This window comes from Mobula birostris, chromosome 7 (assembly GCF_030028105.1).
Source record: "Mobula birostris isolate sMobBir1 chromosome 7, sMobBir1.hap1, whole genome shotgun sequence".
In the NCBI taxonomy this organism is placed as follows: Eukaryota; Metazoa; Chordata; class Chondrichthyes; order Myliobatiformes; family Myliobatidae; genus Mobula; species Mobula birostris.
The window spans coordinates 156,140,087-156,212,175 of record NC_092376.1 but is presented as its reverse complement, the minus strand read 5'-3'; the positions used below and the strand labels follow the sequence as shown (position 1 = coordinate 156,212,175).

General features: G+C 38.7%; 1 protein-coding gene across 1 annotated transcript; it reads right to left on the bottom strand.

The window, feature by feature from the left end:
* Nucleotides 1-40,269: 40,269 nt before the first annotated feature.
* Nucleotides 40,270-70,859, bottom strand: LOC140200866 (gamma-aminobutyric acid receptor subunit alpha-1-like). Its single transcript, XM_072264501.1, has 8 exons — nucleotides 70,763-70,859; nucleotides 69,124-69,191; nucleotides 68,271-68,491; nucleotides 55,243-55,325; nucleotides 51,684-51,827; nucleotides 46,947-47,099; nucleotides 43,318-43,520; nucleotides 40,270-40,581 (listed from the first exon to the last, which is right to left on the bottom strand). Exons 1-8 carry the CDS (start codon nucleotides 70,857-70,859, stop codon nucleotides 40,270-40,272), a joined length of 1,281 nt encoding a protein of 426 aa, XP_072120602.1.
* Between the last annotated feature and the right edge of the window lie 1,230 nt (nucleotides 70,860-72,089).

Genomic DNA, 72,089 nt, shown 5'->3' with positions numbered 1-72,089 from the left:
TCATAGGTTTCAATTTGGAAACATGGAAAGTGGGATTAATTTTTAGCATCTTGCAGGGGCTGCATAGTGTAAGCTATCAGGTTCACTTTCTTAAGAGCCTCAAAGGGCCCAACGAACTTAGGTGTCAGTTTCCTTGACTCCAGCTGGAGAGGCAAATCTTAATTAGACAACCAGACGTTTTGCCCAGAATGCAAAGTTGGTCCCTGTCTTCTCTTACAGTTGGTCTTCAGTTCAGCTTTAAAGGTAGAGGCCAATAAAATCTCCCTCACCCTAGTTCATTTGTCTTTGCAGTGCCTAAAGAGATCTTCAGCAGCAGGAACCGCACCCCCCCCCCCCGCCCCCAACCTTGGCCTCCTGCTCAGGGAAGACTGGTGGAGAATAGCAAAACTGGCATTCAAGTGGGGACATCCCATATGGAAAATGCTGTGATGTGTTGTGAGTGACCTCTGCCCACATCAGATGGTCAGACCACTGGTCTGGTCTTTCTGAGGCCAGGCATCTCAAGGTTCACCTGCTCCATCTGACCGTTGGCCCATTGGAGTGCTGATGAAACCCAGAGGAAAGGCTAGCAGTAGCCCCTATCAGAATACACAACGCTTTCCAAAAACGTGACGAGAACTGTGGATCACGATCAGACACAATGTCCACTGGAAAGCTGTGGACCCTGAAGACCTGATGAAGGACGATCTCCAACGACGACAGCAGATTGTCTAATGCTACGAAGTTACAGCCTTTTGAGAAGTGAACTCGAGGGTTCTGGCAAAACCCAAGTGAGCAGTTATTCTAGATACGTGCCCCATTGAAGAATCGTAGACCCTGGTCGATAGGTCAGAACAAAATTGAACCAGTTAAAGAAAAGAGATCACCTAGCCTGCCTGGAATTCAATCTTTTGACCTTCAGAATATAACCATATAACCATATAACAATTACAGCATGGAAACAGACCACCTCGGCCCTTCTAGTCCGTGCCGAACGCTTACTCTCACCTAGTCCACTGACCAGCACTCAGCCCATAACCCTCCATTCCTTTCCTATCCATATAGCTATCCAATTTTACTTTAAATGACAATATCGAAACTGCCTCTATCACGTCTACTGGAAGCTCGTTCCACACAGCTACCACTCTCTGAGTAAAGAAGTTCCCACTCATGTTACCCCTGAACTTTTGCCCCCAACTCTTAACTCATGTCCTCTTGTTTGAATCTCCCCTACTCTCAACGGAAAAAGCCTATCCACGTCAACTCTATCTATCCCCCTCATAATTTTAAATACCTCTATTAAGTCCCCGCTCCAAAGAATAAAGACCAAACTTGTTCAACCTTTCTCTGCAACTTGGGTGCTGAAACCCAAGTAACATTTTAGTAAATCTTCTCTGTACTCTCTCTATTTTGTTGACATCTTTCCTATAACTTGGTGACCAGAACTGTACACAATACTCCAAATTTGGCCTTACCAATGCCTTGTACAATTTTAACATTACATCCCAACTCCTATACTCAATGCTCTGATTTATAAAGGCCAGCATACCAAAAGCTTTCTTCACCTCCCTATCCACATTCCACCTTCAGGGAACTATGCACCATTATTCCTAGGTCCCTCTGTTCTACTGCTTTCTTCAATGTCCTACCATTTACCATGTATGTCCTATTTTGATTAGTTCTACCAAAATGTAGCACCTCACATTTATCAGCATTAAACTCCATCTCCCAACTTTCAGCCCACTCTTCTAACCGGCCTAACTCTCTCTGCAAGCTTTGAAAACCTACTTCATTATCCACAACGCCACCTATCTTAGTATCATCTGCATACTTACTAATCCAATTTACCACTCCATCATCCAGATCATTACTGTATAAGACAAACGACACTGAACCCAGTACAGATCCCTGAAGCACACCACTAGTCACCAGCCTCCAATCTGACAGTTATCCACCACTACTCTCTGACGTCTCCCATTCAGCCACTGCTGAATCCATTTTACTACTTCAATATTAATACTTAACGATTGAACCTTCCTAACTAACCTTTCATGTGGAACCTTGTCAAAGGCCTTACTGAAGTCCATATAGACAACATCCGCCGCTTTACCCTCGTCAACTTTCCTAGTAACCTCTTCAAAAAATTCAATAAGATTTGTCAAACATGACCTTCCATGCACAAATCCATGTTGACTATTCCTAATCAGACCCTGTCTATCCAGATAATTATATATACCCCCTAAGAACACTTTCCATCAATTTACCCACAACTGACATCAAACTCACAGGCCGATAATTGCTAGGTTTACTCTTAGAACCCTTTTTAAACAATGGAACAACATGAGCAATACACCAATCCTCTGGCACCATCCCCGTTTCTAATGACATTTGAAATATTTCTGTCAGAGCCCCTGCTATTTCTACACTAACTTCCCTCAAGGTCCTAGGGAGTATCCTGTCAGGACCCGGAGACTTATCCACTTTTATATTCCTTAAAATCGCCAGTACTTCCTCTTCTTTAATCATCATAGTTTCCATAACTTCCCTACCTGTTTCCCTTACCTTACACAACTCAATATCCTTCTCGTTTGTGAATACCGAAGAAAAGAAATTGTACAAAATCTCCCCCATCTCTTTTGGTTCCACATATAGCTGTCCACTCTGATTCGCTAAGGGACCAATTTTATCCGTCACTATCCTTTTGCTATTAATATAACTGTAGAAACTCTTTGAATTTATTATCACCTTACTTGCCAAAGCAACCTCGTATCTTGTTTTAGCTTTTCTAATTTCTTTCTTAAGATTCTTTTTACATTCTTATATTCCTCAAGCATCTCATTTTCTCCATGCTGCCTATATTTATTGTAGATCCCTCTCTTGTTCCAAACCAAGTTTTCAATATCCCTTGAAAACCAAGGCTCTCTCAAACTTTTAACCTTTCCTTTCAACCTAACAGGAACAAAATTACCCTCAAAAGTTCACCTTTAAATGACCTCCATTTCTCTATTACATCCTTTCCATAAAACAAATTGTCCCAATCCACTCTTAAATCCTTTCACATCTCCTCAAAGTTAGCCTTTCTTCAATCAAAAATCTCAACCCTTGGTCCAGACCTATCCTTCTCCATAATTATGCTGAAACTAATGGTATTGTGGTCACTGGACCCGAAGTGCTCCATAACACATACCTCCGTCACCTGACCTATCTCATTCCCTAACAGGAGATCCAACACTGCCCCTTCTCTAGTTGGTACCTTGATGTATTGCTGCAATAAACTATCCTGCACACATTTTACAAACTCCAAACCATCTAGCCCTTTTATGGTATGGGCTTCCCAGTCTATGTGTGGAAAATCAATATCTCCCACAATCACAACCTTGTGCTTACTACAAATATCTGCTATCTCCTTACAAATTTGCTCCTCCAATTCTTGCTCCCCATTAGGTGGTCTATAATACAACCCTATAAGTGTTACTATACCTTTCCCATTCCTCAATTCCACCCAAATAGCCTCCCTAGACGCGCCCTCTAATCTTGGGCTCCTGTTGGACTACGTTCCACCTCGTTTGCTTTCATCCAACATGGTGCACAGCAATATCCACTTAGGCCCCCTTACGATGGCCCATTCCAAGTTCTGGAAGAGAGAAAAAACTTATATCATATGTAGCCCCCCGGCCACTCTCAGGGTCGCTCGGCTCTCTGTCGTCTAGGGAAACAGCCCTCGGGCCCGCCAAACTGGGTATTAGTTTGTGTGGATGCTGTGTGATGTACCCCACCCTGCCCAAGTAACAGACAATACACCAGATACGATTAAATGATCTACAGTTTATAGATATTACTAGAACTATATAATTAAGGGAGAATAAAATATAAAAGGAAAATAAAGAGGTGCCACCCTTATCAAAGTTCAATCTCTTCGTGCACAAACAGTTGGAGCTCAGGACTCTTCTTCTTCACCCTGCGACCCCTCCGACCACCTCGACCGGCCACGTGGGACCAACAACAGTGGTTGACCAGACGCTCCACATGAGCCCCTGTCCATCTCCTCGCTGAACGCCCTCCTTGGGGTCTGACCCCGTTAGCGGACATCACAGCACCTAGTCTATCCTCTGTCTCTCTCTCCCGCCTTCTGCCTCCAAAACCCCGCGCATACAAATCTTCTGGATACACCAAAATCATAACAACTATCCCAATTGGTTCGTAACATTTTCTTATCACCGCCTAACCCAAAACAAGCTGCTAGCGCAAAAAAATTTCTCAATGTTCAACATAACAAAGAAGCATTCCCACAAAGTTGTACCAAACATGTCATTACCTTAGAAATTACTAGGGTTACCCATAGCCCTCTAATCTTCTAAGCTCCATGTACCTATCCAAAAGTCTCTTAAAATACCCTATCATATCTGCCTCCAGCACTGTTGCCGGCAGCACATTCCACGCACTCACCACTCTCTGCGTAAAAAACTTACCCCTGACATCTCCTCTGTACCTATTCCCAAGCACCTTAAACCTGTGCCCTCTTGTGGCAGCCATTTCAGCCCTGGGAAAAAGCTTCTGCCTATCCACATAATCAATGCCTCTCATCATCTTATACACCTCTATCAAGTCACCTCTCATCTTCCATCGCTCCAAGGAGAAAAAGCAGAGTTCACTCAACCTGTCTTCATAAGGCTTACTGCCCAATCCAGGCAACATCCTTGTAAATCTCCTCTGCACACTTTCTATGGTTTCCACATCCTTCCTGTAGTGAGGTGACCAGAACTGAGCACAATACTCCAAGTGGGGTCTGACCAGGGTCCCATATAGCTGCAACATTATCTCTCAGCTCCTAAATTCAATTCCACAGTTGATGAAGGCCAATACACCGTATGCCTTCTTAACCACAGAGTCAACCTGCGCAGCTGCTTTGAGCATCCTATGGACTCGGACCCCAAGATCCCTCTGATCCTCCACACTGCCCTTACTATTAATACTATATTCTGCCATCATATTTGACCTACCAAAATGAGCCACTTCACACTTATCTGGGTTGAACTCCATTTGCCACTTCTCAGCCCAGTTTTGCATCCTGTCAATGTCTCGCTGTACCCTCTGACAGCCCTCCACACTATCCACAACATCCCCAAAGTTTGTGTCATCAGCAAACTTACTAACCCATCCCTCCACACTATCCACAACATCCCCAACTTTTGAGTCATCAGCAAACTTACTAACCCATCCTTCCACTTCCTCATCCAGGTCATTTATAAAAATCACAAAGAGTAAGTGGCCCAGAACAGATCCCTGAGGCACACCACTGGTCACTGACCTCCATGCAGAATATGACCCGTCTACAACCACTCATGCCTTCTGTGGGCAAGCTAGTTCTGGATCCACAAAGCAATGTCCCCTTGGATCCCATGCCTCCTTACTTTCTCAATAAGCCTTGCATGGTGTACCTTATCAAATGCCTTGCTGAAATCCATATACACCACATCTACCACTTTTCCTTCATCAATGTGTTTAGTCACAGCCTCAAAAAATTCAATCAGGCTCATAAGGCACGATCTGCCCTTGACAAAGCCATGCTGACTATTCCTAATCATATTATACCTCTCCAAATGTTCATAAATCCTTCTTCTCAGGATCTTCTCCATCAACTTCCCAACAACTGAAGTAAGACTCTGTCATGATCCGGTCCATGAAATCTGTATTCCAGTTCACGGTCCGGTTCATCGATCCTTATTCCAGGTTTTCCTGTTTTCCCTTGTTCCATTGGGTGCCTTAATTGAGGCACCTGATTCTCATTTTGGTCTGACATATAAATACCTCAGCAAACTAAGGATTCTCTGCTGGCTGTTGAATAGATAAGATCTGGGAGTTGAGTTGTGACTGGAAAATGGTGGAGAGAGAGAACATCAAGGAAGGAGCCAAGCTGTTGAAGGAAGTTTTTGGTGAGAGTGGAAGTGAACTAGAGATGGAGGTCGGTGGGAAAGAGGAATGGAATGGAAAGAGGAAGAAAAAAAAGCAGAGGTACGGGATATCAAACTCTGAGGAGTCAGAGGATGATCAAAACACGACAGCAAAACAATGGAAAGAAGATGAGATTAAAGCAATTATCAAACTAAGTGAAGACAGGGTGTCTTTTGGTGATTCGAACCCGATTTGTTTGACGAAAATGCTCAACAAAATTATAGGCAAGATTAAAGGAGCAAAGATTTTATGAAATAGATCGCTATTAGTGATTTGTTGGGATAGTGCTCTACAAGGCAAAGTGATAAGATTATGTAAAATAGATGGCAAAGAAGTATAATGCTCAATACCCAACAATAGAAAGTGGACTAGAGGAGTTATTTTGGGGGTACCAACAAAAGTTACTATGGATGAGATTAAACAGAACATTAAAGGAGCAAAAATTATTGAGGCCAAATGTTTGAAAGTTACAAGAAACGGGGAAAAGTGTAATAGTTTATCAGTAATGATTAACTTTGATGACAAGAGATTGTTGACTAATGTTTACTTAGTGTATATGTGTTATGTGGTTAGAATATATATACCACCCCCTTTAAGATGCTATAAATGTCAGAAATTCGAGCACATTGCGGCGGTCTGCAGAGGAAAACAACGATGTGGGAGATGTACTGGAGAACATGAATATGGGAAATGTGAAGTGGGAGCTAGGCTGAAATGCTGCAATTGTGGCCAGGAACACAGCGCAGCTTATCGAGGGTGCATTTATAGCAAGAAGGCGGCTGAGATACAATATGTAAAGGTAACTCAAGGAATCAGTTATGCAGAGGCAGTGAAAGAATTTGATGAAAAAAAGGCTGTCAAGCAAACAAATACAGGGAATAATAAACTAGTGAATTGTGAGAGCTGTAATATGAAAAATAAAGATACACTATTAATGGGTAGAGAGGATTTCGTGCTTTTTATGGTGGATGCAATTAATTGTTCAGTGCAAACAGGCAAAAAAACTGAGATAATTAAAATTATCGTCAAGTCTGCAGAAAAGTATCTTGGTATTAAAGGGATTAGGTGGGAAGAAGTCAAAGAAACGCTGAATGGAGGATCCAACAGTTCACAGGCAGGGGAGATGGAATCTTAATGGCAGTATATTTATCACAAATGGTCAAGAATTTAAGAAATGTTTCAGAACTTAAGGAAATCCTCAGAGTTTATGGTCGAAGCCCTGGGTAAATGTGCAGAACTCCAACAACAAATAGAAGTACCCGACAAGAACAACGGTGAGTTGGAAAGAGATTGGAAAATGGAGGAAAGTATTACAAGGATACAAAAGGAAAAGGAATTTGTCGCAAAGTGAATTATCTACACTCAGATTATAAAATGAAAACATGGAAGCAAATGAAGAAGAACTCCGAGGTCTCAGTAAACAACTGTAGGCTACGATCCAAGAAAAGGAAAACCTGAAAAAGCAGATAGACTTGGAAAAACAGCAATTTTAAAAGTATAACGTGTGATAATTACTATTTTTTAACAAGACGATTTTAGTCTCACAAGTGATGCAGATGAAATCAATGTAATTGAGGTAATGCAACTACACAAAAACATGTGACAAAAATAGGGAAGAATAGCAGTTTGCAGCATTATCTAATGAGTGCATTAAGCATTCACGAGGAATTGCAGCTACAGAGTGATGCTAATAGAGAACTGCAGGCTGAACTAGATTGTCTAAAGTCGAGAATTCCAGGACATATTTGGTTGGAACACTAGAAGTCTAGCAGGTGGCTGTAATGCACTGAAAACTGGTGGTGAAGAAAAAAAAGGAGGAGGAGGAGGATGATAATTATTCTCTGCTGGACTGTTCCCTTCCCCTCCCCATCTGAATCCCTGGCAGTTAATTTGGCAGTTTATCTCAACAGTTACTTTGGCACTAATCTTCATCTGTAATCTTTGCCTGCTACCTTGCCTGTATCTCCATCTAGTTCAACTGCTGGAGTGAGACCAGAGCCTTACCACACCAAGATAAGGAACTATCTATTGTTGAGTTTGGAACTGTCTCTTTGTATCCCTGTGTTTAGTGTCCATGTCAAAGAAGAGTCCCGGCCCCTCCTGTTCCCAAGGAGGGGTCCTGACTCTGTGTAAAGCCTCGGCCCTAAGTACTGTTCCCAAAGAGGGGTTCCGGCTCTGTGTTCTTTGTTCCTGTGTTCCAAGTTCCAGGTGCCATATTCCAGTGCCTCGCCCAGCCCGGTGCTGGAGATTCCTTGTCCTCTGCTGGAGATTCCTTGTCCTGTGCTGGATCGTTCCCATCTAAATCCTCAGCAGTTTACCTCGGCAGTTATCCTGGCCCTGCGTCCCAAGAGCCTAACCAAGCTGAGTCCTGCCCTGGATTTCCCTCGTCCAGTCCTGTAGCCATGTCTAAGAACCTCATCCAGTTCAAGCCACGGCTTAGTGTTCTCGTCCTGTGCAGGAGTTCCACGTCCAGTCCTGTAGCCACGTCTTGTCCTCACCTACATCTGGGGTCCGAGTCTGATTCAAGACCCAAGTTCCGGGTCCCTGTCCAGTCTCTGGCTCAGAGTCCTAGTCCAGGCTCCTAGTTCCAAGTTCCTGGTCCTGGACCCGCTTTCCTAGTCTTAGCCCTAGCCTAGGCCCAGTGTCCTTGTCTCGTCCAGCGCCTGTGTCCATGTCCAGTGTCATTTCTTCCTGACTTCCCCTGCTTTCTTGATAAACCTTGTCCTCTTCCTAGTACTTCAGTGTCTGTGTCTTGCATTTTGGGTCCGCTCCCAACACCCCATTGTAACAGACTCGCTGGTCTATAATTTCCTGGGCTATTTCTTCTCCCTTCCTTGAATAAGAGAACAACATCCGCAACCTTCCAATCCTCCGAAACCTCTCCTGTCCCCATTGATGATGCAAAGATCCTCGCCAGAGGCTCAGCAGTCTCCTCCTTTGCCTCCCACAGTAGCCAGGGGTACATCTCATCCAGTCCTGCTGACTTATCCAACTTGATGCTTTTCAAAAGCTCCAGCACATCCTCTTTCTTAATAACTACATGCTCAAGCTTTTCAGTCCACTGCAGGTGATCACTACAATCACAAAGATCCTTTTCCATAGTGAATACTGAAGTAAAATATTCATTAAGTACCTCTGCTATTTCCTCCGGTTCCATACACACTTTCCCACTGTCACACTTGATAGGTCCTATTCTTTCACGTCTTATCCTCTTGCTCTTCACATACTTGTAGAATGCTTTAGGGTTTTTCTTAATCCTGCCCGCCAAGACCTTCTCATGGACCCTTCTGGCTCTCCTAATTTCCTTCTTAAGCTCCTTCCTGTTAGCCTTATAATCTTCTAGATCTCTAACATTACCTAGCACTCTGTACCTTTTGTGGCTACGGGGATCAGGGGGTATGGAGGGAAGGCTGGTGCAGGGTTCTGAGTTGGATGATCAGCCATGATCATAATAAATGGCGATGCAGGCTCGAAGGGCTGAATGGCCTACTCCTGCACCTATTTTCTGTGTTTCTATGTAAGCTTTTCTTTTCTTGACTAGATATACTACAGCCTTTGTACACCACATTTCCTGTACCCTATCATAATTTCCCTGTCTCATTGGAACGTACCTATGCAGAATTCCACACAAATATCCCCTGAACATTTGCCATATTTCTTTTGTACATTTCCCTGAGAACATCTGTTCCCAATTTAAGCTTCCAAGTTCCTGCCTGATAGTCTCATAATTCCCCTTATTCCAATTAAACATTTTTCTAACTTGTTTGTTCCTATCTTTCTCCAATGCTATTGTAAAGGAGATAGAATTATGATTACTATCTCCAAAATGCTCTCCCACTGAGAGATCTGACACTTCACCAGGTTCATCTCCCAATACCAGAAAAAGTACAGCCTCTCCTCTTGTAGGTTTATCTACATATTGTGTCAAGAAACCTTCCTGAACTCACCTAACAAACTCCACCCCATCTAAACCCCTCGCTCTAGGGAGATGCCAATTGATATTTGGGAAATTAAAATCTCCCACCACGACAACTTATTATTACACCTCTCCAGGATCTGTTTCCCTATCTGCTCCTTGATATCCCTGTTACTATTGGGCGGCCTATAAAAACACCTAGTAGAGCTATTGACCCCTTCCTGTTCCTAACCTCCACCTACAGAGACCCCGTAGACAATTCCTCCATGGTGTCCACCTTTTCTGCAGCCGTGACACTATCTCTGATCAACGGTGCCACACCCCCACCTCTTTTGCCTCCCTCCCTGTCCTTTCTGAAACATCTAAACCCCGACACTTGAAGTAACCATTCCTGTCCCTGAGCCATCCAAGTCTCTGTAATGGCCACCACATCATAGCTCCAAGTGTTGATCCACATTCTAAGCTCATCTGGTTTGTTAATATTCCTTGCGTTAAAATAGACACATCTCAAACCATCCATCTGAGCACGTCCCTTCTCTATCACCTGCCTATCCTCCCTCTCACACTGTCTACAAGCTTTCTTGATTTGTAAGCCGACAGCCTCTTTCCCCAGTCTCTACAGTTCGGTTCCCACCCCACAACAATTCTAGTTTAAACTCTCCCCAGTAGCCTTAGCAAACCTCCTGCCAGGATATTGGTCCCCCTGGGATTCAAGTGCAACCCGTCCTTTTTGTACAGGTCACACCTGCCCCAAAAGAGGTCCCAATAATCCAGAAATCTGAATCCTTGCCCCCTACTCCAATCCCTCAGCCACACATTTATCCTCCACCCCATTCTACACCTATACTCACCGTCACATAGCACAGGCAGTAATTCTGAGATTACTACCTTTACAGTCCTGCTTCTCATCTTCCTTCCTAACTCCCTGTAGACTGTTTTCAGGACCTCTTCCCTTTTCCTACCTATGTCGTTGGTACCAATATGTACCACGACCTCTGGCTGTTCTCCTTCCCACTTCAGGATATCGTGGAAGTGATCTGAAACATCCTGGACCCTGGCACCTGGGAGGCAAACTACCATCCGAGTTTCTTACCTGTGTTCACAGAATCACCTGTCTGACCCCCTAATTATAGAGTCCCCTATCACTACTGCCTTCCTCTTCCTTTCCCTACCCTTCTGAGCCATAGGACCAGAGGTACGGCCACTTTTGCTTCCCCCAGGTAGGCTGTTCCTCCCCCCCCCCCCCCCCAACAGTGCTCACAGGAGTACTTATTGTTCAGGGGGACAGCCATAGGGGTACTCTCTAGTACCTGACTCTTCCCCTTCCCCCTCCTGACTGTGACCCACTTGTCTGTCTCCTGTGGCCCCGATGTGACCACCTGCCTATAACTCCTTTCTCTCACCTCCTCGCTCTCTCTGACCAGACGGAGTTATCGAGCTGCAACTCCAGTTCCCTAACGCAGTCCCTTAGGAGAGGCAGTTCAACACACTGGTGCCGATATGGCTGTCCGAGAGGCTGGGAGAACCCAGGACTTCCCACATCTGACATCGAGCACAGAACACCAGCCTCACACACATTCTTCCTTTTCGCAATTAACACAGGTAAACCTACCTCGCCTCATTACAGCCAAAGCCCTATCATTCTACTACTCTCTCACTCCGCTGCCTGCTGGATATGGCAGTCTTCTTTTTAAACTTTTTCCGCTGAACTGGCTGGCGTCACGCGCCTGCGCAGTCTTGCCTCTCTTTATCCCGAGTAGTAAAATGCCTTCATTCTGGAAATCCTTAGCCGTTCCACTCACAGCCTCTTGCTTCGAACCTAGTAGACACACAGTCTCAAGACTGTAATTGCTACCAAATGCGTATCTACTAAATACTGACATGAAGGGGGTGAATTGTGCTTTATATTTGTAATTAATTTAGATCACTTTGTAAAGATCTGTTTTCACTTTGACACAAAACAGTCTTTTTCTGTTGATCAGTGTCACAAAAAGCCAAATTAAATGCACTGTGATTCAATATTGTAAAACAATAAAACATAAGAATTCAAGAGGGGGTGAATACCTTGTATAGGCACTGTATTTTTACTATTGACCTCTGTTTTGCAGGTTTTCCTAAACCTTTAAGTAAATTCTGCTGAAAGTTTTCCCTTCATCACACAATGATCTGTTTTCTTTGCTTGTTGATATCTCGGACACTTATATGTTTCATATTCATCCATTAGTTGTGTTGTATCCTGTTGCTCTGTTTTATATTCTACTAGGTCTATTGCACTTTTTATAACCATATAACCATGTAACAATTACAGCACGGAAACAGGCCATCCCGGCCCTTATAATCCGTGCCGAACTCTTACACTCACCTAGTCCCACCGACCTGCACTCAGCCCATAACCCTCCATTCCTTTCCTGTCCATATAGTCATTTTGCCCCCTAACTCTTAACTCATGTCCTCTTGATTGAATCTCCTCTACTCTCAATGGAAAAAGACCATCCACATCAACTCTATCCCCTCATAATCTTAAATACCTCTATTAAGATCCCCCTCAACCTTCTACGCTCCAAAGAATAAAGACCCAATTTGTTCAACCTTTCTCTGTAACTTAGGTGCTGAAATCATCTAGTCCAACATTCATGTTTATCTTTAGAAAATAGTTCTACTGTTTGAATTAATTGATCTAGTTTTACTGATGAAGGAGGATATCATTCAAATTGTCCATGTATGAAGGTATAATGTGTTTGGTTGTTTCTGATTTGATATCCTGTTCAGGTTTAAAGCTACAAAAAGCCATTGTGGTTTCAAGAGCTGTCCTGGAAAATGCCTTGGTTTATTTTGATAATGGTGGTTATTCTTTTTTTGGTTGTTAATAGGTAAGGTGATAACAGTACACCAATGCTCAGGCTTGCCCAGCTCGCGTTTGTCTAGGAGAATCAGTCTTTGGCCCCACCAAACTGGGTAATCATGTTTGTGTGGATGCTGTGTAATGTATCCCCAGTTACAAACCCACAACGCAAAATATCAGACAGTACACCATATACAACTAAATGATAGACTTTCTGAATCTTAATCTGAATATAGGTTTCGTAATGAAAATAAACAAAACAAAAAAGGCCCAATTCAAAGTAAAAGTCATGTTGGAGCTCACTCAGTAGCCATTCTTCCACCACCAAATATCATAGTCACATACCTATAGCTAGGGTGGCTAAGACTTTTGCACTGTATTTGTCAAAGTGGAACAGAAGCAAAGGATGTTGGAATGGTGAAGGTGGAGCACCACATGAGGGATGCAGGACAGAAGGCAGAAAAGGAGTGTCAGGTACTTGGTGGGGGGGGGGGGTGGGGGGGGGTTAGTGTGTGGGTGCAAACACACCCAGTCCAGAGACACCAGGCAGGGACAGTTGATTCCAAACAATTGGTTTATTGATCATTCCAAAGTGTCCTTCTGGTGCTTCCTGTTCCCTTCTCTCTCCCTTCCCCTTTCCCTAGCCATGATTCCCCTTTCCCTGCCCCCTTCCATTCTCAATCCACAACAGAGACACTTTTCTTAATAAGGTTTATTTTCATTCATATATGTTATGAATTTTGTTTATTTTTTGAGGTAGCTGTTCACTGCAATACATAAAATTACATTCAATGATTTGAGTGAAACAAATGAGGTGCAGAGGATGCAAAGAAAGCTGAAGGCTCTTTAGAAAAGTTGAGGTATTAAGCAAATATATGTGAGATATAATTTAACTTTGATGAATCTCAAATGATCTGCAGGAGAATCGGAAAGATGGTATTTTTATGTAGAGAGTGAATGAGAATGTTGATGTGCAAAAGGATATCACGTGTCCTTGTACCACGTTCCGACAGGGCTGGGCTGGATACAAGATGGATGATTTCCCTTGCTCGAGGAGAGCTAGAAAGGGGAATGACAGTCTCAGTATATGGGTAAGGTGGTTAAGACTAAGATTTCTTCCCTTCAGTCGGGGTGGGGACCTTTTGAAATTCTCTACTGCAGTAAGGAGCGGAGGAAATGTCACTGAAATGTCATTGAAGAAAGAAGATCAATAGATATCTAGATAATAAAGGTCTGCTGCTAGGGTTGTTAGTATGGGAAAGCTTTGGAATGTTGATATGGGGATGGAAGTTCAACTGAAAGGTGGAACAGGCTCTGGGTGTCTTCTGGCCTGTGTATGTTTCCTATCTGCTTTAATGACAAGCATAAAAAGATATCAGCAGAACCCCTCTGTATTCTTGAAAACATTAGTCACATGAGATTTTAACAAAAAAACACGAGTGCAGGCGACACTCAGTTGAACATCATTTTTGATGGATGTGTCACTTGACAGAGAAGTGGTCATTCAGTACTGCATTGAATTGTCACCCAAATGTTCATGCTCAAATACCTTTGCATACAAACTCAAACTAAACCATAATCTTCAGAATCAAAAGCGTGAGCACCTCCACTGTTGTTTGGCATGCACAGGTACATGTGAGAATATGTTACGTCAAATTACCTATAGTGTATCAAGCATAATGCTCCCCACATTGAGATTTCTTGTAATATTTTTACTGGTAAGTTTAAAAAAAAATGTAGAAGTTTATGTATATCTACAGGGTAGATATTTATGTTGTTGAAATCTGTGGCATGAAATAGAAGATTTATTCTTTCTTCATCAGGTAATCAACTGAGTTCAGTAGGTCTTGAATTAACATTTTAATGTTATTTGGCAGAGAAATTATTTTGCTGCAGCATTTCTAGCCACTAATTCTTGAAACTTGTAATCTCATTGATTGATACTCCTCTTATAATGAGTTCAGAATCAGATTGAATATCAACGACATGTTGTGAAATTTGTAAACTATAGCAGCAGTACAATGAAAGACATGAAAAATATAGGGAAAAAACGAAGTTCAGTAAGTGTGTGTGTGTGTATATATATATATATATATATGTCTATTAAATTAAGTTAAAATAAGTGCAACAAAGAAAAAAAAACAGAAATAAAGGAGTTGTGAGGTAGTGCTCATGGGTTCAATGTCCTTTTAGAAATCAAATGGAAGAGGGAAAGAAGCTGTTCCTGAATCTCCGAGTGTGTGCCTTCAGGCTTCTGTACCTCCCTCACGATTGTAACAAAGAAGAGGGCATGTCCTGGGTGGTGGGAGTTCTTAATGATAGATGTGCCTTCCCAAAGCATCACTCTCTGAAACTGTCTTGGATACCATGAAGGCTAGTACCCATGATGGAGCTGACTAGTGCAGAAGAACCACACCCCCCCCGCAACCCCATACCAGATGGTGATGCAGTCAGCAGAGTTCTCTCCATGGTATATCTACAGAAGTTTTCAAGTTTCTTGGGTGGCAAATTAAATCTCTGTCTTACCTTCTTTATAACTGCATCGATATGTTACATCCAGGTTAGGTTCTCAGAGATATTGACACCAAACCCTTAATTAGGACATTCACTCAAAACAATACACTGTTTTCCTTTGAGAAAATTTGTAATTTTTTACTTCTTCTGGACATTTGATGTCTTGCGCTTTGATCCGCTTCATTACTTAATCTCCCTTGTCTTCTGGCCTATCATGGACCGTCTTGTTCCCTGCTCTCCATTACCTTGTGGAACAGAAGTAGGCTATTCTTAAAAACTGGTCAACTCTAACTATTCCAAACTCTGATTTGAAATGTTGGACTGAGTCATGTTGACCGATCGTTGGTGGTTCAAAAAGGAATTGCAGGCTATGATCTATTTGTTATCAGAGTACTGTTAGGCTACCATGGTCACAAATAGTTCTGTGTCAGGTCTGCCACTGTGGGGTCAGGCTCAAGACTCTGCAAAAAAACTGAGAGTTAGAATGCCTTCTTCTCTGCCAGTCCCTTAAAGTCGTGGTTGACTTGCTTCCAAAGCCGGAGTTAAATGGTGCATCTGGCTGTCTGCTTGATTGTTGAACTCAATATTGGGTAATAGGACAGGCATTGGTTGAAGGAAAATTTGGATGTGCTTCACACCCAGACCTCAGTTTTATGGGTGGAAGAGTGATGTGGGATAGCCAACCCATTCATTTGAATGGATATTCCAATCCTGTCAAAAATGTAAGTGCACCTAAATACTTTACTCCCTTTAATGTTTTACACTAAGTATTAGTTTTTTGATATGTCTATAATTATAATTTTATTTCTTTTATAATTTAAATTTCCATAGGTAATTTTTGAATGTCTCCGGCTATATTTAAAAATTGGAGGCTTTGAGTGCTGGCAAATTGAAGAACAGGGTGTTTAACGTTGCCTAGAGCCCTCTCTGCCATGTCAGTCATATGTCAGCTGTGGTTGTGTAAACTCATGAGGCTCCCTACATCTGAAACAATGTGTGTACCACAGGAGCAATCCTGACAAGGGACAAAGTCTGTGATCCCCAGCTTGTTTGGGGAGAAGGCAGAAGAATGGGGTTGGGAGGGATAATAAATGGGCTGAAGGGCCTAATTATGCCCCTATGTCTAATCTTCTCTCTTTCTGTGATTGATGCCTGACCTGCTGAGCATTTCTATTCATTCCATTTTTATTTCATTTTACTACATTCACGGTCTTTTATTTTTGCTTTCAGCCTTACCTTTCTTGATGTTTTGAATTAATTCACTGAAATATGGCATTACCTTTCTGCTGTATATGAGTGTATATGAATGAATATTCTAAAGTTGTTGAGGAGTCTATAACTGAGCTGAATGCTTGGAGGAAGGGAGGAGAAGATGGCGGCGCGATGCAGCGCACGTAGCCTCACCGGTGAAATGATATCATATTTGTAAGTCGGATGCTGTGCACAATTCTGATTTGATGGAGTCAGCCGTGAGAGCACGGAGGAACATTTGGAGTAACTTCTGAAATGCCCAGTTCGCTGTCGCCGCTACTGTGCGATCGAGAATCTCCGGAGGGAAGGCCCCAAAATCGTCTGCTTTGCCTGCTGCTGGCAACCGGGGCTGGGGTCTAAGCGTTGGGCAGAGATGGTGCTTGGTGTCAGAGCTCGAAGTTTTCGGATGACTCAGAGTTGGACTGTGGTCGGGTATGGCAGGGAGAGTTTTCTTCCTTCTCCCATCTGCATGAGATGTGGGACTTTCGAGAAACTTCGAACTTTTTTACAGTGCTCACGGTCTGTTCTTCATCAAGTTATGGTATTGCTTGCACTGTTGTAACTATATGTTATAATTATGTGTTTTTTGTCAGTTTTTCAGTCTTGGTCTGTCCTGTGTTTGTGTGATATCATACCAAGGAATATTGTATCATTTCTTAATGCATAAATGACAATAGAAGAGGACTGCGTGTCCTCATAATCTAATCTAATCTAATCTAAAAAGTTGTTCTAATACTCCTTTTGAATTTCCAGGTGAATATGTGGTAATGACTGCTCACTTTCACTTGAAGAGAAAAATCGGTTATTTCGTAATTCAAACTTACTTCCCATGTATTATGACAGTCATTCTGTCACAAGTATCATTCTGGTTAAACAGGGAATCTGTCCCTGCAAGAACAGTCTTTGGTGAATGTTTCGGAAAACATGTTTGCAGACGTGTTTGAATATTGTTCAGATTTTTTTAAAGTTGTGCCAAAAAAGAAGTAACTTTGTTGTTTTCGTTTTTGGTATGAGTGACTTTGTATAATTATTAATTTCAGGCAGTTCCTTGTCAATTGTTACACACTTCAGATAGAACATAAACTCATTTTTATGCTTCTCCAAAAATATGGTGATGTTGGTTGCCATTCGTCTGTCTCGAAGGATAATGGGAGATGATGATCATTATCACAAGCCTGTGCGGAAGGTATGGAGATCCTGAGATGCCCAGTCATCAAGATCCCTGTCTCAGCCTCACCAGTGTAGTCCAAAGGAAAGGATATGAAGCAATACATTTGGCACCAGCTTGGCTGCAGGATCTGACGAAGGATATTCAATGACATCTTGCCGTCTTCAGGGGTTCCACTCCGAATTTGCTGTCGGGGTTTACTTCCATAACCTTCATCTCTCCCGAGGCTGCCCATAAGGCAGTGGGGCTACTTACCCATAGCTGGGGATCAGGTTCATGAGCACCAGGGTGTGTCCACACACCGGTGGGCCAGTGTACAGGGGCCAAACCTCCTCCCCGTCCTCTGCAGTTCAAGCTGAGCCCGAAAGGGGTTCAGTCTCTGTCTGTCGCCAGTGAGGAGGCACTACATGGGGCTGGCTGTTGGACAGGCTGTGTACTGGCAGGGAGAGACTTGCACATTGAGCTCTCCTTTTTGCAGCGGTGGAAGCTGAAAGTGAGAACACAAGCACTAACCACTACATTACCACACTAGGCACATCACAATAACCATTTTGACACCACTTTGACTTTAATAGGGAAATAACTGCCCACATTATAGTAAGTACAGTGCACACCTTGATTTGTTTTACCCCAGGTAAATATCAAGAATTCATTCTCTTTATATGGCAAAGTCAGTGGAAACTATTTCTCAATTTTTAGCAAAATACTTCAAAGGAATGGGTGATACCTATTTAGGAAGAGTACAATTTCCTTTTTCCACTTTTCCTCAATCAATTCATTCCAATTATCCTTGAATGTGGGCATCCTTTTACAAATGTAATACTAAAATTCTGCACATCGAGAATCCAAAGTGTCATTTTCTGCTGAATTCCTACCATGATCCTGCTATGCAACAATTTATTCGGTGACAATTTTAGGTTATGCTTAGATTAGGCGAATACTTGATCTTAAATAATGCAGCATGGATCAAATTTGTAAATGCTAGGAATTTGACATTGAGTTCCCTCTTCTCGATCAAGTGCAGCACAATCCGTGCATTTAAATTCAAACTCTTTATGCAAACTACATGCTTAGTCCACTTTGTTTTGTGCTTGTGCCTTCAAATGGAAATGAGAATGATTTTGTTTTAAGGGGCTCTCCAATTCCTGTGCAATGACATTTCGTTCTACAGTTTTCATCAATCACTTTTGCTCATCTAGTTAAGTGATCTAATTTTGATGACTAGTCCCACTTTTGGATCCTTCTTTGCAACAATTTATCCTGTAAATATTTTAAACCATACCAATAATTATGCAGGCAATTACTAAAGCCAGGTTCCTTTGTATAGCGCCTTCTAATGGGATCAAAGGAGCTCTAATTCCAACTCGGAATCAAAGGAGAGGGTGAATTATAAGTCGATTTTACACACTGAGTATCCAGTTAAAAATGATTTGTATATCATGGTTCAGTGAATTTATTGCATCATAGAACCACTTCACTGCAACTGACTGTTGCCTTAACATTGCTATTGATAATTTCCCACCGAACAACTGAATAGATTTCAGAAGATATGTGGGAAGCAAATATAATACTTCACTGCCTTTGGGGTAGATGAGAAAGCTCTTATAGAGTGACTATAAAGGCATAAATCAATTTAGGGGCATCCTCTGCAAGGGTTGGACTTGTATTCACCCAGCATTTGAAATGTATTTATGCAATAAACGGATAGCCGAGCTAAATTCAATTTTTTACCTGAGGATAAGGTTTTTGAGATTCCATTTTAATTTTTCTCCTGTAAGGAGCAAGGAGGTATTTCTGTGCTGTAGTCCAGGGAAGAACATCCATTGCTGGTTCATGCAACTTGCCAAAATAATATACACATTAAAAACCATCAAGTAAGCCTAATAAAAACCTGATGATAATTTGTTCTCCCTAATCTAAAATCTTGATCTGCAGGGAATTTTGATAACCTTGAAAAACACAGATATTTTATTATACTACAGGGGAATTGTAAAAACTGAGAAGTATTTCAGAAAATAAAATGATTACAAACAAGTTGAACTGATACTTTTATAATATCAAATGCATTTTTCACATTCTGATTTTGTTACTTTATCTTATATTGCAAAATCAAAATGATTTATATATCTTTAAAGTCTAATAACCAGGTAAACAAAAAAAATCAGTATTCAGATTAGATGAAAGCTCACTGATCCACTGAATTTTTCCTGCTATTTCTATTCTTAGTTCAGACTTAATGTTGGAGAAGCTTTCAGCAAAATGTGGTAAAATGGAGTTAGCCACAGTTCAAACAGCGTGGAACCATGCCTGAATAGTTGAACTTTGATTGACAGCAGCACATGAAGTGCATCTCGAACAATTACAATCCAACTGCAAACAGATGCATGTTTGCAGTGCGAGGCAGGCAATAACCCAAATTTATTTGGAGTTTCCTTGTTAGTTTTATTCAATAAATGTGTGACCGTAGTTAATGTGAGAAGTTGTAATGTTTTATGTAAGATAAGGTGATAATGGAAAACATAGAAATCATGACACATTTGCAGTCCCCAGTGTCTTTTTATTGCATGTTATTGTTCATACTCCATATGAGAGTTACTTATCAAAATGTATCAACAGATCCTTCCATTCCTTTCCCCTTTACATAATGCCCCCTCCTTTTGCATTGATTATTTACCTTAGATTTTTCATAGTACAGAATCTGTTTCCTATTATTTTCCATAGAGTCATAGAACTGTATGGCAGAGAATAGGCCCTTCGGCCACCATGTCCATACTATCCACTGTACTTAGCCATACCAGTCTCATTTACACACATTTGGTTTGTAGCCTCATATGTGGTGCCAATTTAAGTAGCTGTCTAGATGATTTAGCCAGAGAGTGTGAATCTGTGGAATTTGTTGTCACAGGCAGACGAGGGCGTCAAGGCTTTATTCTTTATGTTTAAGATAGAAGTTGATAGCTTCTTGATTGGTCAGGGCATGACAGGATACAGGTTGGGAGGGTGGGGTGTTGGAAGGCTGAAGATTGGGGCTGAGAGGAAAAATAGATCAGACATGATGAAGTGGCAGAGCAGACTCGTTGGGACAAATGGCCTAATTCTGCTCCTATATCTTATTATGGTCTTCAATCACTGGTCCTGTCTCAGTCCCAAGTAGCAGATCAAGTATCACACACACTCTCTTTGACACTTTTATGTACTGATTAAGGAAACTTTCCTGAACACATTTGACAAACTCCATCCCCTCTACTCCTTTAACAGTATGGGATTCTTAGTCAATACATGGACAGTTAAAATCATCTACCATAACAACCTTATGTTTTTACCAACAGTCAGTGATCTCTCTACAAATTTGTTCCTCTAGAACCCTCGGACTGTTGGGTGGTCTGAAATATATCCCCATTAACGTGATAATGCCTTTTTTATTTCTCAATTCCACCTATAACACATCACTAGATGAGTTCTCTAGTCTGTCCTGACAGAGCACTGCCGTGACATTTTCCCTGACTAAAAACATCACCTCTCCTCCTTTAATCCCTCCCGCTCTGTTCCAATTAAAATAACAGAACCCCGGAACATTGAACTGCCTGCCAGTCCTGCCCCTCCTGCAACCAAGTCTCACTAATGGATACAATAACACAATTCCAGGTGTTGATCCATGCCCTGAAATCTTTTACCTTTCCTATGACATTTCTTGCATTGAAATATACACAGCTCAGAACACTAGTCACATTATGCTCAACCTTTTGATTCCTGACTTTGTCTGAGGTCTTACCAACATCTGTCTCCACAACCACTTCACTATCTGTTTTGGCACTCTGGTTCCCAATCCCCTGTAACTCTAGTTTAAATCCCACCGTGCAGTATTAGCAAAACTTCCTGTTAGGATATTCGTCCCCTTCCAGTTTAGGTGCAAAACATCTCTTCTCTCCAGGTCCCACCTACCTTGGAAGAAAGCCCAATGATCTAAAAATCTTACGCTCTCCCTCCTAAAACAACTCCTTAGCCACATGTTAAACTATATAATCTTCCTATTTAGGGCCTCACTAGCCTGTAGCACAGGTAGCAATCCTGAAATCACAACCCTGGAGATCCAGCCCTTCAACTTAGCACCCAACTACCTGAACCCCCTTTGCAGAACCTTGTCATTCTTTCTCTTCATGTCATTGGCACCTGCATGGACCATGACTTCTGGCTGTTCATCCTCCCACCTAAGAATGCTGAGGACTCAATATGAGATGATCCGGACCCTGGCAGCTAAGAAGCAACATACCATCCGAGAACCTCGTTCTCATCCAAAGAACATTCTTTTTGCTCCCCTAACTAATGAATCCCAGAATGGGAATGAGGAGGAGGTGAAGGTTGAGGATGGTAGAAGTGAGGGTGGATTCTGGGTAGGGTAGGGAATGAAGAGGAAAGACAGAGGTAGAAGTATTCTGGGTAAGTATCAGAAAGATGGTATGAGAATGAACAGGAGATGGGTTGTTTGAGAAGATGACCAGGGGAAACTTGGCTGGGGATAGTTGAACAGATAAGGGGATCAATCAGAGAAACGATTTAGGAAGACTGGATAATGTGATTGGATGGTCACAGAAAAGATAAGTAACCAGTTGTGGAGGGAGTAGATAAGGTCAATGGGTCAAAGTCCTGTGGATGATCATAGGAGTCAAGGAAATTATCAAACAAACAGATAAGGATGTAAGCAGAGGACTTATGGAGGAGAAAGAAATAATGAAAAGTAAGAAGATGAAAGTCTCAGACATCACAGTATTAAACATGTGAACCCAGAATAATAACATAGAAATGGCTATGGGCTCACAAAAAAATCTAAACATGGTTAACATAAGATCTCATAAAAATATACCATGTTTAAAAGCTCAATGTTGCACGATAGATTTTCTATGCTGTGAAAGGACAGTAAAGATTTTCAAAATGATGTAGTTTGTGAACTGGAAAGGGTTATCAAGGAAATTGCAGGATCTAGGGCTAAACAAAAGCTGTCAAATGCATAGAAGGCATGAGCTTTTTAACAGCAAACTATATTAATATGTCCTGCTAATTTATCTCACTGCCTTTGCTTTCTCTTGCTGAATAGATGTGGGGGAAAAAACATGACAGTCTCACACATCTGTGAATTTTTCCTCAGTCGATGCCCTGGTGTAGTGCTAAGCCAGCTTCAAACTGACAAGGCCACAACTGGGTGCTAGGAAACCATGTTTTGGAAGGTGAAATGGGACTAGTACCATTAGAATTTTCAAGATGATTTTTTTTAAAGCAGAGGATGGGTGCATGGAAGGAAATGAAGATGAGAGTTTTGAAATAATTCACAGTGAAACAGGGAGCGAATGGAATTTGCAACCGGTAGGTAAGTAGGACTTGGTAGAAAGCACAAACATACTGATATTGTGTATAACGTTAATTTATTGTTACTAATGCTGTAATTCAATAAGAAATATAAATCCTATAATTATGTTGAGGTGGAGAGTCTCACTATGAATATGTTTTATAATTATAGCATTGTTGCTGACTTATTTTTAAAATTTACAGTATCAGACAGTAAGTTGTAACATGGTACAATGTATATATTTTGGAATTTTTAACATCAGCTTAGAATTCACTGAGTTTTTTTCACATTTTGTTATTCATGGTAGCATTATGGACACTGTGTTACTATAGCAACCTGCTACAGCTATTCATGGCTATTCAATTATTGGTATGTGTAACCTCTACAAACCTTTTTCTCTACTGACAGCCTCAATATTCACTAACTAAACAGGAACATCCAGTTTATTACTTTTTTAACTTCAACACCAATGGAGGGATATTACTTTAAAGAGTACATACAAACTATATGAAGAAGTGAGAAATCTCTTTACATTTCTCTTCAAAGACAAGACACAATGAAATAACTCACAGCAAGATATTGCTTCATTACTCATGCACGGCTGCATGGTGACAAATGTGATTTGTAGCTTCTCGCTTCTTCCAGTAAAGAAGCTGTTTTCCCAGATAATCCTTCATGAATGTGATCATGCCAAGTTGACAACATCATAAAATCTTATCGTGGAAATTGAGAGAGTGCATTGTTTCACTGGGATGGAGGAAGAGCGGGAACACACTAGTCAGGATCATGTCAAAAATCCAGATTGTGGTTCGTCTTCATTGCCTAGACCTCAATTTCTCATTCTGTGGTGAGGATATGCTTCCAGGAAGAAGAGAACTAACCCTAACCATCTCTGTTACTATTTACTGCTATGGCAGGAAGCTGGTACAGTTCTAGCAATGAATCACCCACAATTTGGTGTGGAGAGCTCTCAGAGCTGGTGGTGAACAGTATAGATACTTAGTGCTGAAGTGTGGGTCATTGTGTGAGGTGTGTCCCCTGTCCACTTTAGAACATAGAACATAGAAATCAACAGCATATTACAGGCCCTCGGCCCACAATGTTGTGCTGACTATGTAACCTACTCTAGAAAATGCCTTGAATTTCCCTACTGCATAGCCCCCTATTTTTCTAAGGTCTATGTACCTATCTAAGAGTCTGTTAAACGACCCTATTGTATCCACCTGCACCACCATCACTGGCAGTGCATTCCACGCACCCTCCACTTTCTCTGCTAGTATCAGAACTGAGTATTTCTACTCTGATATTGGCATGTCATGCAATTTTGTATTTTTTCAGCTCTTACACTTACTAACTACTCATACTCTAACTGCCTGCCTTTCATAGCTTTTATGAACAACATTCTTTCTCTCTCTACCTGCTCCATTAACCTATCAAACAGATGATTTACATCTTTTCCCCAGGGCAGGCCTAGCCTCACCCTATCAAAAGATTCCATTGTCCTATAAATCCTTTTCCAGCTCTCTTTGCAACTCAATATTAATAATACATTTTCATATTTTCTTTTCTACTCGGCTTTAATGAAGGACTTTTGACCCCAAACTATTATTGCTCTACAACACCTAGCTTCCTATGTGTTTCCAATATTTTCCATTTCAATTTTTCCAGGGTTTTACCTTTGTTGGTCACTCTATTTTCTGATTCCCAAATGGTTAATACTTTCCTGTGTTATCCTATAAGACTCACAAGAATATTCACAAGTGTATCTCTTGTCTCGGGCTAACCTCAACCCCTTCACCTGCAGTGTCCCCCTCTCCCTGATGGACACCACCTCCACTGAATCCAGTTACCTTCTGAGGACCATGTCCTCTAGTTTATGGCATTTTGATGCCATGAATTAATCTCTTGTCTTGCAGCTCAGTTGTGATCTATGCCCAGCTTGGGCAAGAATCTGAGCTTCCAAATGGAAGTGATCCCAGAAGAATCCAAAGCCCTAGAGATAGAGTCATAGAATGCTAGGCACAGAAATGAGGCCTTTGACATGTCCAGTCCATGCCAAACTATTAATCTGTCTAGTCCTATCAATCTGCACTCAGACCATAGCCCTCCATACCTTTTCCATCCAAGTATCTATCCAAATTTCTGTTAAATGTTGAAATTGAACCCACATCCACCACTTCCACTAGCAGCATGTTCCACACTCTCATCACCCTCTGAGTGAAGAAATTCCCTCTCATGTTCCCGTTAAACATTTTAGCTTTTCACCCTAAACCCATGACCCCTAGCTCCAGTCTCAACCAACCTCAGTGGAAAAGAACCTGTTTATATTTATCCTATCTATACCCCTCATAGTTTTGTATACCTCCATCAAATCTCCCCTCATTCTCCTCTGCACTGGAGAATAAAGTCATAATCTATTCAACCTTTCCCTGTAGCTCAGCTCCCCAAGTCCCGAAAATATTCTAGTAAATTTTTTCTGCACTCTTCCAGTTTTATTCAAATCTTGCCTGTAGGTAGGTGACCAGAACGGCACACAACATTCCAAATTAGGCCTCACCAGCATCTTATACAACTTCAACATAACTTTCCAAATCCTGTACTCAATATTTTTGGTTACTAATGTGCAAAATGCTGTCTTTTCAACCCTATCTACCCATGACACTACTTTCATGGAATTATGGATCTGTATCCATAGATCCCTCTGTTCCACCACACTCCTCTGTTCCTTACCACTCACCATGTAAGTCCTACTCTGGTTTGTCCTTCCTAAGTGCCGTACCTCATACTTGTCTGAATTAAATTCCATCTGCCATTTTTCTGCCCATTTTTCCAGCTGGTCCAGATCCAACTGCAACCATTGATACCCTGCCTCATGTCCACTACACCCTTAATCTTGGTGTCATCTGCAAAATTTGCTGATTCCTTTTTCTACCTTATCATCCAAATTATCAATATAGATGACAAACAACAACGAACCGAGCATCGATCCCTGCTGCACTCCACTAGTCACAGGCCTCCAGTCAAATCCAGTTACTGGTTTCTCCTGAAAAGACAATGTCTAACCTAATTTACTGCTTCATCCTGAAAGCCAAGCAACTGACCCTTCCTGACCAACCTTCCATGTGGGACCTTGACAATACCACTTTAATTGAAGAATCCAAAATCATGATATAGTTGGGACTTTCGTCCAAGCTTTTAAATTGAGAGGTGGAAATATGATGTTAAATAAACATAGAACATTTGCCATCAGAAAAGAATTAGTTATAAAAAAACACTGGCCTTAAGAACCTGTAAATGAAGTCAAGAATGTGAAAGCAGCAATTCTGAGAACAATTTCCTAATTCTTCCTTGGTTCTGCAGATCGGCAAGAGGTATTGAAGATGAGTATTGTAACACTGGTGTTCAATGAGGGAGAGACAGATATGAGGATTGATTTCTGGACTAATTGAGGATAAACTTTCAGAACAAATAACTCAGCAATAAATTAGCATTTTGGATTCAACCAGCTCAGATACAGTATATTAAGTACAAGCCATAGAGTCAAACAACATAGAAACTGGCCATTTGGCCCAGAAAATCCATGCTGACCACTGAGCATCCATCCAAATTAATCACATTTTCCATCACTTGTCTCATAGCCTTCCATGTTTGGATGAATTAAATGTTCATTTAGACACTTCTTAAAAGGTGTCAGTGACTCTGTTTCCAACAGTCTCTCAATCTGTGTCAAATTTAATGGAATATTTTGAAGTGGATAACTGCAGAAATTAAAGCAGTGCAGTGGCTGTTGTGTATAGAAATTAGAGGTAACTTCAAAATCTTACTCAGAATGCCTTTATAAGAAATCTAGCATATTGCATTGGAGCTACTTCAGGTATAATGGAACTAAACCTTCAGTGACTTTAAAATTCCATTTTTTCTATTTTATCATGCCACCATGTTACAAATGCACAATTATTTAAAGCCATAAATGATACTGTAACTGATTACAAAGCTAACTTTAACTCAAAATGGTCCATCTTCAGTATTATGCTAATCCAAGTGTTTTCTACTTTTAACCTACGAATTCTTCCAAGTTCTGCCATTGCCATTTCCCCTTATTCTGAAATGGAATATGAGACCCAGTGGTCTTTTAACCTTGGATCTTCTCCTTTAATTAATCTGCAAGAATTTCTGGATTAGAGTTGTTGCTTTTCTTGCAAGGTCAGCATTTACATCAAATTTATGACTATACTGCTCGTTATCTTGTTGAGATTCTAAGTTAGCCTGTTAAGATTCTAATCAGAAACTTTTTGACGCAGTCAAATTGAAAATAATGTTATTTTTCCCCTCCATTATTAACATGTCAGTACAAGACAGCTATATGAAGTGTAATCAACCAACCAACGATCTGTGTACTTGAACTAATTTAACATCTGGAGTCTGCTGACAAATGTGCTATTCAAAATGTTTTTAAAACTAGTGCTTGGGGAAGAACAGATTGGTAGATCATAAAAGTGTAGAACATGCAAATAATTTGTTAATTATTTCAATTTCCAGGCAAATATAAGATCAAAAACCCTGATTTAAAATTAGCCAGAAATACTGGAGACCAACAGCACAGGATGAAGACATTTAACACAACTGACCTATACCATATTTTATATTCCACACAAGCATCATTTCATTTTTTGTCCAATTAGTGTACCCATCCATTTCTTTTCCCTTCCATGCATACATCATTATTTCTGTCAACAATTGATTGCTATCTGTGAATATTTTGGATGAAAGGAAAGTGTTGTGACCTATTTGACACGTCACATTTTCTAGTGTCTTGAAAGAAATTATAACTCCCTTCCTCAAAAGATGGTCAAAAATAATGAGTCTGCTTATCTGAAAGAAGCAGAAAATGCTGGAAATATTGAGCTGCTCAGGCAGAATCTGACATTTCAGATCAAAGGTACTTCATCAACATTGAGAGAATGAATATCTTTATTGTTCATCCTGGCCCAGCCAATACTAGTGCTGATAAAGGCTCTTCAAACTGAAACTTTAACACTCGGTTTCCTTTCCACAGATGCTGCCTGACCTATTGAGTGTTTCCGGCATTTTCTGTCTTTATTTCAGATTTTCAGACACTCCAAGTTTTTTTCCCAATTTCATTCACACGTTGAAATATGATTCACATCATGACTAAGACATTGCATAGATACAATTTCACCTTTTGCTAGTTTCGTTTTCACAATACTAGCAGTCTGTTATAACAAGTGTTAAAATGCAGAGATATTGTATATTTGCAACACGGGAAGAGTTGTTACATGAGAAGCTTTCTGTTCTAAATAAGTGAACTAAAGTGGCATTCTGTAAGGAGCCCTTAGCTGATTTGCTCCTTGCTTATGGCCATATACATGGCTAAAATATTTAGCATCCATTTTTATTCTACGGCTGCACATTACAGACTTATTGTGAGATAGTGGATCAACTTTCCCCTTCAGGCTATAGCTACCTAGATAGATTTAGGTTCTAGTCAACACTTGGACAGGAGACCATCTTAGAACATTGACTTCTGACTGGGAAACACACTGCCCATAACTAATATTTTATTTTAAATGCTGATACTGAAAATCTGAAATAAAAACTGGCTGTGCAGACTGGACAGGCCAGACAGCACCTGCCCATGGAGAAATAGATTTAACGTTTCAGGTCATAAATCATTTGTCAGATTGACTGTAAACATTAACTTTATTTGCCCTGCTGAGTTTTCTCAACCTTTCTGGTTTAGCTCCATCATCACATTGAAGTTGTTAAGGATTTTAATCTCTTCGCATTGTATTTCCCATAGGGAGCAATTTTTAAACGGATTGAACTTGTCATCTAAACTCCTTGAAAACATTGCATCTATCATGAAGATTTTCATTTCATGAGAGCTGAGGAGTTCTGGTTGGGAACTAATGGCCATTCATACAGATCATTAGTTTCATGTGCAAACCCCTCTGCATCGTTTGATGCAAACTGTCACTTTATATTCTATCAGAAAATCTGTACTCCCTGCAAATCTGCATGTCCATTGGATGGCTTAACATACCTAACCATTTTAGCAGCTGAGAGCTATTGAAATTAATGCCTACTGTACATTTTCAAATTTGAAGTCATTATGTTCCATTTGTGAACATTTCAGCTACACTCAGTTTCAACCAACTCATAAGAGCATAAGATAACCTATAAATACCCAGGTAGACTTACCCAGGTCCATACTCGGACAGGGTAAGCATTATATGTTTGTAATGCCAGCGAGTGACAGTGCCCAATTATCCCCCTCGGTCAACCCCACTGAGGGAGTTAGATATGGCCCTTGTGGCTAGGGGATCAGAGGGTATGGAGGGAAGGCTGGCGCATGGTTCTGAGTTGGATGATCAGCCATGATCATAATAAATGGCGGTGCAGGCTCGAAGGGCCAAATGGCCTACTCCTGCACCTATTCTCTATGTTTCTATGTTTCTATGTAAGGTATCTCCATGCTGCCCTATATATATTTACTTATTTATTTAGAGATACAGCACAGTAATAGGCCCTTCTGGAATTACAAGCTGATGCCGCCCAATTATTCTCATGTGATCAATTAACCCATTTATCTACATGCCTTAGGAATGTCGGAGAAGTCAGAGCACCCAGAAGAAACCCACAAAGTCAGGGGAAGAACATGCAGACTCCTTACAGACAGTTTCCAATTGAACCGGATGTTGTAATAGCATTATGCTAATTGCTACAATACCATTCAGCCCAATTTATTCATACCTAATTTATTGATCTGGATTTGAAAATGAATAGAGTTTTCCCTTAAGATTTCACCTGGCAAAATCTGCAGTCAGCGGCATGCTCCTAGCAAACCTGAACAGCTTATGGCGGTTTGAAGATCCAGGTCATTATCTTTTTTCCAGAGAGTACCTACATTTCAGGTAAAGTCTATCAAATGATGTTTTTTTAGTAAAAACTAAAATATTCAATCAACTGTTAGTTATCAACAACACGTTGCTGTGATGACTCATGGGAAGGCTTCAGATCAGTGCATCAAATTGTAATATAATATAATAAATACCACTTCTAGTTAAAACCTAGCACCCTTTATATCATTTCTTAATATGATCAAACATCAAATAAGGTTTACAGACAATGTTCCCTCTAATTTTTAGTAGTCAGTGTGCGCAAAAACCTTATGTTGTGCAAGTTTTTTTCCTGTGACAAAAGTATGTGCGCACTGAATGCACAGATGGCAGTTTATGTAGGTTTACAAAATATTTGACATAAAACTGCACAGAATAACAACAAAATAACATACATATTCAAGTCATTCAGTTATTTTTTCTCTCTCGTGTCTTTGGCATTTAGCCATTCTTTGTAAACTCTGTCTAGACTAATAGAACTTCCATCCAATTGATAGCTTTTGATTCTCATTAACATATCCAAATGACATTCACCTAAATGGTTTCTCAGCTTGTTTTTGAGTTGATTCATTAGGCTAAAACCTCGCTCACAGTCCCCACTAGACACAAGAAAGGTTCCCCCAATGTCCACCAACTGCGCAAGGTCGCAAAACTGTTCATTTTGAAGTACAAATGCCACCATTTGAGCAAAGTTTGAAATCAGTTTGGATTTAATTTTTTCTTGCATGGAAAATTTGAAATCATGAAACTGTCTGACTATTACAGTATTTTCAGCTAGAAAATCATGACACTTTAGACATAAGCCATTAACTTGTTCATCGCCAAATGTGAAGTCACAATCTGCAATTGCGGAGAAATCAAAAGCTGACCATTCTTGTACCTCAACTTTGATCTCCCCTGGGTTTGATCATTTTCGCTCTTGCTCATCTGCACTCAACTGTAACATGCTTTGCACTCCTGTAATGGGTAAAGACAGGTTATTTTGCCTGAGCTTTTGTACACTGTCCAAATGCAATTTACTTGCCAAATGACGCTTCAAAAAGTCAAGTTTCCAAATATCATCCCACTTCTTTCCTCTAGCAAATTCTCCAGCAACTTTCACACCACGACAATACAAACAGATAACTCCAGTTTCCGAATTATACATAAATATTTCTCATAGCTAAACGTTCATCACCTCATGAGCTTTCGGTGCAGCAGTTTCTGCTATTTTGTTAAGCCATTCAACTTTAAACAAATTTGCAGTTCTTTTGAGCTTCACAACCTTCGCTTCTTTTGAATTCGACATTAGTGAATCAATATTTTTTCAATAAAAACTTAGTAAGCTATCTACAGGATTTGAAACAGATCTTTGTAAACTTTACGATATGAACACTGTCCGCCAAACATGGCTGCCGCCATGATGCAGCTGTACAAACCGGAACAGGAAAGGTGAGGTGACATAAATTAAGGAGGTGCATTGTGGTATTTGAAAAACCGACTAATTAGTTAACAGAAACAGTTAGCCAAAATATTATTTTCAATAAGTATAATTATTAATTACATTATTTTTGATAACTAACCTTTTGTGTGCACATTAATTTCCTTTGTGCACTGGTTGAAAAATGTGTGGGCGCGCACATGCGCACAGCTTAGAGGAAACTATGTTTGCAGATTGTCTGAAATCAAGTATTGCTGATAGAATTCTTAGCAGCATCAATAAAATCCACAATATAGGTATTAGAGTCCAAATATCCCCAACCAACAGTTCTTATTCCCATAATTCGGAAAGGCCTTCTCCTCCAGGCTAAATTTCCTTGCTGCTCTGCTATTTTCTTTTTGTAATTTATTTTTTATTGAAATTCATCATCAAACAAACTGCTACTTTTCCTTTATTATTACTGGCAATATGCTGCAAATATAGCAAATCCTGGCACATTTTAGACCCATAGATCTATTAATGGGCTTTAAAAGAATACTTCAACAGGTGGAGACTTGCTTAATCTGCACTCTGGTTTTTGCATGACCTCCATTATGTCGGAGATTGCTACACAGAGGTGCCATTACTCACAGCAGTAAATTGCAGCTGATACCCAATAACAGATTGCAAATTTCACTTCCTTGTTAAACCTCAAAATTATTGCATTAATGTAGGCTATATAACTCATCTGAACACTGAGGAAAGAAAATAATGTAAGTAATCCTAAAAGTAGGAATGGCGTTGCTTCTACACTTCTACACATTAAAGACCCGTTTTTGCTTTTGACTTGCTAAACAATATTCAAATTAATCTCAAAGAATTAATCTCAGAGAAAACCCTCCTGCTTTTGAAAATGGTGGAGCTGATCTGTATCAAAGCAGATGCAATGTTGGGCACAGTTAAATAGTATATTAGACACTTGTTTTATAGCTTAGTATTTCAAATTCCATCTCACATATGAGATCCCCTAATGGGGCTTGGACGTTGCCGGTTTTGGAAAATGAAGTCTATCTTTACCCTGAAGGAGCATAATGCTCATTGAAGAATATAAGTGTCACTCATTGTGCAAAGGCAGTTTTTCATTAACTATATCTTCAGATAGAACAAAGCTTATGTATATAGTGTTGCTCCTTTCAACATAGATGGAAGTTGTTTGACCCACTTACTGTCCTTATGAGGTTCATTTAGTAGGCATGGAAATGGTCATGTAAAGAACTTTTCATACTGGGTTTAAATCATTGGTAAGTTTTAATAGGTTTTGATAAACAATCACTGCTAAGATGCAGAAGTATAGTCATTCCCTTCCATGAGGGTATTTTTAATACCTCAGCTACTACCTAACAGCGTTAGTATTAAGCACTTGGTAATCTTCCTTTTTCTATTGGTTAATAATGAGAACACTTCCTTGTGTTGCTTTCATAATTTTCAACTCACTCTTTAACTTACTGACTGAACTTGCTGCTTCTAAAGCTAGAGGGAAAGATTAACTAGTAATCATGTCAATGGTTATGTAAAGGCTAAATATTAAATATATAACATTGCATTTTCTTGGCTCCATGTCCAGCTCTGTTGGATTTTGATTCACAGAAAGCCAACCAGGCTCTTAGAAAGAATCTGTCAACTCCCAGATAATCGCTGGTCTTAGATGACCCAATGTACCAAAATGCAAAAGGAAGCAAAGGTACATTGCACCCGGAGTTTCTCCGGTTAGCGAACGATTTTCCTCCATGCCTCTCTGACGTAGTGGGGAGTTATGTACGAGGCAAGTTAAGGTTTGCCATTGCCTTCTGCTGGGTGAGTTTCCAAAGAGGTCACCAGGTTGTAACCCAGCACGGATGGGAAGCGTGCAGGGGAGCTGGCTGGATTCGAACTCAGGACATTTCATCCCAAAGTCCGACGCTGATGCCGCTATGCAACTAGCCGGGTCATAAAATGCAAAACCATGTGAATATTCCCCATGAAATTATCCAACAATTAAATCTACATTCCAGTTTCTCACTATGTTGCTTTGCACCATGAAACCAGGTTTCACTTTGAACTTCCAATATAGCTTTTTAACCTGCAATTACTTCATGTGTTCTATGAAATGTTGAATCCATGTTCCTAACCAATAGAAGGCCATAAGATAATATCTTACAGGTTTTGTGAACAGTCTGAGTGGCATATAGAAGTGCATCACTCAAAAAGTTGTACTTTGGTTATTTAGAGATAATTAACAAGTTGGATTTTCTATCATTCTAGTAGTATTAAGCCTTTGAAGTACTACCACTGTTTCTTCATGTCTTGAAAAGATTGATGAGGAGAGGATTTTTCCTCATGTGACAGAGTGGTGGAAGCAGAGTTTTTAAATATTTTAAGGCAGAACTGGATTCTTCATAAGCTTCATAAGAAATGGCAAGTTGAGGTTAGAATCATATTACCCATGATCTTATCAACCCAACTGCAGAGTAGGCTTAAGTGATCAAGTGTTCCTGATTCATATGTTCATCTTATGCATCTATCCTTAAATGTCATCCAACACAAGGTGATGTCTGTTATTGGAAAAAGGACCATGAGGTAATGGTTTGTGAGGGGAATAACAGGTGTAATTATGAAAATGTTGCTCTGTTTTTATGCAAGTGATTGATAACTGTAATCGGCCAGTAACTTATGGGCAATACCACTACAGGAAAACAATCTTGATATTGTTGCTTCAAGTTTATTTCAGAAATAGTTATCAATTTCAGATGAACCCTCAACGGCTAAAGGAAACATAATAACAAATTCTACTGAGAGAGTCTCGAAAGTGATGCTGCAGACACAGTGACACACAAGTTGACCAATAATTTAGGTTTATTATCATCAACTAGTTCAGTAGCAACTATAAGAGACTGAAATATATTCAAGAGCTTGTGATAAACTCTATAATCCAATAAAATATCTTCTCATCAAACCCCAATACAATCTTTGCCAAAATTTAAAGTTGCAGTATTCTCCTTGAGACCAAACAAGGCAACTACAAAACTGTAATAAATAACATGCAGTCACAGGTATGTCCTTCCAGTTTACATGTGGCAGACTTGATGGACTGGTTGTTCTTTTTCTGTCTTTTTTTTGTAAGTTTATATTTCACATCTTCTTTCAAAACCTTTTTAAAAGATATTTTTGGTATAAATGATAGACAAATAGTCACAGTAGCTATGAGAGTAGTATGTTCAGCTACAGGAAATTTCAAGTAAATTTATATAGTTAGAGGAAAAGATTTACAGATATTTAAAAAGAAGAACAGGCCATAGTAATTCTAAAATGATGCCTAAGTAGGTCCTAGAGGAATACCACATCTTTAACATGATTTATTGCATCTGGGTACATTATAATCTTTCATCATTAGACAAATGTGCAAATATCATTTGACACCTTAACTTAGTACTTGCTATCACTCCCACAGTAATTAGCAGCCTTCCAATAATGTGTATTGTAACCAACAAGGAAGACAAACTGATTTCAGAAAATGGAGGGGGGGGGGTTCTGTCCAATTATTTTATTGAAAAAAATCCAACCTTTAATAAATTTAAATTCGCAATGTTTTCCTTGCTCCTTCCCTCCCACCAACATCATTTTAAAACAAATCCGAAAATGGTCTATAATGAGTTAGACAAATGCAATTTAAAGCAGACAAAAGCCAGTGTTTATTACATTAAATATGAATTTTGAGCATGGTTCCAAAACTTTTAACTCTTTCAGCTCCTCCCTCTCCTTTCAATTTAAAAGTTTGGATTTTGTTTATAATTTGACAAAACCCCTTAATAACTGACTTAGCAATGCTCGTTATAAAAAGCTCAGTTAGGATACTTCAATTTGGTAAAGTGTATTTTACTCTATACATAATTTATCAATTCACATTTACATCTACAAATTGAGAACCAAGAAGTGATACAAAGCAGTTATTGCATAGCAAATAAAGCTGATTAATTTCATTAGTTATCACAACAATGTGCAAAAAAATGCATGAGGACACAGGGCAGTTACATTTATGTAAGCTGTGAATCAAAAACCATAGAATTCTTTTCAGGTAAGACTCTATAAATGGAAGCTTGAGAGACAGACAGCAAAGAAGCTTTTATGAGAAAGATGGGGGAACCCCCCAAAAATAAAACTCTATACAGTTTTTTTTTATCTACATAAGTTATTTTAAAGTTATATTTCCACAGATACTAGAAGCCCTTACATTTGAAGTATATTTTCTTACAGCAATATTGCTAAAATACAAGGCAGTTATGAAGATGAGGGAGTTTGTCAGCTTGATTTTGTTAAGATAACACTGTTATACTGCTAAGTCCTCCTTCAACACTGCTGTTTTAACTACATTGATACACTGTTTGTAAATCAATACTTGGATAAAATACTGGATTAAATTAAGGGAACAGATATTTTACCAGCTGCACTAATTTATTTAAATGATGTAAGAAGAAATGCATTTCGATCCATTGGTGCTTTTCAGCTCTGTTATTACTGGTCAAAGACAGCCTGGAAGACTGGAATTTTATGCAGTTCTCTCCAAGATATAATTGTAAACCTCCCTTTTCTTTAGACTGTTTGCCATTGCCTTATGCTTCCACTGAAGGTTACCACAAGGTGAGGCGTGCACAAAACTGTGTTTTCCTAGGCGTTCTCAAAGCAGCAGTGTCAAAAGATCAGGAATACCAATAAGTATAAAAAGTTTCTTTGGATTATTAGAAATGTTGAGGCAATTTAGTGGAACATATTTCTTCTTTATTCACTTTAACCTGACAGGGTAAAATCAGAGTTAGCTTATAGTATGAATAACACAATTCAATATAATGTCAATGCACAAAGTACATAATGGTTATTTGTGCCATTACTTATTGATAATTTTTATTACTTAGTCTGTTACAAACAAAAGTTCACTTTTCTCAAACTGCACAAACCCAGTGTTTTTTGTTGAATAATTTCTTTAATCTAGTTATTTGAATTGGAAATTAATTATTTTCTATTGATTAGATGCTTTACAAAAAGGATAAATTTGTTGAGTCAAATTTAAAAAATGTATATAAATATATATACTGGACCTCAAAGATTCTTTTAGTACTGAATGGGGATCAAACAAATGTATCTGTAATCTAACAGGATTTCCAATGTGAGATTCACGGGTTAAACAAACTAATCATGAAAACAGATCAAAAAGCAGAAACTGGCTGCAGAGAAAAAGAAGAAAATTTCATGTAGTTTCTTTTTAAATTTCCATAATTATGTCCTAACTAATAATATTCTTCCTCAATATTCACCAGAAATTTAACAAATTGTTGTCATATGACTTGTGCAGTTCATGTTAAAAACTTAATTTAGCAACTGATCTATGGTAATAGTCTAGTATAACTTCATTACAAACAACTTCCTTTCTTGGGCTACTAATAGTCCTATATTATAAAGAATTCCCTTTAAATAATGGGAAGCTAGTGCCCTATATGATTTTGCTTCAGGATACCAATTTTCTCTATAGCCAAGAAAGAGGCTGGGAAAGGGGTCAGAAACATCATACAAGGACCAGTGCTAGAAGCCTTACACCATGACAGTGACAAGATTATTTGTGTGAATTGAAATTCTAGTTACAAGCCAGAAGAGAAGGACTTCTCTATTATTATTACTGCTGCCTTGTTAACATGGGGTGCAAACCTTAATTACAGATATATTCCTGTAATTCTTCATGTTCTCATATCCATGCTTATGTCCTCAACTTGCTTTACTTTATTCTCAGTCCCTGCCTGATATTAGGGCTAGTTTCTCATCCAGGGAAACAGAGCTTATTCTTTGTCATGCCTACCTGCTAGCTGATTAAAGTATGTACTTAGCTACTGTGGAACCTACCAGAGAAGCCTGGGGGAAACAAAAAACTGGAAACCAGATATGCCAAGGAGAATCTTGAGATACAATTGATTGAATAAGCTACAATGTCAGTAGCAACACAGTGGAATGGCTTTGTTTTCTGCTATTCAGTCGTCTAGGTGCTCTGTTTCATTATCAGTGCTTCCTTGATCACCAGCTATAAGGACCATCTGCTAATGCAAAGACTGGAGATATTGCTGGCCAACTCTAAAAGAAGTTTGACAGTCCAGCAAGATTCCTAAGTGAACAGTACACTGTTGAGTTGAAAAATTGGCGCATGGCAGATGCCTTTCCTTATAGAAAATGTCGGTTTACAGAAGGCTATAAGTACCAGCCGTAAATGTCAGCAGATCTCTGGAGGATCTGCCCAATAAGAACAGAGATACAAAGAGGTACGATCCCACCCATAATTTTTCCTTACTCTTGACACACAATTTTGACAGTAAGCTTCCTTCCCTATTGATCAATTGCTAACTTAAATACACGGGTATTATTTGATCAGTATTTTCTCTTGCATATGAGAGTTTATATTAAACAAAATTCGATCTCAGTAAAAGTCTAATTCTGGAACGAATAGTCTCATCTCATATTGTCATTTAGTCAGTTATGTCCAAAAAGAAACATAGGATAGAAACATACATACTTTCAATATATCAAGGTTTAATTTTAATCCTACTTCTTAATCAAGCATGGGCAGGTTGCTAGTATTTAGAAGGTATGATTATTCGGCATTTCTTAACATTGTTTGGTGGGCTTTAGAGCAATGATTAATAGATCCCATGGTCAAGAATACAATATGCATTCTTTTGTAATTGAATGAAAGTTGCACCTGTTCTGTAATACATGACCTCACACACATAACTTTAGTGGAAGTCCAATGCATATTGCTGCATGATTGTAACAGCTGCATGACTATAAGAGCTGCGTGTACTGCGTAGCAACAGTTAAAATGTCTGCCAGAGGTTTAAGTGTGCTCTGATGCTAGGCATTGCTACAGTGTCACTATGATGATGGCTATTACTAAAGTGCTGTGATTATACTGTCTGCCATCGATTGTAATTAGTTCCAGTGGGTAAAATGGTTTGCTCCTCTTCTTGCGATTCAAGATTCAAAATCTGAGACTGTTTAATGTCATTTCCAGTACACAAGTGTAAAGGAGAATGAAATAATTGTTACTTTGGATCCGGTGCATCTCAAAAATAAATCAAAGTACGATAAGGAACACAAAAATATATTTTTTAAACCACAATAAATATAAATACATAGCTTATATACATAGATCAATTGTATGTCCATAAAGTGTTGCTAGGCACAGGAGTGTCTGTACTTAAAGTGACTAACAGGATGTAAAGCTGTAAACTATGGTGACTATAGTGACTTAAGGTGACTAACAGGACGTAACATATAGTAATGGTGGTTGGGAGGTGTAGAGGGATGGGTTTGTTGGGGAAAGTGTTCCTCAGCCTTACTGCTTTGGCAAAGCAACTGTTTTTGAGTCTGGTGGTCCTGGTATGGATACCATGTAGGCTCCTCCCTGACAGAAGTGAGACAAACAGTTCATGAGTAGGGTGGGTGGGATCCTTCATGAAAGGTGTTTTTCTGGCACCTTTCTGCATATATGCCCTTGATTGTAGGCAGGCTGGTGTCAGCCATCAAGGACCTACATACAGAAAGGAACAAAACAAAAAAGTTACTGTCACATTAATATTAGAAATCATTTCATTTAAATGCCAACGAGATTAGGCTTGTTCAAGGAAACATTGTATAGCCTGAGCAAAAAGAACACTTGATGTGCAATAGTGTTTTCATCAAAGTGCTCTGTAGTTTAATAAATAAATAAAGAAGAAAACCAAGATATGAAAATAGCATTCACTAAACGGTAGTCATAAATATGGTTATCTTGTGAACTCTTGAGTTTTGTTTTCAAAATAACTCCAGCATATATGTTACACCCTTTCCAGTACATGCATGTTGATAGAATCCAAGTACAATAATCTTCATTGGTAACCCTCTTCAGTACAAATAATGGATTAACCTACTTTATTGGTATTTCTGAAACTTGAAATTACAGGTACCTGCTTGGGGTATCACATACAGATATCAGTTAACTATATAAGATTTGTAAATATTATAGTTTAAATTATCTTTTCATTTAAGCCTAGAAAATATTACATTGTTTATTTTTGACTTTTTACAAGAAGTAAAACTGGGATACTTTATAAACCTTTTTGAAAAGTGCACTTTACTTATCCGGGCAAGACATCATTACATACTAGCTGGCACCGCACACTTTGCCTTTCAATAAATAGTTAAAGTCTTACCATTTGGTAAATTGTTATTCAGGCCATTGGCCCCAATAAGCTCTTGCCATCCTAGAGCAAAACTTGTCCATTGTTAATGCATGTCAGCTAATTGAATTCAAAATCATGTTTTGCTCATATTACAGGCAGCTTTTCCAAATAACTTAAAAGAAAATATTAGAAAAACATATCCAGTCTTTGCATTATATATTCAATATATGTAATTTCTTTCTTCTAAGTATAATTTGGAATGAGAATGGAAGTGAACAAAATAGTCCACAAAGTCTGCAGCATGCAGAAATGCTGAACGCAACCTTAACCTAAATTTAGAAACTAAAGTTTTCTGGTTATGTCCTAGAAACTATTAAGATCATTTCAAATTTCACATTGACCCTGTTGTCAGAATGCTTAAAATGAGGTTTCTTCTGTTTATGGACATGCTATCAAAAGAAAATCCTTATAAACTAAAAAAATCAATAATAATTCAGTATGTCAATGGTGACACAGAACTAGACCTGTCTTACTGACAGTATAATAATATTTTGTTTGTGTAGAGACTCTGAGTGATTTCTTTCTTTCTGATGTTATCAGAAAAATATTTGGATTGGGTTTAAGAAAGAGGCAAATGGGAAAACAGTGTATGCATCAAATTGAATAGGGATATTGAATCTGTTAGAACCTTCACAGAAATTACCCAGTAAATAAAATACTATTACTATTGAGGAACTGTTCTTTTAATATTTTCTAGTTATGTTCATCATCTCCTTTGATAACTGGCTCTCTATTCAAGTAAGTTGCCCAATAAACCAGGTTGAAAATCCCAAACATTAATGGAAATGCTATTCTGGCTAGTCTATCAATTTTACTGACACTGTTGAAGGTCTTCTTAGGCTCTGGAGGCTTTTGTTCTGGTTTCGGGTCTTTGGATTCTGCTCCAGCACTCTTTGCAATGGTCGCCAGCCCTGCATCCTTTGCAATATTTGGGGCAAAGTTCGCTGATGTTGCTGTATAGGTGTTGTTTTTCTTCAGAAGAGCCTCTCTTTCTCTTTCCTTTTTCTGTGAATCAAAATTAAGAACATTATATAAAAAAAAAGCATCTTAACTGAGAATTATCTTATGGTTTTCATTAAATCAAGCTAAAATTGCACTCGTTTGCAACTGTTGCATTTAAATTCTGATATAAACCACAAATCATGAATAACCTTGATTGAGCATTGAGCAAGTGCATACATCTTGCTGATTTAGCCCTCTCAAAGTTTATCCACTGCTCTGGGATAAATTACAAATTCCCACTTTTGTGACCAGTCATTGGCATCTTTGTGCAGTCTGCATCTTCCTTTTTCCCTAATGACTAGAAAGGCAAATTTGGTGTCGTCTACCTTCACAGCGCACTATAATTTCACACTACCGAAAGAGACACCATCTTCTTGGCCCTACACTCAACTCTGGAGTAGCTGTGCAGTAAAAAATACCTATGTTAGACTGTTGTTTATTGACTACGGCTCTGCCTTCAAAACTATTACTCCAGAAAAATTCACCTTCGAACTCCTCGACCTGGGACTCAACACCTCCTTTTGCAACTAGGTAATTAACATCCTAATAATAGTCCGGAATCAGTAAGGATAGACAGCAACACATTTGCCATGATTATCCTCAACACTGGTGCCCCACACGGCTATGTCCTCAGCCCCTTAATTTACTCCCATACACTCAGGCCTGCCTGACCAGATTCAGGTCTGACTCCATCTACAAGTTTACAGATGATATCACCATAGGGACCATATCTCTAATAAAGATGAGTTGGAATACTGAAAGGAGAGAGAGAACCTAATGATATGGTGTCATCACAAAGTCAACAACACAAAAGAGCTCATCATTAACTTCAGGAGGGGGTCAGTCCACATGTTCCTGTTTGCATCAACAGTGCTAAAGTTGAGAGAGTTCTGAGCTCCAAGTTCCAGGGAGAGAACATGACCAACAGCCTGTCCTGATCCAACTACATTGATGCCACAGCTAAGGAAATTCTGCACTCTATCATTGTTTTACCTCAATCCACTGTTGTAATGAATTGATCTGTATGAATAGTATGCCAGACATTTTTTCACTGTGACCATAGTAAACCAATATACCAATTTATATATAAATCCAAAGTATCGATATGCACCATAAATGGCAAAGGACCTAGAATGTTGGGGAAATACACAATTAAAATTCTTCTTTCACATTACCTCCTGTAGACCATTGCACTATCCTGTCTGCCACTCAAACATCTATAATATTCAAGATTCAAGATGATTTATTGTAATGCTTCTGTGCAAGAGTATAAAGCAGAACAAAACTATTGTTACTCCAGATCCAATGCAGCATAAAAATAGTCCTTGGTCTGTCCTGTTTTCTGTAATACCACGCCAGAGAAACATTGTATCACTTCTTAATGCATGTATTCATTTCTAAATGACAATAAAAGAGGACTGAGTGTTCTATAATCTAAAAAAAATAAACACAATAAGCCTGAAGAAAAAAACACAAAAGATGTAAAAACCAATAAAAAACAATCCTATTAAACACATCTTACAGTAACTGTTAGAGAGTGGCCATATATACATAAGATTAGCTTATATGCATTGACCGATTGTATGTACATAAAGTAACACCTGGTGCAGGAGTATCTATACATTAGGTAACTGACAGGAAATGAAAAGTGACGAAGTGGTTCTTGGCAAGAGGAACTTTTCTGGGTTGCTGCAGGGCATATAAAAACACAGTAAGACAGTGACAGTGGCTGTGTAGCTGCAAGGAGAGGAGTGTAAGCATAATGTCACTTTGCATGGAATCACATGACTTCACACAGTGTGTGGCATGCGCCTAGAATGCAATGCCAGGAGAGGTTGTGGAAGCAGTTACAATAACAACATTTAAGAGGTATTTAACACGTGATTAGGTAGAGAATTGAGAATATGGATCACATGCAGACAGATGGATCTAGCTTGGATTGGCACCATGTTCAGCACAGATATCTTGGGATGAAGGGTCATTTCCTGCACTTTACTGTTTTATTGTCTATGTTTTACTGTATGCTGTAAGGCAGAATTCAACTCAGTGTGGCATCTGGAAGCCCTAGAGAACTGAAATCAATGGGAAGCAGAGGAAATTTGGCTATTAGCTGAAGATGTATTTTGCACAAATTGATCGAAGTTGTTATAAGTAAATAGTTTCAGTCTCATGACATCAATACATGTGTACCTCAGAGCAGTACACTCAAAACAAATATTTTCAACAACTTCATCAATTACCTTCTCTTCACAGTAAGCTAAATAATAAACAGAGAGATTTGGGAATACTGCACTTTCACAATTCTCTAATAATAAATCTGCCTTTGCCCACACCTAACAAGGCCCTCCCCATTATCCAGGCTTATACTGATATGCAGCAAAAAACATCCATGGCAAGTGCAGTAAGTCTCACCAACGAGACAGCAAGTAACCACGTCCCCTTGATAATCAATGCAATAATCAACATTCATGGGTCATGATTACATTCAGACAACTGTGATTTTATAAACTGTGTAACAAATACACAAAATTAGATCAGTTGCAAATGACACTAATTCTCTTTTCATAATATATTCCTGTATTTGTATTAGCAAACAATACTGATAATATACAAAATTAAAGCACATCCAAAGAAATATTTCTTCCTGTTTTCCACAGTTCAACCATAACTCATTTTATAAACAGAAGCAGTACTACTTTGGTGATACTAATTGAACAAAAGTAAAAATGCACTGCATACCTTTTCGGGAACTAAGCTTTTTCCATCCCATGCCCAGCTCCTCTTTGTAAAGTAATTCACTGTGGCAAATTCAATAAGTGCAGAAAACACAAAAGCATAACAAACGGCAATGAACCAATCCATAGCAGTTGCATATGCAACTTTTGGGAGTGAGTTCCTGGCACTGATACTTAAAGTTGTCATTGTCAATACTGTTGTGACACCTGAATAAAGTACAGTAAAAAAAAAACAGGTTACTAGAATATTTTGTGTTACTTATGTCTTTTAATTTGCAAATTAATAAAACAAAAAATGTATAAATAATGTAATACTGAAGTACTTTAAAATGAATCATATGATGTAGCCAAAAATAGAATATTGAGAACATACTATTCACATTTGCTATCAAATGTTGTACAAAAGGTCAATACATTTTAAGCTGCATTGAAAAGTATTTTTAGTCAGCTTTATGTCGTATTGTATCTGGTAGCTCAATATCATATGCTACCAATTTCAAATGCAGTCAATATTATCTGCTACAATTTATAACACATATTTGAATTCTGGCAAATAATTGGTATACTCTTTCCTAAACAATGAACAGACATGTAGAATTTCCTTCTATTTATTATCCTTATACAATACCAACGAAGCCCTATTTTAGATAAAATTTGGTATTAAATTTAAGTATTCTAAGTATACTGTATTAAATGACAGTATCAGCAATAGTCTGGATTAAGATCAAGATAAAATGTGCCATCTCTCCAGATGTTGCTAGGAATAAAAGGTTTGTTCTTTCGCAATCGCTAATCATTTTTCCACCTGTTGTTTTTATTTAATTCGTAATGGATTGGGCAAACATACATAATCTCTCGTCAACTCCTTGATGTGCTGCTCTATAACTAAATTAGTAGAAATCACACAAAAACAGAACAATCCTAGGCAGTTTTAATAATTCTCATAATCTCTTTATTTCTGTTTGTCTTGAATATTCAACAGGACAGTAAATAGTTAAAAATATTCATTCCAAGAGTTTATTTGTCTGTCAGAGTATTGCAGAATAATTAATTCATCTAAAGCAGTACAAAAGGAGGTACAAAAATAAATTTATTTTGGGTTACTTCCACCATGCAACTCAGTGTATTAATGCCGTGCTCATTTTCAGTATTCTCTGAATTATCTCCAATAAGTTTTAAACAAAGAATGAAAATTTATTTTAATCTTGGCCAGGCTGAAGTAAGTTCCATTATTTCCAATGACAAAGGAAAAATGATAAAAGGAAATACAATGAAGTCTTCAACTTGCTGTTAAATTCATATAAGATTTGAGGATTCTATTATCTTTGCAGATTTTCCTTATTTTATAATCTACTCTTCTCTGAAGTGAAAATTGATTTTAATCCCTATTGAATAATTCAAATTTACTCCATGAAATGGCAATGAAGAGAATTCCTTTATTTAGATCATTTACTTAGATGTAACAATTTTACTTCATAATATCAATCCCTAGTTTTCATATAATGATGTTTATATATAATAATATATCCATAGTAATCTTCCAGTAATATTGTCAAACTTGATTTTTATTCAAAACCAGAATTACTGGGAGAACTCAGCCAGTCAAGCAGGACCTGTGGAAAAAGAAGACTAGACAATGTTTAGAATCAGTAACAGTTCTGGGGCCGGGTTGCTAATCTGAAACATTCACTGATTTCTCTTTCCACAGTTGCTGCTGTGTTTTTTTATTCTTTCAGATTCTAACATCTTCAGTTTTATTTGTTTTCCATTTAAGTGTCATTTCTTAATCTTGATGCTTATAAGTTTTAGAATATGTCACTTTTCAGAAAGTGATACTTTCTTGATAATTTCACGTCATGATTATTTCTAAGAAACTCTTAAGTTAATAGTTTGTTTAGCTTACTTAAACACACATTAAAATAGAATTGAACTTCATGCAGTAGATTTTTAAGTCAGAATTCCTTGATCACAAGAATCTTTCTGACACAATAATTCATATATGAAAGTTAAATGGGATATAATCATAAAGGGAAGCTTTTCATTAAATACTTTATCCAGATATGAATATCATGTATTAGACAGTTTTCTGATGCCAACAGAGATGAGAGTAATCATTTTAAGAGAGGGCATATTTTGCTAAACTTCTTCAGCAAGTATTCCTTTTCTGGGTTTTCATTAATGATCAGAAATCTTGTACATTTATTACACATGTTAGGAAGTGAGGTGTACTGTCCTTTATTTTCTGTTTATTCGTTATAAAATACAGTAATTATGTTCACAATTTGGATTTATGCATAACCACTGGGCAAATCTCCCTGACGCTCTAGTGTTGGCTGTACTCAATCTTATCAGAAACCCATTAAAGGTTAAATGCCACATAACATTTAATCAACATTCCCAATAAAGTGCTTTAGCGTCTCAAAGAAGAATCACTTTTATACCAGTAATACATTCACAGTTCCCATCTTTCCAATATAATATGTATATAATTTCCAATGAGTTTCCTTTGATAGTGAGAGTTCATATTAATGTGTCAAATTAAGATTGCATTGTTCCTCCATTGAAAAGAAATCACTTAAACATAGAGATCAGAGTGAGAGACTAATTCAAGAAATTGATGCTGATATTTGGTACAAGTAGTGGTCAATAACTCAGTCTAGTTATGAATTATTATAGTCTAAAAAACAATCACTCAACTTAGTAATAATCAACGATGAACATCAATCTCAAGAAGTATGTTAACTTTAGATATGGAAATGTTCTAAATAAGGTAAGGTTATGCCATATTGTTGGTGTCAAAATTGTTGATCTGACGCGTCTAGTGTTGTAGTGTGGTGGGTAGTGCTTGTCGTTCTCACTTTCAGCTTCTGCCACTGGCTAGCAGTCTTGTGAAAAGGGGAGGTGAGTGTGTAAGTCTCTCCCTGCTAGTACATAGCCTTTCCAACAGAAAGCCTCATGTAGTGCCTCCCCACTGGTGATACATGGAAACTGAACTCCTTTCGGACTCAGGCTGAACTACAGAGGATGGAGAGGAGGTCTGGCCCCTGCACACATATCACACAGGCCCACTGTTCTCTGGAGATGCCCTGGTGCTCATGAACCAGATCCCCATCTATGGGTAAATAGCCCCACTGCCTGTGGGCAGCCTTAGGAGAGACAAAGTCTACGGGAATAAACCAGACAGCAAATCCAGAGTGGAGCCCTTAAGGCAGCTGGACGTCAATGAACATCCTTCCGGCAGATCCTGCAGCCAAGCTGGTGCCAAATGTATTGCTTCATATGCTTTCCTTTGGACTACACTGGTGAGGCAGAGAGGGGGATCTTGATGACTGGGCATCTCAGGATCTCCATACCTTCCGCACAGGCTTGTGATGATGATCACCATCACCCATTGTCCTTCAAGACAGACGAATGCCAACCAACGACACCATATTTTTTGAGAAGCATAAAAATTAGTTTATGTGGTATCTGAAGTGTCTAACAATTGACAAGCAACTGCCTAAAGTTAACAATTATACAAAGTCACTCATACCAAAAACTAAAACAACAAAGCTGCTTATTTCTTGACACAATTAAAAAAAAATCTGGACAATATTCGAACACGTCTGCAAACATGTTTTCCGAAACACTCACCAAAGACTGTTCTTGCAGGGACAGATTCCCTGTTTAACCAGAATGATACTTGTGACAGAATGACTGTCATAATACATGGTAAGTAAGTCTGAATTACGAAATAACCAATTTTTCTCTTCAAGTGAAAGTGAGCAGTCATTACCACATATTCACCTGGAAATTCAAAAAGAGTATTAGAACAACTTACAAGCATTCAGCTCAGTTATAGACTCCTCAACAACTTTAGAATATTCATTCATGTACACTCCAAATACAGCAGAAAGATAATGCCACATTTCAGTGAATTAATTCAAAACATTAAGAAAGGTAAGGCTGAAAGCAATAATAAAAGACTGTGAATGTTGTAAAATGAAATCAATATAGAATGAATAGAAATGCTCAGCAGGTCAGGCATCAACCACAGAAAGAGAGAAGATTAGACATAGGGGCATAATTAGGCCCTTCAGCCCATTTATTATCCCTCCCAACCCCATTCTTCTGCCTTCTTCCCATAACAAGCTGGGGATCACAGACTTTGCCCCTTGTCAGGATTGCTCCTGTGGTACACACATTGTTTCAGATGTAGGGAGCCTCATGAGTTTACACAACCACAGCTGACATATGACTGACATGGCAGAGAGGGCTCTAGGCAACGTTAAACACCCTGTTCTTCAATTTGCCAGCACTCAAAGCCTCCAATTTTTAAATATAGCCGGAGACATTCAAAAATTACCTATGGAAATTTAAATTATAAAAGAAATAAAATTATAATTATAGACATATCAAAAAACTAATACTTAGTGTAAAACATTAAAGGGAGTAAAGTATTTAGGTGTACTTACATTTTTGACAGGATTGGAATATCCATTCAAATGAATGGGTTGGCTATCCCACATCACTCTTCCACCCATAAAACTGAGGTCTGGGTGTGAAGCACATTCAAACTTTTCTTCAACCAATGCCTGTCCTATTACCCAGTATTGAGTTCAACAATCAAGCAGACAGCCAGATGCACCATTTAACTCCGGCTTTGGAAGCAAGTCAACCACGACTTCAAGGGACTGGCAGAGAAGAAGGCATTCTAACTTACAGTTTTTTTGCAGGTTTTTGAGCCTGACCCCTCAGTGGCAAACCTCACACAGATCTATGTGTGACCATAGTAGCCTAAGAGTACTACAATCACAAATAGATAAAGCCTGCAATTCCTTTTTGAGCTACTAGTGATTGGTCAACATGAGTCAGTCCAATATTTCAAATCAGAGTTTGGAATAGTTAGAGATGACCAGTTTTTAAGAATAGCCTACTTCTGTTGCTCAAGGTAATGGAGAGCAGGGAACAAGATGGTCTATGATAGGCCAGAAGACAAGAGAGATTAAGTAATGAAGCGGATCAAAACGCAAAACATCAAATGTCCAGAAGAAGTAAAAAATTACAAATATTATCAAATGAAAACAATGCATTGTTTTAAGTGAATGTCCTAATTAAGGGTTTGGTGCCAATATCTCTGAGAACCTAACCTGGATGCAACATATTGATGCCGCTATAAACATGGCAAGACAGTGGCTATATTTCATTAGGAGTATGAGGAGATTTGGTTTGTCACCAAAAACACTTGAAAACTTCTGTAGATGTACCATGGAGAGCACTCTGCTGACTGCATCACCGTCTGGTATGGGGTGATCAAAATAGGTTGCAGAAACTTGTAAAACTAGTCAGCTCCATCATGTTACTAGCCTCCATAGTATCCAAGACATTTTCAAGGAGCAGTATTTTGGGAAGGCACATCTATCATTAAGTACCCCCACCACCCATTGTGAAGGAGGTACAGAAGCCTGAAGTTACACACTCAGAGATTCAGGAACAGCTTCTTTCCCTCTGCCATTCGATTTCTAAAAGGACATTGTAACAATGAACACTACCTCCTTTATTTCTGTATTTTTGCACTTCTTATTTTAGCTTAACAATTTTATATATATATTTACAGAACCATGTTTTTTCCCTATATTTATCATGTATTTCATTGTATTGCCGCTGTAAAGTTTGCAAATTTCACGACATATGTCGTTGATATTCTACCTGATTCCCTGATTCTGATTCTGAACGCATTACAAGAGGAATATCAATCAATGAGATTACAAGTTTCAAGAATTAATCATGTTACAAATGCTGCAACAAAATAATTTATCTGCCAAACAACATTAAAATGTTTATTCAAGACCTACTGAACTCAGTTGATTACCTGATGAAGAAAGAATAAATCTTCTATTTCGTGCCACAGATTTCAACAACATAAATATCTACCCTGTAGATATACATAACCTTCTACAGTTTTTTTAACTTACCAGTAAAAATATTACAAGAAATCTCAATGTGGGAAGCATTATGCTTGATACACTATAGGTAACTTGACGTAACATATTCTCACATGTACCTGTGTATGCCAAACAACAGTGGAGACACTCACGCTCTTGATTCTGAAGATTATGGTTTAGTTTGAGTTTGTATGCAAAGGCATTTGAGCATGAACATTTGGGTGACAATTCAATGCAGCACTGAATGACCACTTTTCTATCAAGTGTCACATCCATCGAAAATTATGTTAAACTGAATGTTGCCTGCACGCATGTGTTTTTTGCCTAAAATCTCATGTGACTAATGTTTTCAAGAATACAGAGGAGTTCTGCTGATATCTTTTTATGCATGTCATTAAAGCAGATAGGAAACGTACATAGGCCAGAAGACACCCAGAGCCTGTTCCACCTTTCAGTTGAACTTCCATCCCCATATCAACATTCCAAAGCTTTCCCATACTAACCTCCCTAGCAGCAGACCTTTATTATCTAGATATCTATTGATCTTCTTTCTTCAATGACATTTCAGTGACATTTCCTCCGCTCCTTACTGCGGTAGAGAATTTCAAAAGGTTCCCACCCCCGCTGAAGGGAAGAAATCATAGTCTTAACCACCTTACCCATATACTGAGACTGTCATTCCCCTTTCTAGCTCTCCTTGAGCTAGGGAAAACATCCATCTTGTATCCAGCCCAGCCCTGTCGGAACGTGGTACAAGGACACGTGATATCCTTTTGCACATCAACATTCTCATTCACTCTCTACGTAAAAATGCCATCTTTCCGATTCTCCTGCAGATCATTTGAGATTCATCAAAGTTAAATTACATCTCACATATATTTGCTCAATACCTCAACTTTTCTAAAGAGCCTTCAGGTTTCTTTGCATCCTCTGCACCTTATTTGTTTCACTCAAATCATTGAATGTAATTTTATGTATTGCAGTGAACAGCTACCTCAAAAAATAAACAAAATTCATAACATATATGAATGAAGATAAACCTTATTATGAAAAGTGTCTCTGTTGTGGATTGAGAATGGGAAGGGGGCAGGGAAAGGGGAAACTTGGCTAGGGAAAGGGGAAGGGAGAGGGAAGGGAGAGAGAAGGGAACAGGAAGCACCAGAGGGACACTTTGGAATGATCAATAAACCAATTGTTTGGAATCAACTGTCCCTGCCTGGTGTCTCTGGACTGGGTGTGTTTGCACTCACACCATTAACCCCCCTCCCCCCCAGTACCTGGCACTCCTTTTCTGCCTTCTGTCCTGCATCCCTCATGTGGTGCTCCACCTTCACCATTCCAACGTCCTTTGCTCCTGTTCCACATTGACAAATACAGTGCAAAAGTCTTAGGCACCCTAGCTATAGGTATGTGACTATGATATTTGCATAGTACTGCATTGTAAATAGTTGGGAAACTAGCCACTGATCCTTGTGGTACCTCACTGTCACCCTAATTTATTCCTGTTATTTGATGTCTGACAACTGATTTTCAATCTGATTTCAATGGTCTGGCAACCAGTCCTCCTCATTCATGACCTAGCAGGGCCTAACTAATTTAACAGGAAAAAAATGCACAATACCTAAAAAGTGAGGTAAATTGAACAGCTGAAAATGATGTGTATTGTTTCACATACTCAGTATTTTAAATTTAAATTGGTATGGAGATGATTTGAATTTTATGCAAGTAGACTCCTAATCAGCGTAGAATATTACAACTCATAATTGAATATTATTGTGAGGACTTTGATAGTTCATATAATGCTACTAAATAAACGTATAATTACTTTATTATAAAAAATTAATGACTGAGAGTAGAATGGGAAACCATCAGTTGGATGTTCAGCGAAGCAGGGTCAGAAACCAGAGGCGGGTCTGCACAGGGCAGAGTTTGGGGCTCTGGACGATGATCGGGGTAAGAACGTATGATGATGAGAAGGGAATCAGCAGCAACGATGGCAACGAATGACAGAGTAGCAACATTTAGAAGCTGATTGACAGAGAAAACCTTTCGGTTGTCTGACTGATGACACAACCAATACCTCTGGTGAGGTCCTCCACTGGTCGAGGAACATGTGTGTGTTGGGAATGGTTTTATGTATTGAGGAAGTTGGTCCTGCTTGTTTATTCTCTAATATTATATTTGGACAGTTATTATTTCGGCACGGACTAGAAGGGCCGAGATGGCCTGTTTTCGTGCTGTAATTGTTATATGGTTATATATCAGGGACAACATTCATTCTACATCCTACAAAATACCATTTACAGCTGATCACTGACTGATTGCCAAAAACAGAATAGTTTATCGAGATCCTATTAATGTTTCTCCATACCAATATCACATAGAATACATGGAGAAAAACACAGTAAAACTTACATATTACATCTACATTTAAAAAAAAACTAACCTGTACTGGATTTAATAATGACTTTTCCCACACTTTGTCCCATTAAGTCATATTGATTTAAACGAGAACCATCTTCAGCCACGACTACTGACTGGGATGCTCCATGTGTCCACGTGTACACAACTTCTGATATTGTGTATGCATCTGAGGACAGATGGGGAAATTGGTTAACTGCAAACTCCACTGAAATATGAAAATAGAGTTACACAATTGAAGACTGTGGTAACTTGTTTATCAGGCATGCTCATAATCACGGAAGTTCTACACATAAAACTTTATCAGAAAATTAAGGAAATAAATGAACTATATTGAGATAATATCTAGTTAATCACAATAAAGGTATATACAGATATAAAATGGAAGCATGGATACAAGTGGTTTTCATTGTAATTGCCTAAAGTAACATTTTTCATTTAGAATTTGGGCTTAAATTCATTCTGGATTTAAAAATCATGTTTGGTAGAAGGCAAACAGTTTCATACTGATATCACGGTTAGAGGACTTTATTCTGCACAGTAAATATACTTTAATACTCAGTAAAATAAAATTAATTCATTCATTCTTATGTGTCTTATGAAATTTGATTATGCAGTATCAAAGTCATAGCAACAGCTTTGATCCACGTACTTCATTAGAAAAGATAAATTGTCTTGTATATAAAAGTCAGAGATAAAAGCTATGCAAAATAGGAAGAAACAATAGTACTGCATTTAATTGTAAATAATATTTCTCAAACCTAATCAATAAAAAAACAAATAGAATCAGGACAAATCAACAAATAGAATAATACTTTTATTAGAGAATTATTTCTTGCAAACTACAGTGTATTGCAAAGGGAAAACATCACCATGGCAAAATGTTTGATGACCTTTTTCATTCTGAGGAAAATTCTGCTACCCTGCCAAAATAGTTTTCTATATTAATATTTATATAATTATTCCTTCAACTATTGATAAAATAAAAAATAATGTCTAATGGACCTGTTGAATTAAAATAATGCATGAAGCAATTCATTTTCATCTCTTCTCTGGTAGAAAGTGGTGATCACTGCAAAATCTATATTTTTTGCTCATCCTTATAAAGACAGTTGTCATAATGAGATTTAAATTTACATATTTTGATATTAATCCACACTTTTCAACTGTGAGCAGGAACAAGACCTAGATGAATTATGCCACCATTCACCATTTCTTCACTGAAAAGAGCCAACTTTTTATATGGAAATGCTGCTGGTGTTTGGAAGTAGTAGACTGAAAAATAAAGCTATTATTGGTAATGATGAAGTGTCTTTGAATTTACTAATATTTGCATTTATTGTTAGATAACTCCCCAGTCCGTTGATAGTCTTGAACGTTGCCTTTAAGAAGCACGAGAGATACTTCTATCTGAAATACTGCAGTGCTTTGAGTGGTGCTAATGATTTCACAATATGTATCTAAACTGTGTAAATTATGACCATGAGAATATGAACAAAAAATCACAAATTTAGAATTGATCCCCAATCCACGCTGAGTTTGTTCAAAAAATAGGCTCACAACAAGATTATACTAAATGCTTTAGTTTTGTACTGGAAAAAGGAAGTTCAGTGCTGTCCAGCATTCTTGAAGGGTCAAATGACCTGTATTGCATGTGTAATAGGTGTCCAACAAAAGAAGAACCATGCTTGACTGACATTGACTTGGTGAATTTGCTTCCGTTCTCTGCCTGAATTCTACATAGAAACAGGCTTTGAGGAAGTCCTCTGGAAGGAACATGGCTACTTTCTGAGTCAGTAACCCAAGTCAGTGTCATTGATTCCAGGAAGGCAGGAAGATGAAAATAAATAACAGAGGAGGGAGATAAAGGTAAACAATGAATATATAGTCTTCTTTAATTTGCAAATAGGGAACTGCCCTAGTAATGACAATGCAACCCAAAACAATTTTGAAAATCCAGTTTAATTGAGAAGCCACAAAACTTGGAAGACATACAAAAATATTACTGATTTTTCAAAACACTTTTGAAGAAAATAGATGGGTTGAGAATAAGACTGATTGCTATTTTGTTTAGTTTATGCTTCTGCTCAAGATGAATTTCATTCCTACATACAAATTTGCTGTTCTCTTTAATATCTTTGCCAAAAATAATGTACAATAATGTGTTACACAGAACTTGATATTCAGTGTTATTTTTCTTTCAAATGTCCATAAATTAATTATGTTTTCTGAGTTACAGTATCCTTTATTTATTTAGAGATAGAATGCTGACAGACCTTTCCATCCCTGCCATCCACCAAGCTAACCCTAGCCTAATCATAGGACAATTTGCAAATGACCAATTAACCTACTAACCAGTACGTCTTTGGAATGTGGGAGAAGTCTAGAGCATCTGGATGAAACCCACACATTCACTAAGAGGACGCACAAACCCCAAACAGATGGCCTGAAAATTGAACTCCGATCTCTCACACTCCGAGCTGTTATAGTACCACACTGGCTGCTTCACTACTATAATTCATCCAATTATAAAAAAAATATTAACTGTCCTTCAAAATTAGACACCTTTATTCTATGCATGTATTTGCATTAGTATGACTGTTAAAGCAAGCAAAGACTTGCAAGTAAGTTAGCTTCCTCAGGATAGTAATCTCAATTGCTAGCCACATACCACAGAAAATAATTCATGTGGGTCTTTTGCCACAGAAGAACTTAAATCTGGAAAAACTTCATGATGTGTGGTTTCAGAAGACTCAAGGGAACAGTAAGTGGCAAAATATAAAGCTATGACGAGAATGTTCTTTGGCTTCTGACCAACACATAATGTAAATCAATTATAGGAACAATTTGCTTCATAAACAGTACCTGATCAAATTTTGCAATGCAAGATAATGCTCTAAAGTTTTGATTTTTGATATTGCATTATGAAACAGTAAGTTAGAATTTTATATAATCTAATTAATTATTTTCTATGATTATTAATGTTTTAACGTTTTTGCAGAAAACAAAATAAAAACTTCTAATATAAATTTGGATTAAGTTAGAAGATTGAATGATATAAACATTTTTATTAACTATCATTTTCATGTCTAACCTTAATCTGGTACAGGTGAAAAATTCAAGTATTTATTACATTCTGTCTTAATTTAAAACTGGACAATGTTTGACAAAGTAATACAGAGAGCTCAGTAATAAAGTTATAAATTGTTTTACAAGTAATGTTCAAAATATTTTCCAACCAGAAACAATTTTGTTAATCATCAAAGCAATGGAATTGAATTATATTTACCTGAATCTTCTTTAAAAGAAATCACAGTAACAAGATTGCTTCTTTATTTAACAAAGGTTATTGATAGAGACCATACTTCCTTTAAAAATTCCACTTAAAGAAACACAGAGTTTCTTTAAATCATTTAAAATTACATTAAATTAATCTTAAAATCCTTAAGCATCTAGTGATTGACGCATACATTGCATATGCCATTGTCTTTATTTCTGATATAATTTCAGTTTAGAAACTGTACTAGATTTAAAATAATATGTATTGTGAACATCTAAAAATTGTTACAGTTCCTTGTACTTACAACTGCCAAATTTTAAAGGACATGCATGAGCATCCATTGGGAAATCTTCCAAATGCATGGGACACTCAGCACGGACAGTCAACCTGGAGAAAGTAAAGATTATACATTGGTATTAAAGATTGTAAAGATCCTTAACAAAGTATTGTTGACTATCATCAATGTGTTGTAATGAAAGGCATAGCCAACACAATAACATAGTTCATACAAGAGAGTAAAAACTGAAGACAAATGATACATATTATATGTTAGAAATAGAAACAAGGTCCAATATCTCGCTGAAATTATCTTGGATTATAGCATGCATTATGAATAATTATTTTATTTCATATTTTCAGCATGTTTTCAGTCTAAATTGTATTTTATTAAATATGGTTCTATTTTCTCCAAAGTCCGGTGAAACTCTCTAGCTGAACTGTTTAAAGGCTCTGATAACATATACCAGCTGTCTGTTGGCCATCATTTGTTGTGGCAACTATGTAAATTCTTTGCATCAGTTAGACTTCTATTTACATTTCGGATACAGAAAATGAAGCAAACAAGAAAATGGATTGATTGAGAGAGAATGAGAGAGTGAGAGAATATTTACTGTAAGTCAGTAATGTACCTTTTGAATCTCTAACAATAATTGAAGCTTGAAGGAGTTGGAGTGCTCAGTTAAAAGCAGACAGTTAAAAGTTAAAAGTTTCTGATGTGATCACAGAAATCTTGAGCTAAAGTAGAGAAAAGATCATCTGCCACAGTGGGAAGGGAAGGCCTCAACACATGGTCAATAGGTGTGAGAGGAGGGAGCAATCCAGATTAATCCATGCATCAGGATATAAGACGACAGGGAGGTGAACAAGAAGCCTGATTATTACAAACATGTTTATTGATCCATGCTTGCATTATCAAACCCCAATCCCCAACAAATGCACAACTAAATTCACAAGAAATACAAACTCATCACTAACCTATGAATAATCTATGTCCATTGGAGCAAGAGCTAGCATTCAAATGCTCAACAGTTGATCATATAATCACCACTACTCACACCATTCAGATATTCAACCAAAGAAGACACATCACTCATCTAAAACAGACTTGTTCATTTTGTGTGTGCCACAAAAGGACCCAATATTTACTTCTGCAACTTTGGTTCGCCCTGTGCCAGTTAGCATTGGCACTGATTCTCCACTGAAAATGGTTCTCAACTTCAGTTAAGTATGGAGTTGGTACTTACCATAACCAAACCAATGGCAACTGCAAAATCCATGATTTTGCTCTAATTTCTCACCCAAATGCTCCCCAATTTTGTCCAGATCGCAGTTGAACCTTGTAGAACCACAATGACAGGACACACAAACCTTGAGCTGTTGTTAAGGTTTGCCATCTGTCAGTCTGAAGCCCCAAAAATAATCCAATGGCAATGATAATTCTGTTTAACTTCTCAACATTTTAACCTGGTTCTGTGATTCTCCTAACCATTCATGATTCACAGGCTGTTTTCCAATCTTCAGACTCACGTAGATTCATCTATTCCTCCTTCAAACCCCACTCATTCAAACTAAGCTATTAACAGGGCATTGGAGAAGTGCAGGCTCCTGTGGTGCCATTTATATCATCAGGAGATCCAAGTCTCAAAGTCTTCATATATACTCTCAGAGGCCACTTTACTAGATACAGAAACAGAACTCAGGGTGATCTTCTGCTACTGCGACCAATCCCCTTCAAGGTTCTATGTGTTGCACATTCAGAGATGCTCTTCTGTACACCACTGTTGTAATGCATGGTTATATGAGTTACTGTTGCTTTCCTGTCAGCTTGAACCAGTCTGACCATTCTCCCCTAACCTCTCACATTAACAAGGCATTTTTGCCAACAGAATTGCCGCTCACAGGATCCTTTCATTTTACCACCATTCTCTATAAACCCTCGAGACTGTTGTGTGTAAAGGTTCCAGGAGTTCAGCAGATTCTGAGATATACAAACTACTCCACCTGGCTCCAAAAATCATTCCACAGTCAAGCAACTTAGATCAATTTTTCACCCATTCTGATGTTTGCTCGGAACAACTGAACCTCTTGACTATGCCTGCATGCTTTTATATATTGAGTTGCTGCCAGGTGATTGGCTGATTAAATCTTTGCAGTAAAAAGCAAACACACTGGTGTACCTATTAAAGTGGCCACTGAATATAACTTTAGATCGCTGGGCTATAAAACCTGTGTTGGTAAAGCTCCAAGAAAATGAAAGCTTACAGTACAAATACTAAAGCAATGAGTTTTATTCACATGAACATACCAGCTAATTGAGGAACTAGTTCATTAAATTCAGTCAGTCTCCTTTTTAAATGATATCATAATATTTCAAGGCATTTTGTCTTTTCCAGTTGTCTTTCACTTAACAAATACAGCAGATTTGATGCTGAATTTCTCATTCAGTAAGGCACATTTTATGGCCATGAATATAAAATCTCTGTGCTGAGGCCCTAACAGCCAGGATCGGAATATTGACACCAAAAGTACTTTGCATGATACTTCTTTATTATGTAGAGATCAGATCATTTTTACAGCTGTTTATCTACTCCACTGCAGAATTTACTTATCTGATAACCCAAATTATTTGAACGTACTGTATGCTTTATAACATTTAATCTTTATTTTGCAGCATTAAGATATAGTTGCATACTTTATTTTTAAATACTATGTTTCAGGTCAAAATTATACACCAATTAAAGTTTTTTTTTAAATCTTCTTTCTTAAATCTTATTCATGATCTGTAGTAATTTAAGAGCCAATGAAAGAAAAAAAATGGCTATCATTTATAAAGTACTATTCAAACACTTGGGACGCCCAAAGCATTCTTCAGCCGATTAACATGCTGAACCATATTTCTTGCTGTAATGTAGGAAAAACAGCAGCCAATTTGCAGACAGCACATTCCTACAAACAGTGATGAGATAATGTTTTGAAGATGTTATGGGGAACGTTTATGGAGCAGGATACACAGCATTACTCCTCGACTGAAGGCATGTAGAAATTCTGCATCCACATGGTATGCTATGATTTGACTATCACAGAAGTGGGATTCATTAGTGAAAAATCACCTTAGTTTGGTACATTCACGTTTCCACAACAGGATGTGAAGCTACAATGGTCTGAGACAGAATTTGAAAAGCTACACAGTCAGTTTAAACCTTATATTGTGTTTGTTCTAAGTGTGTAATAAATAGTCCTGAAGAACTCTGAAAAGAATGATATACGGGTTGAAAAACATCCTAATGCATCTCACAAAATGGGAGGTAAAGAACACAGAACAATAATTAGTAATAGTGAGCCACCAGTTTACAATAGTTTTGGTATTGCTACATTTCCCAAAGGATTCCTCTTCCTATCAATAAGCAGAACTCTATACTGATTACAGAGGAAGATAGCATCTAACTTTTCAGTATCCTTGTATTTTGAGACCAAATTAGATTCCTAGAGATGTATAAAGTTTACAACATGGAAACAAACCCTTCAGCCCAATTTATTCATGCCATCAAAGGTTTCTAATTAGTTAATCCCAATTTCCTGTATTTAGCCATTATCCCTCTGAGGTTTTCTATTCATGTGTCCATTCACACAGTTTTTCAAAGTTTGTAATTGTACATACCCCTACCACCTCTTTTAGCAGCTTATTGCATTTAACTACCACCTTCTATGATCTCCTTTAAATTTTTCTCCTCTCGCCTTAAAACAATACCCTTTACCTTCAGACTCCCCTACCCTGGGAAAATTACTGTGACTACCTACTCTATCTATACCCCTCCTAATTTTATAAACCTCTATAAAGACAGCTCTTAGCTTCCTTCCCTTCAGGAAAAATAATCCTAGCCTATTAGTCTCTCCTTATTAACAAAGACCTCCAGTCCAGACAACATCCTTATGATCTATTTCTCTCTCTCTCTCTCTCTCTTTAGCTTAATCATATCCTTCCATGTTGTGGTGGCCAGAACTACACACACTTGAACTGCAATCTCACCAATAAAAATACAGCCGTAATACAGTATGACATCAAAACTCCTGTGTTCAATGCCATGGCCTATGAAGGCAAGCATGCTATTTGCCTTCTTTATCACCCTGTCTAACTGTGTTACCACTTTCACGGAACTATGTTCTTGAACTAACCCCCCCCCCACCGTGTCTCTGTTCAGTAACACTCCCCAGAGTACTGTGTATGTCCTAACCCAGTGTAATTTCCTAAAATGCATTACCTCACACTTATTTGAGTTAAATTCCATCCACTATTCCTTTGCCCACATTCCCTTTTGATCCAACTCCTCTTGTAACCTTTCTAATTTTATTCATGTTCTTGTAATGCTCATCTGAGGGCATCAAGCATTTCACTTCTTTCCCTTTTTTTTAAATATTTGGCCATCTTTACAGTTTTATTCTCAAGTTAATCATTAACTACAGGGAACACATATTCATGACCATTTTTCAATCAATGAATTCTTTTATCAATAACAAAATACATATTTGCAATCATAGCTATCTGGCAATTTGTTATCTTTAACACCAAAACTAATTATTCCTCTAAACTATTTCTTTTCTTGACCCATCCTCTGCTACAATACAGGTAAACATCAGGCATAAAAGAATCAGATTTTCTATTTGGAAACAGCAGTTGCTCAGCCAAACTCCTTAATTTTCTGGGTTCTAGATATTCATACCAGAATTAAATAAGCAAGAAAATCTGTGCAAGAAACCAGCAAAAATTTTCAGGGACAAAAGGTAATTCCTTTTTACTGAGGTATGAGTCTATACCAGAGTTGAAATGGTATTATGTCATAACATCAGAATAGGAAGCAAGATTCCCAGTCCCAGAAAGAAACTGCTGGATCTTTCCTGTAAATAAATTAAGTAAAAGGTTTATTTAATTAGCTGTTAGGAATAGAATGGAATATTCAGTGCAGTAATACAGCCTACATCTGCTAAGCTGGGCACCACAATTACAATTTAAGGTTTTGGACATCCACTTACATACAGCATGCGAAAACATAGGAACATGGAAGCTCCATCACTAAAAAGTTAATTGACACAAACTTTTACACCAATCATGAAAGAAGAAAATGTACCATTGTAGTACCTTACATAGCCTCTGATCATCCCAAATTGTTCTTTTGTTGCAGTCACTCCTTTAAATTGTCAGAGGTTGTCAACTCATGCAGAGCAACACCCACAAACAGCAGTGTTATATTGATCAGAACATTTGCTCATTTTTGGATGAGATTCTCACGTTTTGCTAGATCTGTTATTTGAGAATCAAATTTGATCAATGGTATCAACATTAGTGCAACACTCAAAATAAAATATCAGCAGCAAGAATTTCAATCACTTGGTCTGAAAAACAGAGACTGCTGCTCACTCACAGAAGATCTAACATTGAAGGCTGAGAAATGATATCATTTCAAGGGACAATCACATAAAACCTGAGTTGATAGTCAGACTGCTGCATGCCACGTTATACTGCTCACACTGAAAATTGCTTATTCTTCAAACGCTTTACAACAACATAAACGACTGTCCAATGCCCATTTATCCAGACCTAACATTCCTCTCCATGGATGAATTGCAAAAAACAACTCTAAAGCATCATAGGCACTATGCCAAATCTTATGAGGAGAGGCAATCTTCCTCACTGTCTACAAAGGTTATGCTTATTCAACTTATGTATCTACTTACATCTGTGATCTTATAGAAAGCATCTCAAGAACAATCTCAACACGCCAGAACTACAATCATTGTGGAAGTCAAGCTTGTACCATTCTCAATTTCCTAATTTTAAAATCATTCAATTGTTCCATCTAATATCAGTCAATGCATACAACGTACACCCACAACACGCTGGAGGAACTCAGCAGGTCGGGCAGCATCTGTGGAAACGATCAGTCAACGTTTTCGGCCGGAGCCCTTTGTCAGGACTGAAGAGGGAAGGGGCAGAGGCCCTATAAAGAAGGTTGGGGGAGGGTGGGAAGGAGAAGGCTGGTAGGTTCCAGGTGAAAAACCAGTAAGGAGAAAGATAAAGGGGTGGGGGAGGGGAAGCAGGGAGGTGATAGGCAGGAAAGGTGAAGAAGGAATAGGGAAAAACACAATGGGTAGTAGAAGGAGGTGGAACCATGAGGGAGGAGATAGGCAGCTGGGGGAGGGGGAAGAATGACATAGGGATAGGGGAAGGGAGGGGGAGGGGATTACCAGAAGCTGGAGAATTCTATGTTCATACCAAGGGGCTAGAGACTACCTAGATGGTATATGAGGTGTTGCTCCTCCAACCTGAGTTTAGCCTCATCATGGCAGTAGAAGAGGCCATGCACGGACATATCCGAATGGGAATGTGAAGCGGAGTTGAAGTGGGTGGCAACCGGGAGATCCAGTCTGCTGTGGTGACCTGTCTGCTGCCCGACCTGCTGAGTTCCTCCAGCGTATTGTGAGTGTTGCTTTGACCCCAGCATCTGCAGAGTATTTTGTGCATACAATATACAACCTAACATATTTACTCTCCACAGACACACAGTTGTAAATCATTCTTTGCTGAATTAGGGAAGCCTTTGATACTCTTCACTGCAAAAGATAAAACTTAATCTGCTACTCCATCAGCCCTCTGGAACTCCTACTCTTATGCCTCATGTTCTTAAATTATTAACAGCGTTTAATGCTGGATGAACAATGCAAACCTGGCTCAGCTTATCATTCCATCCAAAGTATGGCACCACCAATAATGAGCATTCCTTCCACAAAAAATAGCGGCCTGCTCTTTGTAACATATCTCCAGAGCAGACCTTAAATCCCCTTATTTAGGACCGGTGTAGTAGACAGCTTTTCTTATGAGACATTGACTAAAGCTTACCTACAATCACTACAGTTTAGGAGACAAGTGAACTCATAAATAAACTAGAAAGAGATTAGTGTAGGAATAATGTAAATGGATTTTTGATGGTTACATGGACTCAATGGTTTGAAGGGCTTGGTTCCATGCTGTCTGATTCTAACTCATTGAAGCTACTGTCTGATATTTCCCCAGAAGGTCTGTAGCCTGTGTCCTAACATGAATAATTCCATTCCTTCATCAGCTGTTAACCTCTATTTGTTCTCAGTTAAGCATCGATTTTACGAGAACTCTTTACTGCAGCATTTAGTCAACTACCACGATAGACCATTAAAGACATATGAAACAGGAACAGGAAATAGGCCATCTGGTCCATCAACGCAGCTCAACCATTCCATAAGATCAGAGCTGACTTGCCAGTGGACTCAGCTCCACCTACCCATCTTTTCCCCATAGCCCTTAATTCCCCAGCTATGCAAAATTCTAACTGTGCTTTAAATATATTTAATGAGGTAGCTTCCACTGCTTCCCAGGGCAAATGCAGTTTCTCGTCTTCTCTATCCTAAATCCATTCTCCAGAAACTTGAAGCTATATCCCTAGTTCTAGTACTATAACTTCAACAATAAATAAAATTCAGACATCCCCATACTAATGTTATAAATGCATAAATATGTGGAAGCATTTCTAAGATATGTTCTTGTCCTTGGATGCCAGTAAATAGTAGGAAACTCTGCAATCATCACCCAAATGTCACATGCAAATCTCCCCAAACATATTTCTCTTCATACCAGATTGAGGAAAGTTATGGAAGTTTAGCTTGTCAGAAACGCACTTTCAAACTTCTGCAGATGTATTGCTGAATGTACCCTGACTTTGTCTGCTCTGGCATTTCAAATGTACAGGAATGTAAGAAGCTGCAGAGGGTAATGGACTCTGCCCAGGACATCATGTGCACATTTCTCCCTACCACTGCAAGTACATAGAAGAGGTGCTGTCTCAAGAAGGCAACATCCATGATCGAAGATCCCCACCATCTGGGTTATGTCATCTTCTTAAATACAGAATTCTGAAGTCCCCTTCCATAAAGTTCAAGAGCAGCTACTCCCCTTTAGCCATTTGGTTCTTAAACCAAGCAGCACAACCCTAATCACTGCAGTTTACCAACACTATGACATCACTTTGATAACTTTGCACTAAAATGCATGTTTTTTGTTCTAATTGTGTATAATTTATGTTTTTTCCTGATAATGCTGCTTATATGATGCTATGTGCCTGTGATGTTGCTCCAAGTCAGTTTTCATCACAACTTTGATTATTTGTGAATATGACAATAAACTCGACTTTCATTTCCAAAAATGAGAGACTAACAGTCTGAAAATTGCTTTCAATTACCATTTCCTTACAAGAAGGTGTATTCCTTCTGTCCATTTACTTTACTTTGTCTAAAATTGAGAGATTAGTGAAGCAAAAAACTAGATTAGATTAGATTCAACTTTCTTATCATTGTACCAAGTACAGATACAAAGCCAATGAAATGCAGTTAGCATCTAACCAGAAAAGCAAAGAATAGTGTTATTTACAAATAACTGCAAATAAAAAGTAAGTGACAAATATAAAAGTACTGAGACTGTACAATATGGATGCAATACTGCTTAGCGCTGTGATGTGAGGTTCAGCAGGGTCACAGCCTCAGGGAAGAAGCTCTTCCTGTGCCTGCTGGTGAGGGAGCAGAGGCTCCTGTAGCGCCTACTGGATGGGAGGAGAGTAAGAAGTCCATGGTTAGGGTGAGATGCATCCTTGACAATGCTTTTCACCCTGCCCAGGCAGCATTTATGGTAGATGTTCTCAATGGTGGGCAATTGGGTGCCGATAATCCACTCAGCAGTTTTCACCACACGCTGGAGTGCTATGCGGTCCGATACGGAACAATTGCCATACCACACGGAGATGCAGTTGGTGAGTATGCTCTCAATGGTACAGTGGTAAAAGTCCGTCAGTATCCTGGGACAGAGGTGAGCTTTCCTGATGCTCTGCAGGAAATAAAGGCACTGTTGCACCTTTTTGATCAGGATGGAGGAGTTCAGGGACCAGGTGAGATCCTCGGAAATGTGGACACCAAGGAATTTGAAGCTTGATATACGCTCCACTACAGCTCCATTGATGTAGATGGGGATGTAAGTATGGCTCCTAGCATGCCTGAAGTCCACAATGATCTCCTTGGTCTAATGATCTCCTTGCAACTAAGGCTGAAATTCATCAGTCATTAAAGGTGCCTCTCAATGCTAATAATGGTAACATGGAAACGTAGAAACATAGAAAACCTACAGCACATTACAGGCCTTTGGGCCACAGAGTTGTGCCGAACGTGTCCCTACCTCAGAAATTACTAGGCTTACCCATAGCCCTCTATTTTTCTAAGCTCCATGTACCTATCCAAAAGTCCCTTAAAAGACCTTATCATATCCGCCTCCACCACCGTTGCCAGAAGCCCATTCCACGCACTCACCTGTCTCTGTGTAAAAAATTTACCTCTGACATCTCCTCTGTACCTACTCCCTAGCACCTTAAAACTGTGTTCTTTTGTGGCAACCATTTCAGCCCTGGGAAAAAGCCTCTGACTATCCACACGATCAATGCCTCTCATCATCTTATATACCTCTATCAGGTCAACTCTCATCTTCCTCCACTCCAAGGAGAAAAGGCCAAGTTCACTCAACCTGTTTTCATAAACCATGCTCCCCAATCCAAGCAACATCCTTGTAAATCTCCTCTGCACCCTTTCTATGATTTCCACATGCTTCCTGTAGTGAGGTGACCAGAACTGAGCACAGTACTGCAAGTGGGGTCTGACCAGGGTCCTATATAGCTGTAACATTACCTCTCGGCTCCTAAGTCCAATTCCACGATTCATTAAGGCCAATACACCGTATACCTTCTTAACCATAGAGTCAACCTGCACAGCTGCTTTGAGCGTCCTATGGACTCGAACCCCAAGATCCCTCTGATCCTCCACACTGCCAAGAGTCTTACCATTAACTCTGCCATCATATTTGACCTACCAGAATGAACCACTTCATACTTATCTGGGTTGAACTCCATCTGCCACTTCTCAGCCCAGTTTTGCATCCTATCAATGTCCCGCTCTGAACTCTGACAGCCCTCCACACTATCCACAACACCTCCAACCTTTGTGTCATCAGCAAATTTACTAACCCATCCCTCCACTTCCTCATCCAGGTCATTTATAAAAATCACGAAGTGTAAGAGTCCCAGAACAGATCCCTGAGGCACACCACTGGTCATCGTCTTCCATGCAGAATATGACCAGTATACAGCTAATCTTTGCCTTCTGTGGGCATGCCAGTTCTGGATCCACAAAGCAATGTCCCTTTGGATCCCATGCCTCCTTGCTTTCTCAGTAAACCTTGCATGGGGTACCTTATCAAATGCCTTGCTGAAAATCCATATACACGACATCTACTGCTCTTCCTTCATCAATGTGTTTGGTCACATCTTCAAAAAATTCAATCAGGCTCGTAAGGCACGACCTGCCCTTGACAAAGCCATGCTAACTATTCCTAATTATATTATACCTCTCCAAATGTTCATAAATCCTGCCTCTCAGGATCTTCTCCATCAACTTACCAACCACTGAAGTAAGACTCACTGGTCTATAATTTCCTAAGCTATCTCTACTCCCTTTTTTAAATAATGGAACAACATCCGCAACCCTCCAATCATCCAGAACCTCTCCCATTCCACTGATGATTTAAAGATCATCACCAGAGGCTCAGCAATCTCCTCCCTCACCTCCCACAGTTGCCTGGGGTACATCTCACCTGGTCCCGGCGACTTATCCAACTTTATGCTTTCCAAAAGCTCCAGCACATCCTCTTTCTTAATATCTAACTGCTCAAGCTTTTCAGTCTACTGCAAGTCATCACTACAATCAGCATGATCTTTTTCCATAGTGAATACTGAAGTAAAGTATTCATTAAGTACCTCCACTATTTCCTTCGGTTCCATACACACTTTCCCACTGTCACACTTGATAGGTCCTATTCTTTCACGTCTTATCCTCTTGCTCTTCAAATACTTGTAGAATGCCTGGGGGGTTTCCTTAATCCTGCCCATCAAAGCCTTCTCATAGCCCCTTCTGGCTCTCCTAATTTCCTTTTTAAGTTCCTTCCTGTTAGCCTTATAATCTTCTAGATCCCTAACAATACCTAACTCTCTGAACCTTTTGTAACCTTTTCTTTTCTTCTTAACTAGATTTATTACAGCCTTTGTACGCCACGGTTCCTGTACCTTACCATAACTTCACTGTCTCATTGGAACATACCTATGCAGAACTCCACACAAATATCCCCTGAACACTTGCCACATTTCTTCCGTACTTTTCCCTGAGAACATCTGTTCTCAATTTAAGCGTTCAATTTCCTGCCTGATAGCCTCATAATTCCCCTTACTCCAATTATAGTAAATGTTTTTCTAACCTGTCTGTTCCTGTCGCTCTGCAATGCTATTGTAAAGGAGAGAGAATTATGATCACTATCTCCAAAATGCCCTCCCACTGAGAGATCTGATACCTGACTAGGTTCATTTCCCAATACCAAATCAAGTACAGTCTCTCCTCTTATTAGCGTATCTACTTATTGTGTCAAGAAACCTTCTTGAACACACCTAACAAACTCCACCCCATCTAAACCCATTGCTCTAGGGAGATGCCAATCGATATTTGGCCTGTTACTATTGAGCAGCCAATAAAAAAACACCCAGTAAAGTTATTGACCCCTTCCTGTTCCTAACCTCCACCCACAGAGACCCCGTAGACAATCCCTCCATGAAGTCCACCTTTTCTGTAGCCGTGATACTATCTCTGATCAACAGTGCCATGCCCCCACCTCTTTTGCCTCCCTCCCTGTCCTTTCTGAAACATCTAAAACCTGGCACTTGAAGTAACCATTCCTGTCTCTGAGCCATCCAAGTCTGTAATGGCCACCATTCACATACAGCAGATATAATTAGCAAGTACTACACCTAATAGAATGCAAATTCATATCTATCACTAAATTGAATTCAAATGAGGAGCCCCCTTATTGACTATTCTGCAATACAGCAATTCTACAAATCTATTCATACTCCATGGTTGAGTTTCAATGAAAACAAACCCTTCTCTTCGTCATAGTGATGTCATTTAAGTTGACGAAGTTGTATCAAACCACATATCCACAAAACACAACTCCAAAGCACAAAACACAAAGTGACAACAATGCAGCTGAGAATAGCAATTTATGCCTACAGCTTCAATGACATGGTATTTTTCAAACTTCTTATAAGCATAACAAAGCATTTTACATTGCATGAAATACACTTGTGATATGGGACACAGGCAGCAAAAATAATTGATTTGATCTGATTAGTGTTGATTGATGGATGAACATTGTTAAAGACTGGAACACATCCTATTCTTTTTGAGTAATATTGAAAGATTTTTGATCTCCATTACCTATTGGACCTGACAATGACAGTAATATTCTAGTTAAAGAGTTCTACTTGGACAGTATAATCAAGAGTTAAGTTATCTGTTCCCAAAATAGCCCAGAAGTCATTTAGCAGAATGATAAAGATCTACTAGAAATAGTTAGTGATTGTATCAATTTATAACATAAAGAGAACATAAAGCAATTCAATAGAATCAACTCTACTAAATTGGAGTACACGCTCATCTTGCTAAATTGTTTAATTTGAACATGTTCAAAACAGCCTTTATAGGTCAAATCTATTCATTATATATTATTCTTCAACAATGGTAAGGATGAAAATATTGGGAAAATCTTTTGTTACATAACTAGAGAAGTGCACAGTGTTATCTGGAACCTTGCACCAAATACAGCAATAGTAAAGCAATTTAATTAAATAATGAAAATCCATGCTGTTAATTGCCAATAAATAACTTGGATTAATCCACGATTATAAACTGAAAGCTAATTAATGTGACCTATGAACTGTTCCTTACCTAGTCTATTACATTGCAACATTACATAAGTGTACCATGCAAACTTCCAAACTAGATTTTTCTATTTTGCACATTGGGCCATTCGTTTGTTTAGCCAAACATATTCCAAACAAGGACTGTCAATACTTTCTAATGTTAAGTCAGAAGAATTCATTAGCTCACCTCATTGTATACAAAAGTGTTCCATCTTCAGTTATCCTCAGTAGTTTATTGGGCATGGTCATGTTATGTGCCACTGACTTTTTCCCATTGTGAAAGAAAGTGTCCGGGGTCCATATTCTGCTCGCCATTAAATTATTTAAACGTAGAATAGTCATGGGCCCTTTGAATTTCAACCTTTCGTCTTCCCAGCTCTGACGAAAAAACACGTCTATGGTGTATTCCTGCAGAAATCATCAACCCAGTCGTCATTAAATGTCCATTAGAATAGTACAAGAGGAAACTTGTACTGTTCCTGTGGCTTGATCACTTGATCAGCATAGTGTTATTTCTCACAACTAATTCACTGTTAGTTGCAGGAATTTCCCTATAAACCACGTGAGCAGGGCGATGTGCTATTCAGAATTTTGAAGATGTAGATCTACTGTGTTTCACTGTTGGTCGCTGAATGTTTTGCTAGACAATTACTTAACAAATAATTTGTTGTGCATTATGAGTGAACATGTTTTTTCCATCTGTTTCACTGACCCTGTAACTGATATATGAGTGACTGCATCCCACAGCCTGGCTGGAAATGGAGGAGCTCATTAAATATACATGGAACACATTTATACTCTTCCCAATAACTTGACAAGTTGGATCAGTTCAAGCTTATTCATAATGCTCGTGAGGAAAAAGATTGTAATAACCATTGATTTTCTACTAAACATTCAGAAATCAAATTTGGCATGACTAAGCATTTCAATTGAAGATGTATGTTGCCGTACCTAACAAAATGTAAGTATCATTATTAATTTATACACTGCTAAGTGCGATTGATAAATTTTGCCGAAAGTGAGAGAAAACGGACACTCACCATGTCTGTGTCTGAGACGGGTCCGAAACTCGTTACGTAGATATCCGTCTTGACTTGTGTTATGCGCTCTGGCAAATGACCAGATTGGGACAGTTATTTTATCTACTTCAAGTGACTAACCAGCCTCGCTTACAGATGAAACTCTGTTGCGCTCTAAATTTATTTCAGCTTTATCAATAAAGCACTTTTTTAAGTAACCCGTGTCGACCATTTTACCCTAGCCATCCAAGGTGATATTTGTGGTAATGGCAGATCCTTCACTTTGTATACCTATAGTTTAGCAACGTACAAGTGAGTGGAATCATTTGAATTGCCATGTGTATTAGATGTAGTGAAAACGCCAGAGGAGAAAAGGTTGAAGATTAATCCAGTATAAATCTTTTTAGATAAGACGTTTTCCGCAAATTAACTCTCTCTCTCTCTCTCTCTCTCTCCCTTTCTCGCTCGCTTTCGCTCTCGCTTACTCTCTCTCTTTCTCACCCTCTCTCTCTTTCTGCGCCCCCCCCCCCCCCCGTTACAGTTGGTCACTGTTGAGAGGCTCAGGGAAAGATATAAAGTGAACTGTCTGAAATAAACGAAATTGATCCACTGACAGAGAGATTGAATAATATAAGGGGGAGTAAATGAGTAAATTATTAAATTTTATGCTGATAACGTTAGGTGATTAATGGGGGAAGGCCTCCAGACAGTAGACAACATTCTCCCACCACTCCAGAGGCGAGTAAACTTCCCATGATCGCCTCTTCGCAGTGAAGCGTTAACGAGGGATCACAGTTTGAGGATAAAGTGGAAGTCTTTTAGGACTGAGATGAGGAAAAACTTCTTCACATAGCGAGTGGTGAATCTGTGGAATTCTCTGCCACGGGAAACAGTTGAGGCTAGTTCATTGGCTATATTTAAGAGGGAGTTAGATATGGCCCTTGTGGCTAAAGGGATCAGGGGGTATGGAGAGAAGGCTGGTACAGGGTTCTGAGTTGGATGATCAGCCATGATCATACTGAATGGCGGTGCAGGCTCGAGGGGCCGAATGGCCTACTCCTGCACCTATTTTCTATGTTTCTATGTTTAGTCTGCTCCCGTAATTTGACTTTTTGACCCCAGGGATCAGCTTTGCGGGTTTCCTTATAGCATTCAGCGTGTATCCCAATAACCCAAATGCGGATGAAGGCGGTATCTCACATAAGTACTCTGTAGTTTCACCTCGGGATCCGCTAATATAGAAATGTAATACATTGTTTATCTGTGAGTTTAACTGTTGCTCGGCAAATTTGCCCTCACTCTTAGATTTTTCATTCCATCTACTAGCCAACTCCGCTTTACTGTTTTCTTCCATTACAGACCATTTACCACGTCGAATAACATTCCTCATGGTTTTCTCTAACTACAAATATTTTTTTTTCACGCCTTAAGGAGGTAGAGGAGGTTAGGAGGTAGATTGTATATTCCTTGCAGGGCGGAGCCCTAGCGGACCGTCATGCCCATTTTCAAGATGCAGTAAAAAGCACTTGGTGTGATTAGACTCGATAGCCGCAAATTCAGTAGCAATGTTTGATAACGTGTCTTGCATGCGTTATGACAATACATATAACAATATTCTAATGGGTATCTATTTCATTTGCAGCCAGGCCGCTATACAAACCTCCCAACCCTGGTCTCAAACGGTTATCATATCCATCCAGGAGACTGTCGAGGATTCTAGTGAAGATTGTAATGTTGTTCTTGGCTTCATCGGACATTTGAATGCTGTATTTGGGGTGGTATGGGGGTGGTGAGGGGATAAAACAGGAGACATGCATAGCATTAGACATTTACAGATCTTCCGATTCCCGATCTTCTTCCATGGATTCAAATCTATCACATTAGAGCAAACTATCATTATTGATTATCCCATGATTGCGTTTTGGGAAACAAAGCGCCAACTATTTCAATCATGTTTTGGAGTACTGTCCACATTCTAATGTCCCTTTATAAGGGGATCAAAACAGTAAAAACATTTAAAGCGCAAATGTTATTTTAATTTTGGAGAAGGGATGTTGTTGAGATTATTCAGGAATTAAATTGCACTTTTGACATAAGATTGAGAAAAGTAACAGAAAAATTGAGCATTACGGGACAGCTAAGTGGAAAGCATCTAATTGCAGGCGTGAAGGGAATGAGCTTAATATGTAAGAATATAATATTACCTCGAGTATTAACTTTTTCTGATTCACGATCCCTGAAAGATGGGTTTAAGGGTATTGTTTTTGCCTGATAAAGCCAGCGGCAAAGTGACTTGGGATGTCCTGGGACGTCTATGCTAAGCAAATAAGACTACGTGTCGTTATTCTTCCAGCAAATGTAGAAGAACCAAGACAGCAGAGCAAATTTCGCCCTCCAGTTAATCCGAATTTATCTTCCAGTAGTCCCTCCAGATTTTACTTAAGAAAACTACTCATTAATACACAAGTGAGTATGTCATTTGTTTTCTTTAAGATAAGGTTTTCAAAAAAAACTTACATTCTCAAAACTTTCACAACTGTCATTTTTACGTTCATATATTAATGTAAAAGTCGAGCGCTGATTTACGTTTCTATTCGTTATCCTTAACGTTGCTATATTTCAAACAGAAGTGTAAACAGTTTGATGCAGCTTATAAAATATTGAGGACATGAAAAAGGGAGAGACTTCACAAAGTTTCACCATTCACAACCTCTTAGCAAAACTAAATGAAAGTTAAACAAACAACAAATGCTGACCCGACTTACAATACTAATACAGCAGGGCTCCTAATAAAATGTATTTCCCTTCAGACAATACTTGGCTCATTTATTTAATGACATGTATAGATTTTGTATATGTTATTAGTGATCCCAGGATCTCCCAAAGCTCTGAAGCAATGAAGTACTTTTGATGTGCGGTGGATATTGCAATGTGACAATTTTGCAGAGCACAAATAGTAATGAAAAGAATAACAAATTAATCCAGTA

What these genes read in the sequence shown, in the direction of transcription:
- LOC140200866 (XM_072264501.1), bottom strand. Translation starts at nt 70,859, where the DNA reads ATGTCCGATGAAGCCAAGAACAACATTACAATCTTCACTAGAATCCTC. An exon ending in TTTGAGACCAGGGTTGGGAG is followed by an intron (nt 69,192 to 70,762) that starts GTTTGTATAGCG and finishes GTCATTTGCCAG; the next exon opens with AGCGCATAACACAAGTCAAG. An exon ending in ACACTTTTGTATACAATGAG is followed by an intron (nt 55,326 to 68,270) that starts GTGAGCTAATGA and finishes TACTTTCTCCAG; the next exon opens with GTTGACTGTCCGTGCTGAGT.